General features: G+C 39.3%; 4 protein-coding genes across 6 annotated transcripts; all 4 read left to right on the forward strand.

Moving 5' to 3' along the window:
• The first annotated feature begins 3,625 nt into the window (after positions 1–3,625).
• Positions 3,626–4,953, forward strand: LOC128364797 (lysozyme G-like). 2 transcript variants are annotated; one of them, XM_053325422.1, is made up of 4 exons: positions 3,626–3,740; positions 4,079–4,260; positions 4,346–4,478; positions 4,597–4,953. In XM_053325422.1, the coding sequence occupies exons 1-4, from the start codon at positions 3,731–3,733 to the stop codon at positions 4,725–4,727; spliced, it is 456 nt and encodes a 151-aa protein (XP_053181397.1). In that variant the 5' UTR covers positions 3,626–3,730; the 3' UTR covers positions 4,728–4,953. The 2 variants fall into 2 exon arrangements, with proteins under 2 accessions (XP_053181397.1, XP_053181389.1); XM_053325414.1 differs by lacking the exon at positions 3,626–3,740 and having other exon boundaries at positions 4,066–4,260.
• A 1,357-nt stretch (positions 4,954–6,310) lies between these two features.
• Positions 6,311–9,702, forward strand: LOC128366120 (lysozyme g-like). The gene is made up of 6 exons (XM_053326797.1): positions 6,311–6,328; positions 7,356–7,453; positions 8,543–8,747; positions 8,833–8,924; positions 9,087–9,160; positions 9,458–9,702. The coding sequence occupies exons 1-6, from the start codon at positions 6,311–6,313 to the stop codon at positions 9,700–9,702; spliced, it is 732 nt and encodes a 243-aa protein (XP_053182772.1).
• Positions 9,703–15,795: 6,093 nt separating this feature from the next.
• LOC128364824 (myosin-9-like) lies at positions 15,796–39,072 on the forward strand. Its single transcript, XM_053325445.1, has 43 exons — positions 15,796–15,906; positions 20,328–20,518; positions 20,756–20,896; positions 21,026–21,182; positions 21,974–22,001; positions 22,298–22,391; positions 22,866–22,886; positions 24,100–24,192; positions 24,283–24,346; positions 24,778–24,876; positions 25,293–25,436; positions 25,637–25,732; positions 25,874–25,950; positions 26,102–26,296; positions 26,785–26,958; positions 27,191–27,364; positions 27,820–27,934; positions 28,446–28,636; positions 28,941–29,062; positions 29,188–29,257; positions 29,369–29,529; positions 29,694–29,802; positions 30,084–30,215; positions 30,424–30,630; positions 30,729–30,866; positions 31,008–31,131; positions 31,359–31,530; positions 31,757–31,969; positions 32,280–32,424; positions 32,517–32,723; positions 32,888–32,992; positions 33,262–33,414; positions 33,641–33,889; positions 34,015–34,227; positions 34,440–34,652; positions 34,799–34,960; positions 35,268–35,396; positions 36,135–36,223; positions 36,501–36,624; positions 36,804–37,012; positions 37,291–37,399; positions 37,568–37,740; positions 38,046–39,072. The coding sequence occupies exons 2-43, from the start codon at positions 20,333–20,335 to the stop codon at positions 38,152–38,154; spliced, it is 5,886 nt and encodes a 1,961-aa protein (XP_053181420.1). The 5' UTR covers positions 15,796–15,906; positions 20,328–20,332; the 3' UTR covers positions 38,155–39,072.
• Positions 39,073–40,609: 1,537 nt separating this feature from the next.
• Positions 40,610–48,722, forward strand: LOC128364707 (mitochondrial glycine transporter B-like). Of its 2 annotated transcripts, XM_053325303.1 has the most exons (8): positions 40,610–40,970; positions 41,312–41,406; positions 44,653–44,777; positions 45,439–45,523; positions 46,503–46,682; positions 47,731–47,899; positions 48,103–48,266; positions 48,428–48,722. In XM_053325303.1, exons 2-8 carry the CDS (start codon positions 41,392–41,394, stop codon positions 48,548–48,550), a joined length of 861 nt encoding a protein of 286 aa, XP_053181278.1. In that variant the 5' UTR covers positions 40,610–40,970; positions 41,312–41,391; the 3' UTR covers positions 48,551–48,722. The 2 variants fall into 2 exon arrangements, with proteins under 2 accessions (XP_053181278.1, XP_053181286.1); XM_053325311.1 differs by lacking the exons at positions 40,610–40,970; positions 41,312–41,406 and adding an exon at positions 43,631–43,681.
• The last annotated feature ends 3,397 nt before the right edge of the window (positions 48,723–52,119 follow it).

Below are 52,119 nucleotides of genomic sequence, written 5' to 3' on the forward strand. Positions count from 1 at the left end.
GTATTACTTGTAGATAATAAATCAAATTTAGACTGAAGCTGAAGGCGTTCTTTATAAAGAGCAGGGGAAGGGGCTGAAGCATACAACTCTAAATATCTCCTTAGTAATTGCCTCCAACTCAGCCCTTTCTGCCTTCCTTAGGGTTGAGACATAAGATATAATTTTCCCGTGTATGAACGCCTTGAAGACTTCCCATAATGTGCGTCTAGAGGTCTCCGGAAAGTCATTAGTATCAAAGAACAGCCCGATCTGAGCTTGGAGGAATTCTGTAAAAAGAGCTTGGGCCAGCAAGGAGGAGTTGAGTCTGGACGGGGGGACACGACTAGGGAAATTAATGTTGACAGATAGAGGGGCATGGTCCGAGATTACAATACTATGTTATTCGCATGAATATACACCTGACAAAAAATTAATTATCTAACAGAAAAAAATCGATCCGAGAATATGAGTGGTGGACTCCATGGGTCTGAAGACCATTTAAAAAAAATCATTAGTCCTTAGTATTGGCCAAGCTCCAAAAACACTGAATCCTACAATTCCCATAATTTAGCTGGATAATGTCTTTCATTTAATCCTCTCTGCCTCTTTAATGTCCAACTCTTTGAGACTCCTCACCTTCAGTTTGTGATGCTGAGTTTCTATTAAAAATGAAAAAGTCTCAAACTCAGGCTGAGATAACCCAGATGACATCACCAGGGTTGTTTTCTAAGTCTGAAAAGATATTCTGCACATTTTTATTAACTGAGTAGTACTCTTCTTAACAAGTACACTCTACCTAATCTGTAGGTCTGTGGAATGGCCCTTTAAAATATTTCAGGCAGTATTGAATATTCTTAGACTTCCTGTATTCTCAAGTTATATTGGTGCAGTTTGGAAACACTACATGTCACAAGGATAAGTCTCATTCTGAAATATTGTTTCAGTGTTCAATGTTGTTCTCAGTGTAGATCGCATGACTTTGCTACTTTGACTTCAACTGCAGTTCAAAGTCTTGTGTACGTCACAATGGATATATTGTCTTGCACTTTTAAAAAACTTTTTAAAATAAAGTGCTTCACAAATAACATAAACACCTACATACACATTCATATGCATAGACAAGAAATAAAGTACACGACAAAAGTCAACAAAATAAAGGTAGTTATTGGAAGGCTAACTTATAGAAATGAGTTGCAAGGCTGTTCCAACAATTAGGAGAATCAACCGCAAAAGCAACATCACCTCTGGATTTAAAACAGGAATGGGAACAAATAAAAGGCCTCAATCAGGTGATCAGAGTGGCCCACTATTAGAATAGGGGCTCAACAACTCTGCAATATGCAGGGGACATGGAGCACAGATGACATCAAGTCAGTGATGAAAACAAGCACATTAAGACAAAAGTGTGATGTTTGTGACCACAGTGAAGCATGATTTAAATATATAATATAGAGAATAAATGTTTAAAGCAAAAAAAAACAACAAAAGCACTGAGATAAACAAAGCAGACTTTTTGTTAGCATGTTGTTAACCCAGCACAGAGCTCACACTGACACAGATGAACTCCTCAACCAACTCCTGTTAGCTCTGAATAAAGTTTTTATTATATTGTCACTTATATGACTGTAATGCACTAAACTATAACAAGGCACCACAAATTCATATATATCAAACAATGCAACAAAAATCTCAAATTTTATTGATCAAACATTCAGACCTTCATTTTCTACGAGAAAATTCACAACTCAAACTTTTTCTGTTCTGGAGAAATCAGAGAAAATACTAAGCAATAAGTACATTTTTCTTTCATTTCAGGCATTTAAAAGTACATAATATTAAAACAACAACAGTACAAACTATACCAAAAAGTAAATATTCACATCACACCTACACCTAAATACAACAAAGACAGATTAACAGCTCAAGCTAAATGTAATTACTGACGTCATCTTACTCCTTAAATAAGCTTTTTTAAAACTTGACATGCACCAGTATAAAAGACAGAACTGCTGATGATCACACTCGGAAGATAACAGAATAACTAAAACAGTCCCACTGTCTCTGTTCTCACTGCTGCTTAAGGTAAGTCAACATTTTACTATAAACCTATCATCCAAATACATTTTAGCTGTTTTTCACTTTCTTTACTGTCCAACACCCAAATAGTAAATAAGTAATTAATTAGTTTCATTTTGACTGAACAGTGGTGGGTTCATGACCTGCTGGACTATTATCTCTGTGAAAACATGTGCTTTGATTGGATCTGTGCAGCCAGTAGAGTTAATTATATCATAAAATGTATATGAAGAGACATTACTTCTATCAACAAAGCATGTTAGCTGATTTTTCCTTTCACTTTCTCCGGTCCTAAGTCCAAATAGTTGATAAGAAATTGCTTGCTTACTTACTTTCATCATGACTGAACACATCATGGGTTCATTCCCTGCTGCAACTTAAGGTATGGTAAGGATGTGATAAGGATGCAACATAACGTAAAACGACTTTGATTTATTAAATATAAATCCTGCCAGGTAATTTATTTTATCCATTTATCATCAGTTGGATTATGCGTGTACAAGTGAAATATCGGCCTCACTGTTTCAACCCCCTCAGATTGTGAGAATGTTTGGGTTTCTGGGTCTCTTTATTAAAAGTAACCTTTGGCTACGTTCACACTGCAGGCCTTAATGCTCAATTCCGATGTATTGCTCAAATCCGATGTGACCCGCATGCTCAGTTGATCATTAATGACGTCACGCACAGAACGGTGTTTACGGAAGCGAACATGGCAACAGTAACAGCTGGTGAAGTTACTGGTAGTCTCATTTATGGTCTAATGTTAAAAACAGTGTGTGGTGGCAGCCGGCAAATTTGTGAGCGGGTGATGTTAAAAAGGAGGAAGAGGAGAAAGAAAATGAATAATTTAATGATGTCTTTATGCGGAGCATTAGCTGTGTGTTGCTCCAGAATAACGTCTAAGTCGCATTAAATGCGACCTGACTGTTCAGAATGCGGTCACATTCAAAAAAATCCGATATGTATCCGATTCAGTACCACATTTGAAAGTGGCCTGAATCGGATTAGGAAATGTCAGATTCAATGTGACTTGTGCTGTTCACATTGTCAGAAACAAATCAGATATGGGTCACGTTTGAGCGAACAAATCGGATTCAGGTCACTTTTAACTGCGGTGTGAACATAGCCTTTGAGTACTTCAGTGGAGAGGCGCTGGGTGTGCTGACCACTCTGAACATTGTTGAATTGAATTGAATACCTTTATTGTCATTGCACGACAGTACAACGAAATTCAAATTAGAAATACTTTGTCGTAGCCCAGTGCTAGCTGGTCTCTTCAATATTGCATGGAAATCAGGGACAGTGCCTGTGGACTGGCAGACTGGGATGGTGGTTACCATTTTCAAAAAAGGGAACTGGAGGATGCACTTCAGCAATCAGGACATCACATTACTCAGCCAATGAACATCTTAGCTGTTTTTTAACTTTCACTTTCTCTGGTCCAAGGTCCAAACACTTTCTGCTTGCATACTTACTTTCATTGTGACTGAACACGAGTTGGGTTCATTCCCTGCTGGACCACTATTTCTGAGAAACCATGTGCTTCACTCCAGCCTGACCACTGATTTGATTGGCTGAGCAGCAGCCAGTAGAGGTAAGAGTTCTCTATATAAGAGATGATGAGTCTGATACATCACCAACACTTTTAGAAGAGCAACAGAGAACAACGACCAACATGGCTCAGGGTAAGTACACTTTTGATGAAAATGTCTTTTTGTCGACCACAGCGCTGAAGTTAGCTTCTGATTGATAACTTCTTAATGGAAATTTAAGGTCCACCTTAAAAGTGGTGTACACTTGATTGTGAGCATGCTGACATTAGTATTTAGCTCAAAGAACTCACTATAAACTCTTAATAATTATACTCCCTGTAAAGCAGTATTGATACTGACTGGGTTATCCTGGTAAATTAAAGAAAAATCATTTGAAATGAGACACTTTCTAATACTGAATAATGTGACACAGACATGAAGGTTTTACATGATGAAGTTTAAATTAATAGAAACTTTCATGTCCTCTCCAGAGGCTGCAGATGATCTTCCGTACATTAACAAGTACAAAAACAAAATTATCGGGGCTGCAAACAAATATGGAGTGGAGCCTTCTATCGTGGCTGGCATCATCTCCAGAGAGACCCGAGGAGGCAGAGGGGCAGGTCTCTGTAATGGCTGGGGAGACAACGGGAACGCCTTTGGACTGATGCAGGTCTGTGTTCCACACACAAGTCTCTGTCCAACACACTCTCTGCATCCACGTTTGATAGTAACATCTATTTATTTATGGTTTCTAGGTTGACAAGAACTGGCACACGCCAAGGGGTCAGTGGGACAGCCAGGAACATATTGAGCAAGGAGTTGGGATCCTAATGGACTGCTACAGGGAAGTGGCACAGAGATTTCCCAATATGCCCGACAAGATGAGAGGTACAGATCATCCATCTGAATAGTTGGTGTACTTGGGGTGTAAAACCATGTAAAACAATCTTAATCTCATCTCACCTCAATTTTCTGCACTCTTCAAATTATTTTTCTCCTGCTTTAGGAGCACTGGCTGCTTACAACATGGGCGCACAAAATATGAACCCCAACAACGTGGACGCTCACACTACTCATGGCAACTACTCCCGTGATGTCACCGCCAGGGCCCAGTTCTATGCGAGGAATGGGTATTAACTCTGAGAACTCACTCATTTCTGACTTTCTGATTGATTGACATCTGTGTCACTTTATATGCTTTATGATTGTATGAATGGAAATTTGTTAAAGTGAATAAATGCATTTGTACAGCAGAGTAATAACAATGTATGATGTGTTAATTGTCATTTGCAACGTCTATCAATGGATCAATAAAGATATCAGTCCAGTATAAGTAATCCTGAATCATGTCTTTTCACTAAATGATGTGTGTACATTCACACACATGTAGACACACAACATCCTCCAGTATCATTGTGAGCAGTTCCTGCATACTGTTTTTATTTCTGTGCCACATATGAGTTTCCCTGACAAAAATTATGAAAACCATTTAAAGAAAATCATTAGTCCTTAGTATTGACCAAGCTCCAAAAACACTGAATCCTACAATTCCCATAATTTAGCTGGATAATGTCTTTCATTTAATCCTCTCTGCCTCCTTAATGTCCAACTCTTTGAGACTCCTCACCTTCAGTTTGTGATGCAGAGTTTCTATTAAAAATGAGAAAGTCTCAAACTCAGGCTGAGATAACCCAGATGACATCACCAGGGTTGTTTTCTAAGTCTGAAAAGATATTCTGCACATTTTTATTAACTGAGTAGTACTCTTCTTAACAAGTACACTCTACCTAATCTGTAGGTCTGTGGAATGGCCCTTTAAAATATTTCAGGCAGTATTGAATATTCTTAGACTTCCTGTATTCTCAAGTTATATTGGTGCAGTTTGGACGTGTCACAAGGATAAGTCTCATTCTGAAATATTGTTTCAGTGTTCAATGTTGTTCTCAGTGTAGATCGCATGACTCTGCTAGTTTGACTTCAACTGCAGTTCAAAGTCTTGTGTACGTCACAATGGATATATTGTCTTGCACTTAATTGTCATTTGCAACGTCTATCAATGGATCAATAAAGATATCAGTCCAGTATAAGTAATCCTGAATCATGTCTTTTCACTAAATGATGTGTGTACATTTACACACATGTAGACACACAAAATCCTCCAGTATCATTGTGAGCAGATGTAAGAGTTCCTGCATACTGTTCTTATGTCTGTGCACTCTGAGAACAAACAGTAAAACGTTGTGTTTTTTTTCCATTTCTGTCTGTTTGCATCAATGCAAACTGAATAGAAAAGTAAATTTCCACAACAATACACCTAAATGCAACAGACAGATTAACAGCTCAAGTGAAATTTAATTAATGGCGCCACCATATACCATCTGTTAACTTGATCTGCAGCACAGCACCAATATAAAAGACTGAGCTTCTAATGACGATGTCTCTGTGCTGACTACTTCTTAAAGTAAGTCAACCTTTTACTGTAAACGTCTTGTAACTCTTGGAAATTTTAAATCAACTTCCTGAGTGACTTCCTTTCATTTTGCCGTACAGCTGAACAAGGGGTGGGTTCACTGCTAGAACATTATCTCTGATAAAACATGTGCTCCATTGACCGGCTGTACTGCAGCCAGTGGAGATAAGAGTTCATTGTATGAGGAGACTGATAGAGGTTTTAATTATGCAGCCAATACATCAATGGAGAGAGTAGACAGGAGTCCAGGATGTCTTGCATTGAAAAGGTCCTGAGCAAGATCTAACCATAGACTAAATTCTGTATATTGTAGATGTGTTGGATCTGCCCATATTTGGGCATGGCTCAACCGGTGGCATTATCTGTGTGGTTTGAAGTCTATCCCCGGAGGACAGAAACTTCAGAATTGAAGGGAGCATCAGAACATAACACGTACTGACTATTCATTCATTTGTCCTTGATCAAGTAAATAAATCTTTTCAATGCAAGACATCCTGGACTCCTGTCTACTCTCTCCATTCATATATGGGCTGCATAATTAAAATCTCTATCAGAGACGAGGAGTCTGATGCCTCACCGAAACTTCTAGAAGAGAAACAGAGAGCCACTATGTGATGCTGGGTAAGTATACTTTTGTTTTATGAAAATGTCTCTTTGTTCACCACAGGCTGTGCGATAGTATTTGTGGATGAAGTATTCAAATCCTTAAAAAGAAGGAAATAAAAGTTTATACACAGCTCAGTGGTTCCCAAACTAGTGGTCAGGCTCCCTCTAAAGGCAAGGCAAGGCAGTTTTATTTATATAGCACATTTCATACACAAATGGCAACTCAATGTGCTTTACATAAAACAAACATTTAACAGTAAGAACTGAGAAATAGAAAAAAACATAAAGACATGCAATTTGAGAAATAAAAATAAAACCCAATAATAGTAACAATAATGGAAACATTAAAACATACAATTAACGCCCCCCCCCCCCCCCCCCCCCCCCCCCCCCCCACACACACACACACATACACACACACACTAATAACAAAAACAAAGTACAGAAAAATAGAAAGAGAGAAATAAAATACTAGAATAGAGTATTAAATATAAGGTTGCAGCATAAAATAATGATTTGCTTTAAAATCATTAAAATGACAAAGGGTCATTGAGGGGTCATGAGCTGATAATGCTCTGGTAAATTCAGAGAGTAAAAGGTAATCTAAATACTTTTACATGATTTTCTTGCATTTTGTATTTGAACTGTTCTGACTTTTATATGTTTTGTGTGTTCTGTGTTTGGTGTAGTCAAGCTATCCCTATGGAGACATTTGTGAGGTTGACACAACTGGTGCACCAGAGGAAACGGCAGATGGTAGGAAGGAAGGAAGGAAGGAAGGAAGTGTGTGAGGAGTGGTCAGGAGTAGAGGACATGTACAAAACAATTACATACAAAATAGGATAAATGCTCTACAGGAAGATTTCCTGGGTAACTATCATGTTTTTCCCAAATGATGTACAGATTCTTCAGCATTTTATTATTTCAAATGTCTTTAAAAAATAATGCATCCCCCCCAGACCCCTGTAGGTTTGGGCTAAGCTCTGAATGTCTACATCGTGTATCAAAAGACAAAATAAACATTTATGAACTTCTGCAAATGGCTGTTATTAGCAGCATATTGGACCAAATTAACAAAAGAGTTTAACATTTTAGGAAATGTCCTTACTCACGTAATTACAGAGAGTTTGATGAGAAAATCACCCTCCTCATGTCTGTATGATCAATCTGCTGGTTCATTCAGTAAGATATTATTCAAAACTCATGAATAATATCTAATTTAATCTGTACAAAAATAAAGCATAAAAATGACACACTGCAATTTTAAGTCAGTGTGCTCGTCCAAGAAATAGTCTGGACCTGTGAAAACACAACTTGTCGTTTTTACATGTAGGATTTTGCCTGTGCAGATTAAACAAAGGCGATGTAACATGTTGATGATTGATCTTTAGAGGTGCTGGTAGGTTTAGCTCTTTCCCTTGTTTTCAGTGTGTGTGATAAACTAAGCTAATTCACTGATACAGATGTTCCCCTCAGGATGAATTGTAATAACTGGTGATCTCTTAACTTTTCACCTAGCTCCATCATCACATAGACATTTCTATTTGTCCAATACTTTCATTCCCATCATCCACAACTTTATGTACTTTATGTTCAGTGCTAATAAACTAAGATGGTGAACCTGGTAAACATTGTATTTGATAAGCATCAACATGTTGTTGTAAGCATGCTGACATTAATATTTAGCTCAAAGCACCACTCTTAGTTAATTATGTAAAAAGTACTCCCTGTAAAGCAGTATTGATACTGATTGGGTTATTAAAGAAAAAATCAAAGAAAAATAATTTGAAATTTACACTTTATGATACTGAATAGCAAAGACATTAACTTTTCACATGATGAAGTTTAAATCAATTGAAACTTTAATTTCCTCAAGAGTGTCTGCATCCCGTGAGATGGCTAAAGATGATTTTCAGCATATAAAGGTGTACAAAAAAGAGATTATCAAGGCTGCAAACAAATATGGAGTGCAGCCCTCTGTTGTGGCTGGCATCATCTCCAGAGAGACCCGAGGAGGCAGAGGGGCAGGTTTCACTTCTGATGGCTGGGGAGACAACAGGAACACCTTTGGACTGATGCAGGCCTGTGTTCCACACACAAGTCTCTGTCCAACACACTCTCTGCATCCACGTTTGATAGTAACATCTATTTATTTATGGTTTCTAGATTGACAAGAACTGGCACAAGCCAAGGGGTCAGTGGGACAGCCAGGAACATATTGAGCAAGGAGTTGACCAAACCAAAACACATTTGTTTTGGTTTGAGGTGTTGGTGCTATAGTGTGACATCTAGTGGCTTAATGTTGTGTATTGCAACTTTAATTGAATAAATTAAAGTGACTCTCTGTCGAATGTTCATGTGATTATAGCATTATTCAAATTATTTGGACAGGACAACTTTTTCTGTTGCTCTACCATTAGGGGCACCAAACTAAAAAATGTTCAAATTCTTCCTACAGGAGGCATTAAAGAGGTCAGGTCGTGCACATTTAGAGGTCTGTATTTTTAATCTGGGGCTGCACTGGAATATCTGATTCACAGTAAAAAACAAAAAGAGGCTATTTTAACTCTTGTCTCTTCAAGAACCCTGTCCTGATAAGCCCACTCTGTTCTGATTGGTTAAGTCCCAGAAACTGCATCACTGCACGACATCCAGGCCATAGACATAAACAAGTAGATACCCCATTGACTAATGTTGCCCATTGTTGCATTACATCAATGTCGCTGCCTGTAAACAATTACAACTAAACAAGAGAGTGGCATTTTTTGTCAACCAACGTCAAAGAGCTGAGTTTTTTTTAAGGGTTTTTTGATTTATGTGGAGTATAAAAAAAGTTTAGATTTTTTTTCTCTCCACCCTTCAACTTATTTTTTTCCTGCTTTAGGAGTGCTGGCTGCCTTCAACATGAGTACAGAAAAAATGGCCTCCTCCTACAAGAACGTGGACGATCACACTACCGAGAAGGACTACTCCAATGATGTCACTGCCAGGGCCCAGTACTATGAGGAGCATTATAAAGAAGTGTTTAACCTCTGAGAGCTCCTCCACATCTGAGCTGAAGTTACATTTAACCAGCTAAAATCAAAGCAAAGGCAAACTCCTTCAAAATCCAGAATCATAAAAATATGTTACAATATCTTGTGATCGTCTTCTCAAGATTACACATTTGTGTGTTTGTTACCGGCTTGAACAGGTTAATGTTATATAATGCCTTCAATATTCATTAAGAATTAGTTGATATACTTCTTTAGAGACAACTGATCATCACAGATTTCCAAGAAAAACATATTAAAGTAGCTATAAGTGATTGATTGTCACCCATTTGTTGTTTTTATCTCAGTGTCATACAAAGTCATATCAAACATATATGAGGTTTAAATCATTTCAATTATTAAAAATTTGTAAACGTCACTTAATTGTCTGTTCAAGATAAATCAATTTTAATGACTTTTCTCCTGCAGATAACTGTCTGAGTTTGCCTTTTCTAAAGGTGATGTTCTCCTTTAATCAGCATGATATTAATCAAGTTTTCAGCATGTCTGAAATCTGATTGACTGATATCTGTGTCACTTTATATGCTTTATAATTTTATGAGTGGGATTTTCTTAAAGTGAATAAATGCATTTCTGCAGCAGAGTAACTACAATATATGTGTTAATTGTCATTTGCAATGTCTATCAATGGATCAATAAAGATATCAGTCCAGTATAAGTAATCCTGAATCATGTCTTTTCACTAAATGATGTGTGTACATTTACACACATGTAGACACACAACATCCTCCAGTATCACTGTGAGCAGATGTAAGAGTTCCTGCATACTGTTCTTTTTATTTCTGTGCCACATGTGAGTTGCCCTGACAAAAAGTGTTAGTTTTTTATTTAATCATTTGTGACTTTTAGTCCTTAGTATCGATCAAGCTCCAAAAACACTAAATCCTATAATCCAGCGAGATATTGCCTTTCATTCAACCCTCTCTGCCTCCTAAATGTCCACCTCTTTGAGACTCCTCAGCTTCAGTTTGTGATGCAGAGTTTCTGTTAAAAAATGAAAAAGTCTCAAACTCAGGCTGAGATAACCCAGATGACATCACTGTGGTTATTTTGTCAGAGTTTTAAAATATTTTTTTTTCATTTTTATGACCTAGTACTTTTCTGAACTAGAAAACTACTTCATCTGTAAGTCTGTGGAGTGGCCTTTTAAAATAATTCAGACAGTATTGAATATTCTCAGTCTTCCAGTATCCTCAAGTTTCATTCATTATTTTAGTTTTCTGTTGAAATATTCTGTATACAATAAATATACATGACTTATTGATTTTTATTATTGTGCCATGCATTTACAAATGCCCAACTTGCATGGGCTCACAAGACACCTTGAAACAAAAAAGACACAATCCTCCATCGCACATGATTTATGTATTTTTTTCCAGGTATCAGAAACTAAATTTCCAAATTAAAGACTAAAAAATTCAACAGTTATTCCATCTTTTCTTCATCAGGGCTCCACAATATCCCTGAGTTTTGGTCATACATTTCACTTCATATGGGTGTTATAATTCTTATAATTCATTATTCATAAAATTCTCATCATTCATAAACAGTCATTGTGTTGCTTTAATATTTTGATACATTGGATCCTTTTTTCACACCGCAGCTTGTAATTTCCTGTTTTGTCCACAACACGGTGCACTATTCATTCAATGTTAGCTTTTAACCTGAGACAAATGACTTCGGGTCTGACCACACAAAGGGGAAATCTTTGCATGAGAAAATGACAACGCCCTCCACAACAACCCGTTTCAGATCTGACATCAAACTTCAGTCACTGTGTTTTAAATAATTCTTGTATAACATTGAAAAAAAACTGGTCTGACCAGTTGGCGCGTTATCCTAGATGCATATAATCATTTTGTGAGGGTCACAGTCATTCACACTTATTGTTCATCTCTCACAGATGACATTCGGCCATCATCAGGACGTTCTGTGACAGTTGTTGAATCAAGTGAACGATACATTTCTGAGTGCAACCGTCTTTTCACAAAATGGTAGATTTGAACAAGCAAACATTTTGGGAAAGGTATCCATATTATGTGCTTTTGGGTATCTCAGTTGTCTAAAATAACTCTAAGGCTTCTAACAACAACATTGAAGGTAAAAGCTGTTCAACACAGCATGGCTGATGTGCTCAAACACGTCAAGATAAAGCTTCATGCAGACCTCGTACAGCAGTCCTGTCCTCACTTCCTGCTACGGCCTCTGCACTTTTCCCACTCAGTGAAATTTACCACAATTACCTTCATGACATGACTTAACATGACTGCTGTGCTTTTACTTCTAGTTGGGAAATTACACAACAGCAGATTGTGCAGTTTTTAACTGTGTCAAGTTACTTCAGACACTTTTTTCTGGTGTAGTGTAGAGGGTATTACAGTATCTACACTGGTGGTGGTGGTATGTGTGTGTGTGCTATGCTGAAATAATAGACTATGATCATCTTACATTAAGGCCATTATTAGGTGTGTGGGATGGTTTCCCTGACGTGAAGCGAGCAGCAGGAAGCTGCATTATAATAAAGTGGTGCAACAACAGATTGTGCCCTGTGGCTGCAAAAATGAACCAACAGGATAACAACTGAATGAAAAAAACAGAGACAGACAGCTCTGGAGAGATGTTTTACCACCTGTCAAGGTGAAATTAGTTTTCAATGCATGCATGTAAAACCAAAAAATAAAAGCAGATTCACTGAATTTGCAAAAAACTACAGATGTGAATTTAGGTAACAGCATTCACTTTTTCATGATTAATATTTTTAAATATTTAGTGATCACAAAGAAGGGACTTGTGCAGCTTGGAGTGTGATTTGTAAGTTTCAGGTTTATTGTAATGCGTGTTTCAGGGAGATATACCTTTAATGTACAAGTATACTAGCACTCACACAAGATACCAGACAGAGTTGGACCAGATGAGGCTGAAGATTATTGAAGCAGTTTGTTGAGGGTAGTGATGACTGCAGCTGAATTCAGGTTATTTCCCATCAGACTTCTGTATGTGCAGCAGGATGGATTGAGGGAGAATATGGATATGAAAGTTAAAAAATAAATCTTTATCAACACATCTGCTATTCTGTTACGTCTCTGAGACAGGCAACTGCACCAGAAGCACCAATCTAGAGATTGTGTTGCTGTTTTATTTTCTTACTTTCAGTGAAAACCAGTCATTAATAGTAGAATTCACATATTTAGTCATGCTAACAGTGTGTGTGTGTGTGTGTGTGTGTGTGTGTGTGTGTGTGTGTGTGTGTGTGTGTGTGTATATTTGTGTATGTGTGTGTGTATGTGTGTGTGTGTGTGTGTGTGTGTGTGTGTGTGTGTGTGTGTGTGTGTGTATTTGTGTATGTGTGTGTCTGTGTGTGTGTGTGTGTGTGTGTGTGTGTGTGCATCCTTGCTGTATTTCATTCATGCGGTAACATGCTGCACCTACATCTCTATCTCATCTTTGATGTGTGACAGACTCCAAACAACAGGAGGACAGGGGCTCGGGGTAATGACAGGGTTTGAAAAGAAACTTTACACCACAGCAAAAACACTACAATAGACCCCGCCTCCATCCACCTCCTCCTTCTCTCTTTCTGGTAATCTTTTCCTCTTTCTCCTTCTGTCTCTGACCATATATGGTAGGAAACTAAACTAAAAGCTCATTGGTGGATAGTGCAGGTAGATGTTTCCTCTTGTTAAAGATATGTTGTGGTCATGTCTTTTTTTCTTCTTTTTTACATTTTGCTTAAGTAAATATGATTTAATCTTGTTTTTAAAGCAAGACAGTAGTACACTAATACAGAGCATAATAGTAAGACACTGTGAGGGCAGGACCACACTATATTTTATGTCTGACCTGACACTAAACCTATTACCCTGACTATAAAACCATTAAAACAAAACCTAATAAGTAAGTGAACATACTCCATCTAGCAGTCCCAGGTGTTGGTTTACCCTCTTTACATTTGTTTCCTCACTCTACAGCCAGTTATGTTTCATATTTCCAGCTGGGACACATCAGCAGTGCCACACCCCTGCTCCTGTTGCAGGTACAGACAAGGCTGTGCATTCCTACACACACACACACACACACACACACACACACACACACACACACACACACACACACACACACACACACACACACATGCGCACACACACACACACACACACACACACACACACACACATACACACAGGTATATATTGTATGTAAATCATATAACAGAGTAGAGTGACTTATGGAGGTTTTTATTAAGTTTTAAAATCTTGCTATAGCACAATTTAAATGTATTAATATCTGAAAGTAGATTAGATTAGATTAGATTATTTTTTATTTCGAATGCGTGACAAAAAACAAAACAAAAACAGCACATATAAAATGAAAGCACAGTGTTCTCACCAAAAATAGCGAACCTACACCCGACAGAAAATATAATGCACTGTCAACAACATTCGAAATGGAGTAGGAAGAAGTCAAAACTTATTGAATCCCACCCCCACCTCTCAAATCAGTGCTTGCCAGTTCCCAATCAAATCACCCTTTCACAAAATCCTACAATTTCCTACCAACACCATATGCAATGTCAACATTCACATCCATACCCACTGTTATCAACACCACAAATCATTGCCACATTTCTCAACCTCCTCCATCAAAAATACCCACATACATACATACATATATGTACATACATACATACATACATACATGTACATACATACATACATACATATATGTACATACATACATACATACATACATATACATACATACATGTACATACATACATACAGTACACATACATACATGTACACACATACACACATATATACACATCCCCATATTTACATCCACATCCACACATGTACACAAACATACATAGATAGACATACTTATGTACAAACATAAATACATACACACACATACAAACAACGTGCACCTGAGTCACTTAAACACCTCCATCCCTGTACCTCATCCAAGTAAATCCAAGTAAAAATATGAAAATAATATATACATATATGTTATGTGCACATATTTATTAGAACAGTGCTGAAACTCTTGGATATTTTCATTACACACTAATTTGCTTAATTGTTTAGTCTTTATAATTTGAGAAAATATACTGAAAAATCCCCCATTTCATTTTCAGATTTCAAGGTGGAATTTTCATAATGCTTACTTTGTCTCTGTCAAAACCCCCAAACCCCAAAATATGTTATTGAAAATGATATAAAACAGAGAAAAGCCGTATATTCTCACATTTAATAGGCTGGAAAAAGGGTTTGCCACATTTACTTCATAAATGACAAAAAAGTTTCATTGATTATATATACACTTACAGTCATACACACACAATATCACACCTATACACCTAATAGTACAGTCATATACAATACATACAGTGCATACACAACATGTACAGTCTGTTTGACCTGTTTTGGTTTGTTCTATTATTGATATGATTGTTTAAAACAAACGGATCAATTAAACTGTATGATCCCTGCACAATAAACTTTATATAATAAAAACATCTAAAATTAATTCAACTTTGAATACATCTCAACATACAGATAGCAGATGATAGTAGATTTCATTCTCATTTATTATTATTGACAGTCAATCCAACCAATAAAGTCAGCTTTATAGGTCACGTAAATTTCTTCCTACTCACTCCTTACATGGTGCCTTCAACACACCATCTAAATATATAAGACTGTTTCCGGTTAATCTATGTTTAAAAAAAAATATTAATCTAATAAAAATATTGATCACAAATGAGCGCCATATACATTACCATATTCTTGTGCCATTTATTTTTTACAGTGACTCAAGAGGTATTAAAAAACAAACAAACATTAAAACTACTTCAGAGACATTTTTCAGAATAACACCAGGGTTTTACGTGGAGGACTTGAACGTAGCACACAGCCGGGAGGGAGGGGGTGGGGCTTTAAACTTACCTGCAAAAAATAAAACTGGGCGGATCAGAGGCACAGACCGTCCATCCTCGCCGAGCCACGCCTGAGTAGCCGGGCTGTATGACAGAGTGGAGACACAGCAGACACGGAGAAGAGGTTTTTTTCCCCCCCCTAAGCAGCTTCTGGTTTTGTGAAGTAGCTGGAGGAGGACTGCGCTGCTACTAACACGGACACAACAGGACCAACCGAGCTCACCTACAGTGCCTGCAGCTGAAAACCAGGTGTGTTTATTGTCGGTTTTCCTCAGCGGTGGGGATAGGGTGGGGTGGGGTGGGGGTTATGTGTGAAGGTAAAATTTAGAGTTTAGTGAAGACAGAAAGCTGAAGAAAGAGGCAGAAATACATTTGCTTTTAATCAAGTTGGATAGTGTGGCGCATCCAGCCAGGTGTGCTCAGCAAGCCACACAGGGGAGCCCTTTAAAGCTGCGCATGCTCAATTATCACCGTATTGTCTCTGAACATTGATGCAGAAAGTTAAGCTGATTTAAAACACTCAGCAGGACTTGTGCTGACAGTTGTGATACTGCCTCACAGCTAATGCTTACAATACTCTATATGATGCTCACAAGACAAACAAACACCAGTAAAAAAAAAAAGGAAAAATGATTCTTTCAGAAGGGAAATGGCCTGTAAAGGGGATAGACTCTGTCCTGTCGTTTAAAAGATAGACACAAAGTGAAGTTTATTGTATGAGTGCAACTTATGTGCTACTACTGATCTTATATTTTAGGACATGTTTCATTTATTTACGAGAATAATAAAATGTTAATTGACACTATCTGTGAAACAGGACAAACAGCCTGGCCTGTAGTATGAAATTTATCTTTTCATCTCAGGTATTCATTCTTTCAACTTAAGCTCATGTCTGTTGTATTTATCTAGTTTGGATCCCACTGTGCATTTTGTCTTGTTTGTCAGGAGGTTTGCATGAGATGAGGTTTTTGTTTTTTTCTTTCCTTAATAAAACACACTGCACACGCCCTGCTGCTGTGTGTCTGCCCTCAGGATACAAAATTGACATGCAGTGCACCAAAGAGGATTTAGCTCAGGTAATGATGATCAGTTATTAATTTTTAATGTGATCTGTTAAAGACTGTTTCGGGCTTGAGCATATTGCTGGCCGTGACTTGCAAAATATAGTTGGGTTTGTTTTTTCTTATCTTCCTCTTTTGAGTTCAACCCCGGAAATTGAACACAACCACCACATCTGGAGGCAGTCATCCGAGGTGCTGCAACCACGCCTTCTTAGCCCTACTAATTCTGCTCCTGTCACCTTTTTATACTTATTATAACTGAAATGCTGACTTTTGCCTCTCTTTTTACATCACACTTCACATTTTAGCTAAGAAAACAGTGCTCATCATGCTTCCCCTCTAAATCAACCGTCTTCTCATTCACTGTCATCATACTGTGACTAATCCCTGATGTTTGCAACATAGCCCATCTCTTATCAGTCCCTCCCTCACCCCACCAGCCTTGTATCAGCAGCCAGGCTGCAGATGGCAGGGCCTGTTGCTGCAGGGACATGTGCTCCCTGCGTTAGGTAAGAACCATGGAAGCTTGGATAAAGCAGGGATTGACTGGCAGCCAAGAACAGGAGACTGGAGATGCTGTTAAAAACATGATAAGAGCAAAGAGCACAAGAGGTGCAGATGAAACAGATTGTCTGTGCAGACAATAGGAGGGTGTCTGCAGTGAGAACTAAATCCAAAAGCTGTAAGGTTAACAGGATGAGTGAGTGGAGACACGGTTAAACTAGTCTTCACGTGTGTTAAAATCCTTGTACCAGACACTGAGACTTTATTGTCCATTATGGCCTCAGCAGCAGTGGAGCAGGATGTGATTTTCAACAAATGTGTCCACACCTTTTTAATTACTGTATTAAAGTTATTTGAATAGGATCGATAGAGAAAGGTGGACATGCAGGTTAAACTAGTTCAGTTATTCATTTTGAACCACACAGTGTCAAAATGTGCAAAGGCAGAGTTTGTGCAACTTCCTGAGGAAGTTAGCCCATGGATAGCTTAGACAGTGAAGCCACATATGTGTGAATGTCACAAGTTTTCTGTGTGGGTCCCATGCTTAATGTGGTTTTAGCTTGAGTATTAATGATGATTGAGACACTCGCACTTGAAGCTTTTCTAAACTGCTGTGAATGCTCCTGTTTCACACACTTCGCAGGAGATTTTTTGTGCTTGATGAATAATCAGAAGTGTAACCCCATTCCTCCCCCCTGATCTTCAAAAGTCTGAGCACATAATGAACTTAAGAGAGACACAGATGACACCTTGTGCGCTGATCCCTTTATCCCTCACTCTATAAACAAACACACTCCTCTTGTCTTTATCCCTCCACACACACACACACACATATACACACGCGCGCTCTCTGCTGTTTTTTCATCATCTATCCTACACCTGAGAGCCCTAAACCTCTACTCCACACACCTTGATATAAATGATGCCTCCTTTTATTGAGAGGAAAAAATCTTCTCTCGGTCGGTTTAATATTTTATCTTCTCTAAGTTGTCTGTGAATCCATAAAAAGCTGAAAAGAGATGGTATTCCTGTCTCAAAAAGTAAACCAAAGGTCCAGGAATTCTTTAGAGACATAAATATTTAATGGTTAATGTCTGGGGAAAAACATTAATCCATTCTGTTAGTCTTGTTGTCTTTATCTTATAAATCTGAGCAGTCAGGAAATGATTACCAAGATAAAAAAGAAGACAAACATATTTATGCTACACAACAAAAGATTAATCTTTCTTTGTGTTGTCTTTATATATGTGACATTAGGTGGTGAAATGTCTATCAGTCCCTAAATTATGCAGCTCATGGTGCTTTATTCGACAAACAATGCATTTGTATCTGTGGATGCTTTTGGTGAAAGCAGATTGAGGGGAGGGATACAGGGTGTGGTTAGGGACATTTCTCTCTTTGCCCAGACTTGCTCTCAACATTCCTTCCTGCCTTCCTGCCTCCCTGACTGCAAAGCATCCCTCCACTGACCTCTATCAGTACTTTACATAACACACGACTACAGGCAGTACATGGAGCCTGAAGCACAATGATGTGTAATAGCTGTACCTCTATTATCACTAGTGGAAATTGAGAATCTGAAGAGAGAGTTGGAGATAATAAGCAGTGAAGAGGACCAGGAAAAAGAGTTGGGAATTTGTGGAATTCTGTTTAATGAGCTGGTGAGGAAGGAATTTAGTCCAGACAGGGAATAAATGATGGACAGGTAAAAGAAACGTGACGCAGAGATGCAGCTGCACTGTAGAGCTGAGGTGGAAAGTGACTAATAGTTTTGTCTGACTGTGTTGTGTCTCGGGTAAATTCACTGGCAAGGATTGAAATTAGTCACTTAATGTGTTTTGTTTTTTTTAATGACCTGTGAGCAGCTCAGCACCTTTTTTTTATTTTTTATTTTTTTGTCTGTTTTGAACTTTAATAGGTTTATCTGTCACAGGTTATAGGTTGCATGCTCATAATAATACAGTGGAAGTGAATAAAAATAACAACTGTGGTGGAGGTTATGTGCCCAAACCTGTGCTGTACCCCCTGTTACTTCCTGACAGTGCAGTAAATTTTACCACCTTGAAGAGAGTAGTTTGTGTGAGGTCATGTGGGCAAACACATCCGTGTTTCTGTCACACATTGCGCTAAAAGTCATTATGCAAACTAAACACAAAGACCCATCATCTCACATGATGAATGACAGATTAGCTTGCATGTTGAGCAGTAACACTGAAAGCTGTTGTAGTCAAATCTCAGTCAAGTAAAGGACACTCTCCTGTTTGCATGATATTGAAAGGTGATTTTACAACCTGCCCGTGTATGTAAGTGTATAATATATAATGAAATATTCTCAATATAATGCACACACACAGTCCTCTAAACTATTTGGACACCGAATTATTGTAGGGCTAAACTATTTTTAAATTGTTTTCGGGTTCATTTGACTATGATAGTGTCGAGATAATAGCAGAGGGGTGGAGAGATGAGAGGTTGGAACTATCACACAGTGTCCTGCTGGACTCAGATTACATTGTCAGCATCTTAAACCCCAAGGCCACAATGACATCCTATTTTTAGAACATTTTAATCTCCATTGCACATAGTAATGGTAATGGTAATGATGATTGGCAGATAGAGGACTTGATTTGATTTATTTTTTTTACCTCAATCGTGATGCCTTTCCAAGAATAAAATGGTTTGTGCTTGGGCGAAATGTGCAAAACCAGAACTCATGATGACTGAATTATGGACATTTAATTCTTAGGTGTCATTTTCTTCTTAGGTGTCAATTCTTAGGTGTCACTCTTTTCTGCAGAGTGACCGAAAACAAGAAACAAGTTTCTCTACTTGTTTACGTCATATGATGACTGAGTTTCTTTTATGTGCAAAATTGGACCTCTTTCAAGGCACAATGACAGTTTGGCAATCAGATGCAGCAGACTAATATGGAACATCATAAGTACATGTTAAGGACGATTGTACAAAGAGCCCAGTAAAATGCCAATTTTATGTTTTGTTGCCCTTACAAACCATGTCAACTCTCTGAAAGCTCAGCCTAGTCAGGATGTTTTTTTTTTCTTTTAGATGGTCAGTTTAAAATGTCAATTTGCTCTGTGTTTAAAGCTACCATGACGGACGCAGACAAGTTCCTCTATGGGGACCGCAGCGGGGCGAGCAACCCCCTGGTGCAAGCCGACTGGGCCACCAAGAAGCTGGTGTGGGTCCCCTCTGAGAAGTTGGGCTTTGAGGCTGGCTCCATCAAGGAGGAGCAAGGAGACGAGTGTGTGGTGGAGCTGACTGACTCGGGCAAGAAGGTGAAACTGAAGAATTTCTCTTTTGAGCTTCTTTCAGTTATATCAGTATGATGAACTGAAACTAACATGAGGCATGTGATCCTGACCAGCGTTTTCATCTGATTGATGCCACTGCAATTGTCTAAAAATCCCCATTGAAAAAATAAAATGAACTGAATCTTAAATAAATATGTGTTTGCCATCTACATCTTATTCAGAAAGTCCTTCTGACAGCTTTCTTGTCTGTGTGAACTTCAGGTGAAGGTAAACAAGGATGACATTCAGAAGATGAATCCACCTAAGTTCAATAAGGTGGAGGACATGGCGGAGCTCACCTGCCTGAATGAGGCCTCTGTGCTGCACAACCTCAAGGAGAGATACTACTCTGGACTCATCTATGTGAGTCTGGCTGGATACATTTGTTTGTGTAGTGAATCATCATGTTACAGATGGGTTATTTTAAGCTGTGCATTAAATCTAATTGTAAATGCTCCTTTCTGACATTAACTGTCTTCTGTCGTGCCCTAGACATACTCAGGTCTCTTCTGTGTGGTGGTCAACCCGTACAAGTACTTGCCCATCTACACTGAGGACATAGTGAACATGTACAAGGGCAAGAAGAGGCACGAGATGCCCCCTCACATCTACGCCATCACAGACACAGCGTACAGGAGCATGATGCAGGGTACCATAATTATGATTTCATAAAGATAAACTAGATATACATTACATAGTGTGTATACTTCAAGATGTACATGCAAACACACTTTTAATGCTGCAACTAGTGATTCTTTGCACATCAGTGACTTATACATTTCTCCAAAACCCATGTTGTTTTTTTAAAAAAGATTTTTTTCTGGCATAGACGCCTTTATTTGACAGTAGAGAGACAGGAAATTACGAGAGAGAGAGAGAGGGGGGTGTGACATGCAGAAAGGGCCGCTGGCCAGGACTCTAGTCGGGGTCCACTCGAACATGGCATGTCCCCCCAATCACTCAACCACCCGCGCGCCCTCCAAAACCCATGTTGCATCTTCATAGTGCACATTTTTTTATTTTTTTATTGTCAGACCCACAAGATTTTCAATTAACAATCATTTTAAACCAAGAAAAGTAGCTGAATCCTGTAAATATTTTTCCATTTTTGCTTGATAACAAAACTAATTATTGATCATCAAAATATTAACTTCTTGTTGTTCAACTCTAGAATGTACAATGAAATGATGAAGTGACAAATGTGGGTCTCAAATGATTAGCAACTCACAAATATGTGAACTTAGAAGTTTATAAGTGCAACTGTTGTGTTCTAAGGAACTAATTGTTTCAGACCTTCATAGATGAAATGCATACTTGCTGTAGACTCTTTACATAAATAATCACACGTCATACAAGTTCTGCAAACTTCTGAGCTTCACTTCAACCACTTCTGTTTTTCTGTTTTGATGTGTATTGTTCTTCTTTCTCATCCTCGACCAGATCGTGAGGACCAGTCGATCCTTTGCACGTAGGTTGCTCTTTTCTGTTGGTGCCTCCTCTGTAATCTGGTTTAGTTCTTAGTTCTTCTTTAGTGATCAGTCATTTCTCTCCCAGATTCAGACATTTCCTAAAGTTATCCTTTATTTTCCCCAAGATTGAATCGACCAAATTCAGATTTGATCATGCAGGTTTCATTTTTTTTTTCCTGCAAAAAAGAGGTCGCACTTACATTTATCAGAAACTTAGCATTTATTGTTGTCTTGACAGTTTTTCTGATCGAAATGCAAAATGTTTCTTAATTTTTGCTACATGTATCTTTTACAGTGGGGAGTCCGGAGCAGGGAAAACAGAAAATACAAAGAAAGTCATTCAGTATCTTGCTCATGTTGCTTCATCCTTCAAGTCCAAGAAAGATCAGGTCAGTGTTCATCTATCTTTTTCAGTCTCCTTCTCCTTCCTGATTCACTCCTCACAGTTGTCCGAACATTTGTAAAGACCGAAATGGACCCCCATACCCCCACCCCTTCCTGTTATTTCCCTTTCTGTAGATTTCCATACGAGTACATCTGTACAAGTAGTCTATCTCAACGAGCAGTGTGGAGGCTACCGCACATTCCTTTTTCAGGCCTTGACGTGCCTGCCTCACCTCTCTGCTTTGACTCAAAGTGAAGCAGAACACACACGTGTGTGTGTGTGTGTGTGTGTACTTGTAGTTTTGTTCTCATATGTAGGTTATTTCACAAGACTTTACTTGAAATGTTGAAATGATTTCTTCATGGTCCATCAGGTGACAATAGGTTTCCTCTGAATTACAAAATTTTCTTGCTGAAGTTGGCGTCAAATGTGTTAAACCTTCTCTCTCTTTTTTTTTTTTTTTTCACCTCCTCTCTAGGGCAGTGCGGTTTTGTCACATGTGAGTTAATTGCTCTGACTCCATAAACATGGTGTCTGACTGTTTATGCACATGAGCTACTCTACTAACAAGAAATGTTTTATTGTCTTTGTCTGGGTTTTGAAGGAAATGCTTTAAAGTACTTGGATTTAGAATGTGGCTTGACAGGAATAGTTTTACATTTTGGGAATTACACTTATTTGCTTTCTTGCTGAGAGTTGGATGAAAAGATAGATGCCACTCACGTCTTCATGTTTTTAAATATGAAGCTATAGCTGGTTAGTTTAGCTTAGCATAAAGACTAAAATGGGGGGAAACAGCTAGTCTGGCCTATCACCAACTCTAAAACTCACTAATTAGCACATTGTATTTTATTTATTTAATATATACAGAAAACCAAGGTGTATGAAATAGTCTGGAACATAACTCCCCTTTTGAAACTTCAACTTTTTACACGAGAATGTTATCCATGTTCTCATTTAATTGCACTAAATAAAAATAGACATACTTCACAAAATATCAAATTATTTCTTTTAAAGCATAAGCAAAAATATACAATATTAAGAAGCTTTAATCTCAAACATTTTACATGAGATGAGTATTTTCTTTAAAAATACAAAACCAAGTTATCCATGCCCTTCTACAGCTTACTGTTTGTGCCTATTTTAAAGCTGTATTAAGTAAAGGTATACTAGTCTACCCAGCAACTTTTTTCAGCTGGTCAGCCTGGATTTTGTCATTGTTATTTAGTCATTTTTAGCCTGTTTGGGGTGTTACAGTGCACTCCTGCATTTTCTTTGGGGGATCGTAGCTAACCTGTGTGCTGCTTGCGTTTTCTTGTTTGTGCCTGCATGGACAAGGATGGTTTTACAGGGTTTTTGTGCTTGAGTGGGCTTGCTATGCTGTGGGACTGTGTGTTGAAATGTGCAGGATTGTGTATTTGCATGTGTGTGTGTGTGTGTGTGTGTGTGTGTGTGTGTGTGTTTGATTAGGCATTATAATATCCCCTGAGGTAATTATTTTGAATATGCGGACTGAATAGTTTTTAATAAGTTGAATGAGCCATTGCACAGAGCTTGTGTTTTGTAGTTGCCAATAAAAGGTCCGCACCGCTTCAAGAAAATACATCATTACAAGTTGTGCTTGCTCGTCGCATGTTCAACTCAGAGTCATGATAAATTATTTTTTGAGTCTGTGGTTGGCTCTGATACTGATACTGTCTCTGTTCTGTTAGGGGGAACTGGAGAAACAGCTTCTGCAAGCAAACCCCATCCTAGAGGCCTTCGGCAACGCTAAGACTGTCAAGAATGACAACTCCTCACGATTTGTAAGAAATTAAATTTTAAACATGTAAAACATCTTCAAGTTTTAATGCCACATATCAAAAGTTATTGTTTTTTTTTTTTTTCTCTTGTAGGGAAAATTTATCCGGATCAACTTTGACGTCAATGGATACATCGTTGGAGCTAACATTGAAACTTGCATCCTTTTTAAAACATGCTACTTACTTTCTTTCTTTCTTTTTGTGCACGGGTGGATTAACCTGTTAGGTAGCTTGGGGGTCCGCCCCCACACAAATATGTTCCAACCCAGTTTGCCCAGAGTAAGAAAAATCAACCAGTATTATTACAATTCAACACTTTTCATTTTCGTTTCATTTTCCTAAGATTTAATTAAAAACAAAGTTGTTGATGGGTCTGCACCATCTAAACAAATATAACACTAAAATATAAAAAGGATTAAAACAAATTGCCATACGTATTGCCAAACTAATTTGAAATGTATCACAATTACTATAAAGACAACTTGGTTGCCCAAATTTCCTGGATGGTAATCCAACCTTCAATCTAAACATTGTACTACACATTTAAGATGCTGCTGTTGCTTTTGTCCTTGACTGAAATGTTGCCAGATCTGCTGGAGAAGTCTCGGGCCATCAGACAAGCTAAAGAGGAGAGGGCCTTCCATGTCTTCTACTACATGCTGTCAGGAGCAGGGGACAAGTTGCGTTGTGAGTCTTTTTATGACAGAAAGTTACAAAATAAATGTGTAAAGAAATGTTTTTATTAATACCTGAATGGCACTTGCAGTTCAAGAGCCTAAGCATTTCTTAAGGGGGGCATACTGTGCTTATTTCCAGGTCTATATTCATATTCTAGTGTTCTACATATGTTAACTTAAAGTCACAAAAAAACATAATATGTCTCCTTTTAATCATCTTAAATAGATGTTGTACATGAAACATACAAAGTAGCTGATCCAAGCCGCTATGATTAATAACAGAGCTTCCCTTCTCTCTGTTCAGTTACTAGTGCTAATGTTGTCTGCATTCAACCTGTGTAGAGTTGAGGAGTCTTCCTTCTCCACTTTACAGAAATATCAGTTCACAAGTAATTATTCCTTCTTCTCCTCCTTCTCACTATCCAGCTGAGTTGTGTCTGGAGGATTATAGCAAGTACCGCTTCCTGTCCAACGGAAACGTGACAATTCCTGGCCAGCAGGACAAGGACTTGTTCACTGAGACTATGGATGCCTTTCAGATCATGAGCATCCCGGAAGAGGAGAGAATCGGTTATTATTTTGTTTTTTATTGGCACAATGAATGTAAAACTGACTTTTGCATAACGCATCAACTTAATTATTTGATGCATGTTTATTTTTAGGGAGCTACAGTAAATATCTTTTTTACAACAAAAGTGTATGGTGGCACAATTCATCATGTGAGATTTCTCCTCGGCAGCAAACACTGAGATATTCTGTCTGTTGGTCAGGTCTGTTGAAGGTGATCTCGGCCGTGCTACAGTTGGGAAACATGTCCTTCAAGAAGGAGCGTCACTCTGACCAGGCCTCCATGCCTGATGACACTGGTACACACATTTACATAGCAACACCATTATCATCATCATTCATAATTTCCTCTGTGTGTGCAGTCTGTCTCACTTCATTTGATTAAACCCTCCTAATTCATCCATCATCTGCCTTTTACATCCTCAATGTTTCGCCTCCAGCTGCCCAGAAAGTGTGTCATCTGCTGGGCGTCAATGTCACTGACTTCACACGAGCCATCCTGTCTCCCAGAATTAAGGTCTACATTGCAATCATTGTGACCATTTTTTCACTACCTTGTTTGAAGCTGGTGTTTTTGGGTTTCTGTTAAATTAATCAGCAAAATTAAACAAGTCACACAATGATCATTTAGTATCACAGTATGACATGGAAAATTGTTTGTTTTTTAGGTTGGCAGGGACTATGTTCAGAAAGCCCAGACCCAGGAGCAGGCTGAGTTTGCTGTCGAGGCTCTGGCTAAAGCTTCTTACGAGAGGATGTTCCGCTGGCTGGTCATGAGAATCAATAAAGCCCTGGACAAGACCAAGAGACAGGGAGCCTCCTTCATCGGTATCCTAGACATTGCTGGATTTGAGATCTTTGAGGTAAAGTGTTTAGGGCCTGACAGACTCACAGTTATGCGTCAAAGTTTAGCTCAGCATTCTGACTTCATACAAGCTCCCCCGATCTACACACACACCTACACAAATTCACTGAGATGGCAAAGACATGGCTGGGTTAGGGTTAGGGTTAGGGTTCCTTTTACACTTTGTCACCTCATGCATATTGGGTGTGTCAGACAGCTATCAGATGTCCAGTATAAAAGCATTCAAGAAGCATGTGAGATGATTTCCCAATCCAGGAGTACTCTAGCTGTTGTACCTGTCCCTGTGGTAGCATGTTCAAAGCCAAGACTGTACAAACGTAAGTTGTTGCTGATTAATGGCAATGTCGAAACCAGTTGGCTCCAGCCCCTGTGCAACCCTCTAGACAATAAGTGGTGAAAGGATGATATTTCTTATTATGGAGTATGGTCAAAGCATAATTTGAAATACTATATACTCATTTCCTTGCTCTCATTCCTCTTTTATAGCTGAACTCGTTTGAGCAGTTGTGTATCAACTACACCAACGAGAAGCTGCAGCAGCTCTTCAACCACACCATGTTCATCCTGGAGCAGGAGGAGTACCAGCGTGAGGGCATCGAGTGGAGCTTCATTGACTTCGGCCTCGACCTGCAGCCCTGCATCGAGCTCATTGAAAAACATGTAAGCTGTCACCCAGTTACTACAGAGTTATTCCTCCTGAAGCCTCATACATCAACACTGACTGTATCTGTCTTAACCTGGAGTGACACTTTAAATTGTCAGTTACAAGCCCTCTGCAGAAGTTAATGCTTGTGTTGCATGTAACTGCACATAGATTATAAATTAGTCAGGATTCCTTTGAATTGCAAACTGACACATGCTGTTTGTTTTGTTTTCCCACTGTTCATCACAGGCTGGTCCTCCAGGCATCCTCTCACTGCTGGATGAAGAGTGCTGGTTCCCCAAAGCCACAGACAAGAGCTTTGTGGAGAAGGTGTGCCAGGAACAGGGCACAAACCCCAAGTTCCAGAAACCCAAGAAACTGAAGGACGATGTTGATTTCTGCATCATACATTATGCTGGAAAGGTAACTGGCAAAACTTTGTTGTTGAATCTGTTACTTTTTAAAGACATTTGAATGTAGAGTTGCATGTACATTTACTGTTGGACAACATTTCTCCAGCCATGGTCTTCCAGATAGTCCAAAAGCAATGAGCCATGACTGAACTGGAACCCTAACCCTAACCCTAATCTGATAAATGTAGTCAGATGAAAAGGAAAACGTGCTCAAATGTAGTGGAAAATAAGTGTGCATTAAATGGAAACATTCAAATAAAAGTAGAGTAAAAAGTATTTGGTGAATACCTACCAGCTAGTTTGGCTGAAAAGCAAGATAGTTTTCCTTCTAAAGTTTTCCTCAAAGAGGAACTTCTTGATATGGTTTATACAGTCAACTTGTAACTTAAGTCAACTTTATAAATACTTATGGAATTAACATAAAATAACATTAAAGATTAAATAAATCATGTGACTCTGGTGCAGGTGGACTACAAAGCAGATGAGTGGCTGATGAAAAACATGGATCCTCTGAATGAGTGTGTGGCCACTTTGCTCAACCAGTCTACAGATAAATTTACTGCCGACCTGTGGAGGGACAGTAAGTGGTGTAGCTGAATTTATCTAAAATCTCTTTCTGAACTATGAAAATGTCACAATGCAAAGGAAAAGAAAATGTTTGATTTTTCTGCACTGTCAGTACAGAGTTTATTGGAAAAGCAACATTTTAAGAAGGCATCTTTTGACGCCTGACTAAGTTCCCAAAACTGGAGCATTGCAAATGTTTGTGATAAACGTGCGCGCAGCAATTCAACTGTATATTTTGCATTGTCACATTTTTCAACACAACTGTTGACCAAGAGCATGTTACACAACTCATAGTTTATATTTGTCACCTTTTTTTTAAAATAATATAGCTGGTAAAATCATCATATGGTAGAAGAAATACACAATGGAGCATGCAGTTTAATTTCTGTAAGCACAAGGCCATCTGGTGTTTGGACAATAGAGCTACAGTCAGTAAGAGTTATTATCTAAAATATGTGATAGAAACATATTTTTATCATGAGAACATGACAAAATCTTTCCCCACCCCCTCCGTGTCCTCACAGTGGACCGTATTGTCGGCCTGGACAAGGTGGCAGGAATGTCGGACTCCATGCATGGTGCATTCAAAACTCGCAAAGGCATGTTCCGCACTGTGGGCCAACTGTACAAGGAGCAACTGGGTAACCTCATGGCCACCCTCAGAAACACCAACCCTAACTTTGTCCGCTGCATCATCCCCAACCACGAGAAGAAGGTACTGGAAAAAGGGCACATTCACCTCATGGAGCAGCATTGCAGTTGTTGCATAAATGCATATATGATAAATTATTAATGTGTACTAAGAGATGAGAGATTTATGAGCTATGGGGTGTTTTGCTATACTGCTTCATGTGGGGATCCACCAGTAAAAGAACCACAATGAATTTTGATCCTGTATTAAACACTAATAGATTTGTTTAGTCAAAAACACAAATGATTGGACTATGTATAGTAATCAAAAAGTAAAAGTACATGCACAAATCTTTACTTGTTGCCTCTGTATTTGTTTCCTCCTTCAGGCGGGTAAATTGGAGTCTCACCTGGTTCTAGACCAGCTAAGGTGTAACGGAGTCCTTGAGGGGATTCGTATCTGCCGACAGGGCTTCCCCAACCGCATTGTGTTCCAGGAGTTCAGACAGAGGTAATAAACATCAGCTGTTTTAAGAGACATTATTCACATAAAGAGTGGAGACATAAGACTTAAAAACCTCAACACCAAATGTATGAATTTGTGTAATTTTAATTCTGCCTCTGCCTGCCTCTCAGGTATGAAATCCTCACTCCAAATTCAATTCCAAAGGGCTTCATGGATGGAAAGCAAGCCTGCGTGCTCATGGTAAGAACAATAAATAAATCGGTTTTAAAAGTAATATGTTTATCAGATGAGGATGAAAAAAGGTTAAACTCCACCTCACTTGAATCTGTCTTACTCTCTTCTCTGTGTCAGATCAAAGCCCTAGAGTTGGACTCGAACCTGTACCGCATTGGTCAAAGTAAAGTGTTCTTCAGAGCTGGAGTCCTGGCCCACCTGGAGGAGGAGAGAGACATGAAGATCACTGATGTGATCATCAGCTTCCAGGCCTGGTGCAGAGGATATGTGTCCCGCAAGTATGAAGGATTAAGTCACTTGATTCATAATATTGTAAATGTTTTTGTAAATGAACTTAACAGAGTGCAGCTCTTCATCGTCTACTGCAAATGCATTTATCTGATGATGAGAGAACATTATTATTGACAAACTGGGAAATGTGTTGTTAATGTTTTTTACTCAGAGCCTTTGCCAAGAGACAACAGCAGCTGACAGCCATGAAAGTGATCCAGAGGAACTGTGCAGCTTACCTCAAACTCAGGAACTGGCAGTGGTGGAGGCTTTTCACCAAGGTTAGAAATGAGTAATCCAGTAAACATGGCCGCAGTAGTTTCAACATGCTGGTGAGATGGTTACAGACAGTAGCAAGATTGAAACATAGTGCCCTATTTTTACTTGTCATAATACTGTGCTGCTGATAATGAAATGCCAAATTAATTAGTTGGCTGCTATTGAATCTCATTTTGGTTTTCAGCCTTCCTCATGTGAGCATAATTTCATCCACCCTAAGAAAGTCCAAACATCTGTTTTTAATAACTGTGAGTGGATTTCTTTTTTCTTTTTTTCCCCCTAGGTGAAGCCTCTGCTGCAGGTGACCCGGCAGGAGGAGGAGATGGTGGCCAAAGACGAGGAGCTGATCAAGGTTAAGGAAAGACAGCTGCAGACTGAGGCACAGCTCAAAGAATTTGAGACCAAGCAGCAACAGGTAGGAGTCTCAAAAATGATACAATAAGCTTAGTCTGTGGTTGGTTTTTATTTTTAATCTTGTGATTGTGACAGCATTGAAATCTGGCGTATCTAAGATTAATTCATAAAAACATGAGTCATTATAACAAGTCTTCTTACTTTTGAATAAAGCCGTTCTGAGGTGTAATTATCCTGTCTGACTTCAACTGTGACCTCCTCTCTGCTAGCTGAATGCTGAGAAGCTGGCTCTTCAAGAGCAGCTCCAGGCAGAGACTGAGTTGTGTGCTGAGGCTGAGGAGATGAGATCCCGTCTGGCCACCAGGAAGCAGGAGCTGGAGGAGATCCTCCACGACCTGGAGTCTCGCCTAGAGGAGGAGGAAGAGCGTGTCACCCAGATGCATACCGAGAGAAAAAAGATGCAGCAGAACATCACGGTCAGTAAAGTCCTGTGGGACACAGATTGTGAGATGTCATGAAGAAACGTATTCAAATACCAAAGGCATTAACACAACAGGTCTGTTCTGTTCTGTAGGATCTGGAGCAGCAGCTGGATGAGGAGGAAGCTGCCAGACAGAAGCTTCAGATGGAGAAGGTCACCACGGACGCAAAGCTGAAGAAGATTGAGGAGGACGTCATGGTTCTGGATGACCAGAACAACAAGCTCACCAAGGTACAGTGCTCCAGCATTTATCAATGCACAGTCCAACCAATATTATGGATTGAAGCTGTGTGAAAGAGAGAAAAGCAGGGTAAATAAAGCAGTCTCATCCGGGACAAGAAGTCATTTTATTTCTTGGTTTTTCAACCTCAGGAGAAGAAACAGCTGGAAGATAGGATCTCAGAGTTCACTACCAACTTGGCTGAAGAGGAGGAGAAGTCCAAAAGCTTGCAGAAACTCAAGAACAAACATGAAGCCATGATCACAGATTTGGAGGGCAAGTGTCTATTCATTACATTATTCTTTATTTCAGGTTTTTGACCAAATAAGAAGTATGTTGGTGTGTTTTGTGACTATTTTGTAGTATTAATATCTTTATTGATTAAAATCTTATTTTAGTTTGTTTTTTGATGACATGCGTTTTATGTATCATCAGCATTATCAGCACAATCATTTTATAGTCAAAAGTATTAAATGTTTGTGTTTTATTCTTCTAACACTCAGATCGTCTAAGAAAGGAGGAGAAACAGCGCCAGGAGTTGGAGAAGAACCGTCGTAAACTTGAAGGAGACTCAACTGACCTCCATGACCAGATTTCTGACCTGCAGGCCCAGATTGCTGAACTTCGAGCTCAGCTGGCCAAGAAGGAGGAGGAACTCCTTGCTGCACTGGCCAGGTCAGAGCTGTTTTCAGAGATTTAGTTTCAACTTTGTCTTTTAGTGCGAAAAATCACTATTCTTTATTTGTAGGATAGGATAAAGTTTGTTTCAAAAGCCACAAACAGATATATAATAAGATTTACTAAGGAATAAGGCTTCATTTTGCTCAGAAATGTTTCTTCCTTTCAAGATTACACGTAACTGTATTAATCACTCATCCCTCCTCTTTACCTCACCTCTCAGGATAGAGGAGGAGGCTGCAGCCAAGAACTTGGCTCAGAAGAAGATCAGGGAGCTTGAGGCCCAGATCTCCGAACTGCAGGAAGATCTGGAGCTGGAGAGGCAAGCTCGTACCAAGGCTGAGAAAAACCGCAGGGACCTGGGAGAGGAGCTGGAGGCCCTCAAGACTGAGCTAGAGGACACTTTGGACTCCACTGCAGCACAGCAAGAGCTGAGGTAACAGTCAAGCTCATGTGATCTCACTGATGTGTGGATCTCAAGAACAAGAAGTTCTAATTCTCAAAATGTTCATCTTTTAACCTCTGGACATACTGTATGTTGGTAAATTATAAAATGTCCAGATAAGGGCAGCAGGTATGAATAAATTAAAATAAATAAGAGCCACACCATAAGTGTTTGCAACACATTTCATGACCATCCATCCAATAATTGTTGAGATACTTTAAAACACACAATAACAAAACTGCTTTGAAGGCAACACAGATGTGTAGATTTTAGTTTTTTTTTTCTTGTCCCATCTCTCCAGGTCCAAACGTGAGACGGAGGTCACCCAGCTTAAGAAGACACTGGAGGAAGAGGCCAAGGTCCACGAGCAGCAGATGGCCGACATGAGACAAAAACACAATCAGGCATTTGAAGAGCTCAATGAACAGCTGGAGCAGGCTAAAAGGGTAATGAATTAGGTGGTCAAACAAGATGACAATGCCTAACAAACATCTGAAGAGCACCAGTAATGTGTCTGATGTTTTCACCACTCCTGCAGAACAAAGTGTCAGTGGAGAAAGCAAAGCAGGCACTGGACAGCGAGTGGAACGAGCTGCAGATCGAGATGAAGACTCTGACACAAGGCAAGACGGAGTCCGAGCAGCGCCGGAAGAAGGCCGAAGCCCAAGTCCAAGAGCTACAGGTCAAACATGCAGAAAGTGACAGACAGAGGCAGGAGCTGGCCGACAAGATGACCAAGATGCAGGTACGAATAGAGACATTTTTGCAGGGTGGAGTGATTGCTTAAAGGGAAGTGAAGGAAAAGCATGGAGTTGAAGGAAGGAAAGTTTTTCATAGTATCTCAGTGAGGATGGACACAATGATCTTAAATTGTCTGTGATTCATTGTTTCTTTATTTCTGATGTGTAGTCGGAACTCGAGAATGTAAACAGCCTCCTGAGTGAAGCAGAGGGCAAGAACATCAAATCCAGCAAGGACCTTTCTTCAACTGAGTCTCAGCTGCAGGATGCACAGGTACAGACCCAGACCCATGTTAATGATTACTATTGCTGCTTGACATACTCTTGTCCATCTTACTATCTCAAAGAGATGAAACAATTTGTCAGTAAATCAATTCAGTACATTGAAATTCTGATAAACGATTGCTCCGATGTTCATGGCAACACTGCAAAGAGGAATGCAGCATGATGCAAAATGTAAATAGATATATGCAAAAAAAAAAAAACTCTCAAAAAAATATTTTTCATTTTTCACATTGTTTTTATTCCTTTTCTAAACTCCAGGAGTTGCTCCAAGAAGAGACTCGTCAGAAGCTTGCGATCTCCTCTCGCTTGAGGCAGCTGGAGGACGAGCAGAACAACCTGCGGGAGATGCTGGAGGAAGAGGAGGAGAGCAAGAAGAATGTGGAGAAGCAGGTCCTGACTCTGCAGGCTCAGGTTGGTCCATGGTGTCTCTGTGCACTTTACATTTTTTTATAATCTTTGTTTTACATTGCATTCATCAAAATTATTGTACTATGACTCTCCTCATTCCATGTTTCATCTAGTCTTACTCAGCCTTCCTCCTGCTGTAGCCATGATTCATTCATCAGCATTCAACAATGCCATCCAATTTGCTCAGATTTTATTCTTGTCCTTCTAATTCCCTTTCTTGTGTCTTTAGCTGGCAGAGATGAAGAAGAAGCTGGAACAGGAGGCCTCAACCCTGGAGGGGACGGAGGAAGGCCGCAAGCGAATCCAGCGGGACTTAGATGGCGTGCAGCAGCAGCTGGAGGAAAAGTGCTCCGCTTATGACAAACTGGACAAGACCAAAAGGCGTTTACAGCAGGAGCTGGATGACCTCTTGGTGGACCAGGACCACCTGAGGCAGATCGTTTCCAACCTGGAGAAGAAGCAGAAGAAGTTCGACCAGGTATCACAACCACAATGTGTTCTGCTCCCAGAGCAAAGCTGGACTAGAAGACCACTTACTTATATGAGATTATAAATGTAATTAGACTCTTAACTGCCTTTTTGATCTCTCCTCTTCTTTCTTAGATGCTGGCTGAGGAGAAAACTATTTCCACTCAGTTTGCTGAGGAGCGCGACAAGGCCGAGGCTGAAGCCAGGGAGAAGGAAACACGAGCATTGACACTGGCCCGCGAGTTGGAGACCATGACAGACGTGAAAGATGAGTTGGATCGGGCCAATAAAGTCCTCAAAGCCGAGATGGAAGACTTGGTCTCCTCAAAGGATGATGTCGGCAAGAGTGTAAGTGAAAACATTGGTATGTTTTGGTGCATGGAGCTCTGCATAGAGAGGAGTTGCTTTTGCTAAATATTTCAGCCACTAACTACTTTTATAATGTTTTTATTGAAGCTATAAAAGATGGCAACATTGCTCTTAGCAGAAGTACTTAATAGATATTGCCAAAATTGCTCCAAAACTCTGCATGTGTACCAATGCAACGTCCTCCTCCACAGGTCCATGAGCTGGAGAGATCAAAGCGTGCCATGGAGCAGCAGCTGGAGGAGATGAAAACTCAGCTGGAGGAGCTGGAGGATGAGCTGCAGGCCACCGAGGATGCCAAATTGCGTCTGGAGGTCAACATGCAGGCCATGAAGGCCCAGTTTGATAGAGACCTGCAGGCCAGAGATGAGCAGGGAGAGGAGAGGAGGAAACAGCTAGTCAGACAGGTAAGCAAAAAATACCCCGAAAAGGCAAAAGAAAAATAAATATTACCTTCTGTGTGCAGTTGTCCATAAAAGTTACTCAGTTACTGCTTGCAAGATGTTTGATTACAGTGTGACCAAATCACCCACATTGTTTTGCTGTCCTTCAGGTGCGTGAGATGGAGGTTGAGCTGGAAGATGAGCGCAGGCAGCGCAGTCAGGCCCTCTCATCCAAGAAGAAACTGGAGCTGGACCTGGCAGAACTTGAACTCCAGATTGATGCTGTCAACAAGGGCCGTGATGAGGCCCTCAAACAGCTGAAAAAACTGCAGGTAACACATGTACACGCACACACAACCTTGAGCCAAAGCTGGGTGGTCCATAAATTCCTTACTGTTTGTTTTAATACATGTATGATCAAAAATCAATGTAAATGATTTGGAGCCTTCTAAAATACAGAATAACACTAGATAACTAACAAATGAAATGTTATTGTTGGTTGGTCAACTCTTACACTTTATATATGGGAGTTTGTACATAGTCCTGTTGACTACATTGTATATAATGACAAAAGTGCTCATTGTGGTCATAGATATTGATTAGAAACCCTAACAATGATGGGTGTCATTTTTTATTTAGGCCCTTATGAAAGAGCAAATGAGGGAGATGGATGAACTGCGTCTGTCCAGAGACGAAGCTGTCAACGGAGCTAAGGAGACTGAGAAGAAGCTCAAGACCATGGAGGCAGAGGTCTTGCACTTCCAGGAGGTAAGAAAGTCACTTTGGGGGGGCAGCTGAAAAACATGACTGGATGGTGGAAAAAGTACCAGTTTGGACAATGTCTTAGTGTTATAGACTCAACTGGATATTATGGATGAGGTGTGTTACATGAAATATAAAAGGATGACATCAACATGCAAAAAGAGAACAATAATATTATTTAATAATCATTTGTATAATTATGTTATCTGACCCTTTGCCCAAAACTAATTTAATCCCCCAAACTAATAAAACAAAAAAATGTACATTGACTTTTAGAAAATAATTTCTCAAGGGATAGTCATAACTGCTCAGCAAATTCAGGCTGTGGAGGAGTACAAATATCTTTTGCATGTACATTAAAACTGGACTGGAGTTACACAGACTTCTTTATTTTTAAATTTTAATGACACACTGCAAACTAATTTCCCTCTGCGATAACAAAAAGGAAACGGGGAGAATTTGCTCATGTGCTCATGTTATTCTCAATTTTAAAATGTTATTTAACTACCTGTCCTAAATACTGGTATCAACTATAATATGATTAGGTAGACAGTGACTTACAGCTGTTTTTAAAAAATATATATTTGTTGCAGTTTCAACTCCTATGGACAAGAATAAGTCTGTTGTTTTTGTTTTTTTGTTAATTACATACATTGAACACATTTTTTTACAGTTAACAGTTCCAACACTCCCTGGAGTATCAGGCTTTCTAATCTTAATATACTTGTGTCTTCTCTCTTGCAGGATCTGGCCACCGCAGAGAGATTCAAGAGGCAGGCCCAGACCGAGAGAGATGAGCTCCAGGACGAGATTAACAATAGCAACTCTAAGAAGTATGAACCAAACTTTAACTGCTACTTTTCAGCCACTATTTTAGTCAAATTAACTGAAGATTCACCCAAATGCATCAGTGGTACGGAAACGGTAAACATTTTACACTAACATTTTGTGCATATTTGTTATTACACAATGCATTTGTATAGTAACACTTGGCTATATTACTTTGCGTAAGGTATAGAAATTGCACTTGTTTAAATATGCATGGTCATTTTTGTGTAAATCTGTTTGTACTTTAACTGTCATTTCTCCTTGTCCTCACTTGCTGCCCAGTTCTCTGCTGGCAGATGAGAAGAGGAGGCTGGAGGCCCGTATCACCCAGCTGGAGGAGGAGCTGGAGGAAGAACAGCTCAATACCGAGATGGTCAACGACCGCCTGAAGAGAACCACACTGCAGGTAAGAAACCACAATGTCTTGCTATGTTGAGCATATGAATGCAGCCGAGGATTTTAATAGAAAAAAACCCACAACATTTCAAAAGATGAAGAAATAAAAACACCCAGGGTGACTGAGATCTTTACTTTAGGATATGATGTCCTTTAATGTCTCTCTACTGTGTATGTTTGTGACATTAGACAGAGCAGTTGACCACAGAGCTGGGTGCAGAGCGCAGCAACTCCCAGCGACTGGAGGGGACTCGTTCCCAGCTGGATCGCCAGAACAAGGAGCTGAAGCTGAAGCTGCAGGAGCTTGAGGGAACCATCAAGTCCAAGTATAAATCCTCCATTACCACACTGGAGGCCAAGATAGCTCAGCTGGAAGAGCAGCTCGATATAGAGTCAAAGTGAGTGCCAGAGCAATGGACATATTGATCCATATCGTGGTGATTTGGAAGGTGGCCTTTTTTTTGTCTGTGTGCCACAACCACTCCATTTTTGGTTTGTAACTGTATTTGTTACAGTAATTATGTATTTTGTAATCCAGTAAAAAGGGATGGAGAGGAGTTAACTTCATGGTTGTTTGTTTTTTAAAGAACCATATTTTTTTGTTGTTAGCCATTTTTTGTGCACTTTCAGAGGCTCAACACAACACTGTAATTTTTTTCCTTTCCATTCCTTTCAGGGAGCGTCAACAGGCCTCCAGGCTTGCCAGGCGGACGGAGAAGAAGCTGAAAGAGGTGCTGCTACAGGTTGATGATGAAAGACGCAACACAGACCAATATAAAGACCAAGTAAGCTTCATCACTCATTCTCTTTTGACTACCTTAATTTCCAGATTGCTAAAGACAGGAGAGAAAGGTCTTATGTGGTTTCTCAAGTCCTTGCTGATCCACTGTATTTTAGTTTTTGCACTTTCACTGATGCTCTTCACACTAAGTAAACTCTCTCTCTCTCTGCAGGCAGACAAATTGAACAGCCGTATGCGTCAGCTGAAGCGTCAGCTAGAAGAATCCGAGGAGGAGCTTACAAGAGCCAATGCCTACCGCAGGAAGCTGCAGAGGGAACTGGATGATGCCACTGAGTCAGCAGATGCTATGAACCGTGAAGTCAGCACTCTGAAGAGCAAGATCAGGTAGGATCTGCTGACATTTACGTGTCGTACGCCCTTCGTTTGAGTGCCGGATGGTTGAGAGTAGAGAGGTCAAGATTTTGAGCTTTGATTTATAACTATTCATTAAATTATGTCTTAATATCCATGAATTAGTTTTTTGCAGCTTAATGGAAGAAGAGTGGTTTAAGTCTTTTGACCAGTTTGTGCAATCTGTCATACAGCTACATGTAGTTGTCATACACCTGCCTTTCAATGTACATCACTTTTCAACAAGAGGTGGAACATGGTGACACTGTTTAATCTGTTGTTGTTGGGTTTTTTTAAAGGCGTGGAGACATGCCTTTCAGTAGGCAACGTTTGGCAAATCGTTCCACCCCGGACAGCGATGAAGATGTGGACGTGCAGACAGAGGCGTCTGAGCCTGCAGCTGAGTGAATGGACGACCACCAAGAGAGAAATATCATATTGATCACAGTCAACATGCAGATATAGTAAAATGTTAGCCATGCAAGCGATTGAGTAAGACCTTTTTCTGAAAGAATTTAGCCTTGTTCTCCCCTTGACAATCATCTTATAGCCTTATTGGTACTTTCCATGTAATGTGTTTGTATTTGGCCAAATTGTATTCATCTCAGTGAATGAATTATATTTTTCTACAAAGGCTTTACAATTACTTTTCTTGGTCTATTTTTCTACTTAATTGGTATATTATATGATGAAACACCGCTCCGGTTACAAGCCAGTACAATTTAATATGTGCTTGAGGTCTATGTGCTGTACTTCACCATTTTAGGGAAAAACACTGGTAATTTTATGCTTGTTTTGCACATTCACGTTTTTTCTGGGAGTTTTGATGCAGTTATATTTTCTAGTATTAGTCAAAATCTGTATCTGTACTGTATGTGTTTCCTTTCACTGTGTTTATCCCCTCATGTTATTACCTCAACCAAAATTTGCACAATGCCAACACAAACAAAAACAAAACAAAAAAACAAGACACAAAAATGGAAAATGTTTATTGTTCTGAATGTTAAGAGTTGTTGGTAAAAAAAAATTGATTTGACTTTTGTACCATCATGAAGTGACATAGTGCTGGTTGATGTATCGTTTTACACTTTGATTATTGGTGGTGGGTTTCAACTCTCACTATTCTATTTGTGCTTCGCTTTGCACAGCAGAAGGGGGTTTCTATCAGCACAGCCTCTGAATCTTGACTGTTTGCATATTTTAGGTGAAATTTGATATCATGTACCATTTATTATCAAACAAATTACATGTCATATTGATGCCAATATTTTAAGGCTATTCTATATTTTATAATTTGCCTTAATGCAATAAATTTACAAAATATAAAATGCACTTGATCTCCCTATCTCTTCTGTCTTACTAATAATGGCTTTAAAAGAGATGTGCTATATAGGTTAAATATAATAATCTTCAAGTTCAGACAAGCTGTTCTCTCTAATGCAAATGTTTCCAAAGAAATTAGTTTTCATAACTTAATAATTAGACTGATAATGCTGCCCTGAGGGACAGCTTCAAGTCTCTGCAAGCATCCTACTTTACAGGCTTTCTGAGGTTGCACATTCAGCCACAGCAAGTCACTTCTTCAGCAAAATGCATGAATTTGAACTTTCACTGGTGTTAAACTGACTATTGCCCTGTCTTTACTAAATATTTGCATCAGTAACTATTGTAATGGGTGCTATGAAAGATAATCAGTGGGTTATGGTGAAGTAGGTTAGTGTGTACAGTAGAGGGCCTTGGACTCAAGGAAACATCACAGCAGCAGCAGATGATGATTGATGCTCTTAAAGATGAGCTGCTGATGGAGCGCTGTGAATACACTACTGATACATGTGTATTTGAAACACATGGTGGGATATATACTAAGATGCAAGGGGATCCACATATTTATGTTGCACATTACAAAAAAATTTGACAAGCTTATGGAGACCCAAAGTGTTCACTGTTAACAGCCAGACGCATTGTGTGAAAGTGGTATTCTGAAATGAAACTATCATGGGGACAAATTGTACTGTGTCAAACACATTGGATTTTGTGTTGATGCACATGTTAACCTTAAGGGTGAAGTACAAGATATAAAATATCCTCCAAAACTGCATTGGCTCCATAATTTTGGGAGGGGGGGGGGGGGGGGGTACAAAACAAAACTGCAGTAATTAAATAAAATAACCTGCAATCAATGAAACGGTGAAATAATATTTCATAATAATGAATTGTCACAATTCCATTTTGTCTGGTCCTTGAGTTTTCCAGCTTTCTTCATGCTCCTCTGGATGTAGAGGTTCTGCACAAACGGCTGTTCAGACCTGATCATGTGCCGAACACCTTTTGATGACTCTCTGCAGGACTTCAGCGGTCCTGCTTGGAGCTGCTCCAAAAACCAGGTCGTGATGCAGCATACCAATGAAGAGCAAAACTAAAACTAACTTGTGTCACAACTGGTCTTACTTAGGTATTATCTCGGGGCTGACCATAAACTGTATATAATAATGTATATATTTATATACAGTATGGGGTTGACATATACATTATCTTTATACAGTATGGGCTTGACCATAGACCATTATATACATTTGATGTAATCTTGATATACAGTCTATCGTCTATGGGGCTGACACGCAGTCCAACAGCGACACCTTGAGGCCGTTGATATTATTACAAATGCGTAGTTTGTTTTATAAGAAATTCTAAGTAACAGCGGCAGAATATAAACCCTATACTCTATGTATATTAGTGTCTTTTAAGGCAGATGTGGCACACTAACCCCAGTTCTCAAACCAAACAGTGCAGCTGGTGAAACCCTTTGAGCTGAAGTGTTTCTGTCGTGTGACGCTGCTCTGCTAGCCAGATGCTAACAGCGCGCAGCAGCTCAGCAGGCAGCGGTTCACAGCCACTTACTGCTGCTGTTTACATTTTCTCACTCAAAAACGACTTTTTGGACTCGACCCACGGCCCGACATCAACAGCGTTAACTAAGCTGCGTGCTGTTATTGCAGGGTGCAGACTGAAGTTAAATAAGTTACAGGAGTGAAGAGCTAACTCGGAGTTAGCTACTGAGCTGTACCAGAAACTTCTGTATCCACTCGGGACAGCTGAGAGTTTTACCATCGTTAGATTCTCAGGAAACTTTGGCGGATTGGCATATTGAATACAAAACATGCCGTTTCTGAGGCTGGCAGGGGTGTCCATCACCTCCATCTGTCCTTAAAAGACTTCAAAGTCAGGTAAAGTGGAGCTAACAGACTAGGTTATCCTTATAGCTAGCTAGGAGTGTATCTGAGTCATTGTTCAAAGGTTGGATGATCTTTTTTTTTGTAAATTAAAGCTGACATGTTCAGACATCTGCATTCAGAGTAACATTGTGTGATTCAACTTGTCATTTGACAGCATACTTTTTCCTGAGAGGTCACCACCTTCACTTTATCACACCGGTAGCTAGCATTAGTTAATCTAGCTTGCTGCTACCCGGCATCTGACAGACTTTGCAGTCGACCTTCTTGTTTTGAAATGTAATTCATGGCTGCTGTGTAATCTCCCTCCCTTTTTTTTCTCCTTTTGCTTTTAGTAACGTTGGCCGACATTAACCAGCTTCAAAAAACGGCAGCGCCAGGGGAGAAGAGAGTGGACTCGGCATCCACCTCGAGGATGGAGCTAGCAGCGGTGAGTGTGTGTGTGTGTGTTAAACTCATCATGCAAACTGTGACCTGCATGTTAGTTACAGGGTGAATTAAAACACATTTACCATCATGTATTCTTACATACAATAGGAAACCAGTCTGTTAAAGGATAGGTCCAACATTTTTCAAGTCTGTCTTAATCGATAGTCAGGCAGCCAAATGATCATTGACATCTGTTTCTCTTGCTGTAATCATTCCTCCTGTTCACACTGAACATTAGAAGATCCTAATATAATGCACTTTTGATGTATGTGATGGAGGACAAAATCCTGCCATCACCCTGTGTAAAAAAGTATTTAAAATGTATTTGAAGCTGATATGAAGCTTCAGCCATTAAAATTAATCAAATTAAGTAGATATATTAGTGCTAAAGTCCATCTTTTTGACTCCTGATAAATATTTTAAGACAGACATGAAAAAATTGTTGCACCCATCCATGACCATTTCTACCATTTGTGTTTACCTTACAACACTTTTCTGCAGTTACACATTTTCAGCTGTAAATATTTAACTATAATAAAACTTAGCTGCCAGTCAGTGGTTAATGATATATGATAATAAGGATTAATGATAGAGAGGAACACCTGATCCAACTTGATTGGTTCAAACAAGAGGTGGACAATACTGATAAGATTTGTAATCACAAAGCAAGTTATTTTGTGAGATGCAGTAAAATGTATTGGAAATCAATTAGGAAATGGGTTAATGGAGATTAAAGGCTGAAATTACAAATATTTTCATTATCAATTATCTGTTGATTTATTTTTTTGATTAGTTGTTTGGTCAATAAAATTTCCAAAAATGGTGAAAAAAATGGATCATTGTTTCCCAAAGCTCGAAGTGATGTCCTCAAAAGTCTTCTTTTGTCCTGACCAAGAGTCCACAACTCAAAGATATCTAGTTTACAATCACACAAGACTAAATAAACCAGAATATATTCACATTTGAGAGGAAGGAATCCGATAATCTGGGCATCTTTTCTTAAAAAATTACTCGAAAAATGATAAATCAATTACCAAAATAATTGGCGATTAATTTCCTGTTGTTGGTGTTGATCGACTAGTCAATTAAATAATCATGCAGGTATAATCATCATGTCACCCACCCCTTGATATAACCCAAATACAGTGTCAGGTGCTCTTTAAAAATTGGGCCATGGGACCCTTGTTACATTTCACACCTCTTTCTTTCTTTGTTTCCTTTCTCACTACACTAACTCTCAAATTAAGGCAAAATGCCTAAAACCAACAATCAAAAAAGAAAAGAAAAAAAAAGCAGCATGATTGCTTTGTGCTCTCTCTTGCTGCCCATGGTGATGAGAAAGCCAGAAGGGCATTTCGAAATACAAGACACGACTGCTGCTGATTCTGTAAAATTGTCTAAAAACTCAATATAAAGTTGAATACACATAAGAGTTTGCCCTCGAAGTTGATTTTTCCTGATTTGATAGAATATTTTTGAATTTTGACAAAATTATTTAATATTGCCATCCCTGTTGTGTTTGCGTTACTTCAGAACGAGCCCTTTATATTTACATGGTGAGCTCCTCCTCCTCCATGGAGTCGGCCATGCTGTACCACCATGTTACTACAGTAGCCCAGAATGGACAAACCAAACTGGCTCTTGAGAGGGCCTTTTTTTGTTTTCATAAGTTTTGTAACCACATTAGGTTCTCCTGCATGGGGAGGGGTATTAAGCTGGATGCTATCTCACCACAGACCTCAACGCTAGATGCCACTAAATCCTACACTCTGGTCGGTCCTTAATAACTTGTATAAATTTACTCCTACATTATACATTTTCTGTGACCCACATTTAAATTCCATCCAACACACACACATACAGAGTCAGACACATACACATACACATAGCGAGCCACTTCATGACTCATGCTGTTTGACAAAGATGCAATTTAGCAGTGAGCTTTAGGTGGGTGGGGGTAAATACAGATGTGTGAGTGTGTCTCTGAAAGATAAAGATAGAAGCTCATAGAAAAACGAAGCGTGGATTAAGCTTCTGCTTTGGCTGCAAAACCAGGGGTGGGGGGGGGGTGGCGTGAGAAGCAGGAGAAAGCCATTGTGGGTTGGCGGGAGAGAGAGACGGAGAGAGAGAGAGAAGGAAGGTTTGTGAGAGAGATGGGGGTTTATTTCATAATATGCTATTTGTAAAAGCAGCATCACAGAGAGAGGGAGGTGAAAGAGGGCAAAATGCAGGAAAAACAGGATTCTTCAAGCCGTACCACAGGCAGCCTGGGAAAGGTAGGAGTGTGCGCTTATGGGTTGTTTGTGTGTGTGTGTGTTTAACGTGGCACATGTGTAGCTACAAACAGTGTGTATTGAATGTTTGTATAGCAGATAGCTTATCAGTGTGCAGACATGTTATTCTGTTAGTAGTTGTTGTATTTGTGTTTATTATTAATGACTCATGAGTTGCGGTTCCAAGTGTTTTTTGTGTAACTGTTTACTTTCAAATGCAGATAAGCACCTGTCTTTCTGTCCATGTCTGTGTCTCATGCCCTTTCTGTTTGTCCATGTGACATGTAACCACAGTGTGTGTTGTCTCTGCACATCTTCATCATCTCCACTGTGGGGGAACCTGGCCTCTGCTCTGTTTACAGGCTTATTTTATTTGTTTGTCACTGAAATGTCAAGTAATGTTGTAACTAACCAGTATTTTCCTTATCAGTTTATCTGGTGATTATTTGCTCTATTAATTGCTTTGTCTATAAAAATATTTTTAGAATTCCAATGTTTTGTTGGATCGGCAGTCCAGAGTCCAGGCATATCCAGTCTACTTTTACATATGACACAGAAGTCTTCAAGTCTTCACATTTGAGAGGCTGCAAACACTGAATATTTGGCCTTTTTTACAATAATTTCATGATCAAAATGGTTCCTGATTAATTTTCTGTCGATTTGATTAATCAACTAATCATTGCAGCTCCTACATATAAGCATATAGAACCTGAAAGATGATGAACAGCACATTTTCACATTATGCTTTTTTACACTGTGACTAATCCTTTATATTTCTCTTTGCCTTATCTCCTTTCTCTGTCTCTCTGTCTGTAATTCTGATTTCTCTCTACATCCCCCTCTATGTCCCCTCTCTGTGCTATCTGTCCGCCATTTCTTTCTCTTGTCACTTCTCTGCTTTATGTCTTCTCTCCTCCATCATCATCTTTCTCTCTCTCTCTCTCTCACTCTCACATCTCACACATTGTCCTCAGGCTCACCCAGCTCTCAAAGCTTTTATGTGTGGCTCTCTCAGTGGCACCTGCTCGACGCTGCTCTTTCAGCCTTTGGATTTGGTAAAGACGCGACTGCAGACCCTCCAGAACAATGCCAAGCCAGGGTGTGTATGCACACGTACACACAGACACGCATGAAAATGGAAACACACACACGCAACACATTACCACTACATGCCATCAGACACATGTACATCAGATTTCTCTTGTTGTTGTTATTTAGATTTCTTTTCCCCTTTGTTTTCTCTCTTTTACTTTTACTCATACACAGCACAGCAGCCTGAGTCTGCTGCTGTGACCCATATAGTGTAATTCGTCACACCAGCACCTTGTAATCATACTGTCAGGCTTCTATGGTGTAATTACCTCCACTGAGGACAAAAACAGGAAAAGTTAACAGCCAAAAGTAGATTTTTATTTTAAACACTCCACAGGTGCTCTGTTATTTATGTACACTTACATTTAGTCATTTGGCAGACATTTTTATACAAAGCAACCTTCAAGTGAGGCAAGATAATCCAGCATCAAAAGGCAGTGACTGAAAAGAGTGTCTGAAAAAGGCACAAGTTTTTTTAATTATTATTATTAAAGTAAGACATTTTTCTTGAATGCACCAAGGCAGTCAGCTGATCGATTGGTAGCTCATTCCATTCTTGTTGTTCTCATCAAGTGTGCATCCTGATTGGCAAACACGTTATATGTATGTTTTTACATGCTTGCACCTTTTGAATATGTCCATAACATTTCTTACATTTCATCCTGCAGTTCGCCAAAGGTCGGGATGTTTAGTGTTTTAATCAACGTTATTAGGACAGAGAATTTCTTCAGTCTGTGGAAGGGAGTTTCACCGGTGAGTAAATTACCACATTTTTCTATTTCCAGCATTTACAATAATTACTGTCATTATAAATCCTGTTCTTACATTATCTGTATGTTGGCAGTATTAAGTGCAGGCATTTGTTTTCCAGCACTGACACACTGTCAACCCACATTAGCATCACCTCTCTGTCTTACTCTAAGAAGCAGGCAGACACTTGGCCACATGAATTCTGCTTTTTAAGGACCAGTCTGTAAGATTATGGGGGCTCTATTGACAGAAATGGAATATATTCCTGAGCATGTTTTGATTAGTGTATAATTAAAATACGATTGTAACCTTAGAATGAACCCTCTATATCTACAGAGGGAGTGGGTCTTTTTCTATGAAGCCCACCATTTTTCACCGACATGTTTCTACAGTAGCCCAGAACGGACAAACCAGACACTGGCTCTAGAGAGGGCATTTTGCTTTTCGTGGCCACCGCAGGTTCTCTGACACATAAGGGGAGGGAAATGGGAGGGGTATTCAGTTGGTTGCAATCTGCAGCCTCACTGCTTGATGCCACTCAATCCTGTCAATCAATGTCACATATTACAAATGATCACATTTTCAGATTAAATAAATATTACACTTACACTTGGTTGGCATTTTCAAAACTAAAACCACCTTTTAACCACCAGTGTTGGGGAAGTTACTCAAAAAATGTAATATATTAAACATTACTCGTTACTTTTTTTTGAAGTAATGCATTACATTACTTAATTACTCCCTGTGGAAAATATTAACACTACTATTTACATAACTTTTATGTTACTCCTCAGCAACACCGGTGATGTGTAAAATTAATTTATCAACAGATTAAATAATATGAGCGACTGACTATAGACACTGTAACGCATTACATTACTGCGTTACAGGTATATGTAATGTGATTACAGTACCAACACTGTTAATGACATCACATCAACAAGAGACAACAAAACTAAAAAAACTTTTGTTTCTCTGGCAGTCATTCGTGCGCTGCATCCCCGGTGTGGGCATCTACTTCAGCACCTTCTACTCCCTGAAGCAACACTTCATCCTCGAACGAGCACCCAACGCTGGTGAGGCTGTTCTGCTCGGAGCGGGCGCCAGAGCTGTGGCCGGGGTCTCCATGCTGCCATTCACTGTTATTAAGACACGCTTTGAGGTGAGTGACAGTTCCTTCAGAGCCCATCTGACCTGAGACGTCCTGTTTAATTTATGGACTTTAATACTTTTCTGATTTTCTCTGACTATTGTTGTTAATTTCATTACGAAGTGCAGTTTTAGGCGATGATTTAATTTGTCTTTGTCATTTTGTTTCAAATGTTTTTGTTATGAGCCACTTGGTCTGAGGAGATTGGCGCCAGGAATAATAAGCCCTCAGCAAACACATTTTAAATTGTCAGCAATAAATCTATATTAACTGATCCACTTCTGCACTGACTTGGGAGTTTGGGAAGAAAATAGCATTTTTAATAACTTTTGGATGCAGCTATTAAATTTTTCTTAACCTGGCTTAAAGCGCTACTGTGTGCTGCAGTAAAAATGGATATATTGTCAGCTTTTGGAATTGATGTTTTTAAGTTAATTTAAGGTGTCCTGTGGAGTTTTCTTGTAATCAAATAAAGTTATGTTTGCTTTAAATATTCCTCATCAGAACACGCTGTATTAAAGCCTGCATGGTTGACATCCATATTTATTTGCTGATGCTTCTATTCTCTGCCTTTGTTGGATCATTACTTCGTCCACCTGTACAGGACAAAACAGGGACTCACTCAAAATTGCTCCATAGCCCTACTAGAGGTCAAAAACTCCACAGGGTTCATTTGAATCTATTAAAAATCACCTGCCATCTACATATTCAACAAAGAGTGAGAGTGACATGTCCGCCTTCAGCTTATTCATTTATTAGCAGCTCATTGACTGAGATGACATTGCACTTTAAGGAAAACAGAGACAGTGATCAGTAAACCTTGAAGTTTCCATGAGTAACAGACATTGAACTCAAATTAAAAACCGTTTCACCGGCATCCATGAATGAATGACAACAATTTACAACCAGTTGTCAAACGCAGCGGTCTGTAATTCTGTAGATAAAATTGTATCCGGCTGCCTGTTTCCTGGCAAGTAGGCATTTACTGCCAATCACATGAGATCAAAGGTGTAAATTAACCTGAGCCATTTTAATTTCATATGTTTCTATGTCGTTTCAGAGTGGCTATTACAACTATGTGAGTGTTGCCGGGGCTCTGAAGAGTGTTTATGAGACTGAAGGACTCAGGGCTCTGTTCTCGGGGCTGACTGCCACACTGCTCCGAGACGCTCCGTTTTCCGGCATCTACGTCATGTTCTACAGTCAGGCAAAGAAGTCTATGCCTCAAGGTGAGAGCTGCACTGGATCAGAAAATTGAAGTGGGAGATCAAATGAGCAGAATGCTTACGAAAGGTTAAATTTTATGTGTCCCTGTTACCCAGAGAAGAATATACAATTAAAAAATGTCCACCCCCCAACCCCCGGATTTAACTCTTAAGTGTTGGATTTCACTTTTCTGCTCCCTTCTAATACCTGGCTTATCTCCTGTCAGAGGTGACTTCATCGGCCTACATCCCGCTGGTGAACTTCAGCGCTGGGGTGGTAGCAGGCGTTTTGGCGTCACTGGTCACACAGCCTGCAGACGTGGTGAAGACCCACATTCAAGTGAGCCCGTCCCACTGGAGAACTTCGGACGCCATTCGCTACATCTACATGGTGTGTGCTCAGTTAATCACAACAGCTGCATGTGTTGCATGGGTTAGCCAGGTCATTTTCAGTGTAAGGCAATATTAGCAACACATTCTGGTTCATATAAAGAGTTTGGTCATTAAACCTGTAACATATCACTGAGCCTTCATGTCCTTTCATTCCCTCAGGAGCACGGACTGCGTGGGTTTTTTCGTGGGGCTGTACCCAGGTCTCTTCGACGCACTCTGATGGCTGCTATGGCTTGGACTGTGTATGAACAGCTGATGGGCCGAATGGGCCTCAAATCCTGAAGAGTGACTGTGTGGAGCCAAAAAAAAGGAACAGAGACAGAATGAAATTTAAGGGGATAGTGAAATATTTTCTCAATGCAAAGAGAAGGGAGGAGCTTAATGAGACAAGATGTCGAACAGAGGTACCAGGTGGATAAATGTCTGAGAAAAGAGAGCAAGAATGGTGTGTGTGCGTGTGTGTGCGTGTGTGTGCGCGTGTGTGCGCGTGCGTGTGTGTGTTAGTTGATACAGTATTTAAATGTTTGTGAAAATGTGCCTGTTTTGTATCTGTAGGTGCGTAAGTTCAAGACTATGATGTAACACGCCTCTTTATTCAACCTCGGACTGAAGTGACACTCCCTGCTGTGAAGTGAACTTGTTCCTCCTCTTACTTTTCATGTTTGGATGCCCTGAGGTATGGCTACCACTCAAAAATGCACCTGACAGAGGGCTTGTAACTCTTCTTGGCAGCGTAGTTGCCTTTGTGGAGTGGAAACAGAAAGGACACTCGGCGAGCTGCTGTAAGGAAGACCTGCTGATGTAACTGCAAACAAAGCACTGCAGAGAGAGACGCTCACCTCTCAGTTTATGACACGTACATAAGATTGAGAAACATTTCTTGCCCACTGATGCTCATCACAAGCAGACAGTAAATTTTTACTTGTCTTAGGCTCAGACAATCACAAGTACTCACACAGATGCATTATGGGAAGAAAATCTTGGATAATTTACAATTAATCACAATAAAGCCTTTGTTGCCATACTACTCAAATTGATGCTATGCTTTAAACTTTATACACAACATATTGCGACAGACAGTGCTTTTTAAAGAAATAATGATAGTCTTATCTGGGCTTAAAAAATAAGTCATGTAGCCAAAAGATATTCAGACTAGTGATGGCATCTCATTCAGATCAGGATTTTGTAATTGAAATGCTGGAAATCTCAAATATTTCATATTTAGTTGACAGTAATTCAGTCACCAGAGTAGCTTGTTGCATCTTTCCAGAACATTAAGCCTGCAAGTCAAGCATTGTTTAATAATTGTGTTACCATGTTCATAAAACTTAAACAGAATACATATCAGTCTGGAGAGACATTGATCTTCTTTCCTATTTCTGGCTTTGTAAATATTTGACTAAATACAGACTCACTGGTTGTAACAAATCAAGGCCATATTTTTATGTTGCTTGTACAGTGTGCCATTTTCCATAGATATAATTTATTATTGTTAATATAAAAGAGGTGATATATTGAAAAGAAGTATTATATTTAAGTGTTTATAGTAAAAATGCCAAATGGAAGGTCTCATTAGTGAAGGAGATGGATAGACTTAACGTGTGATTTGTGATATAACAGGATGGCTTCTGGTATCAGTGGATATACTGAAGCCTCCTTGACAGTACAGATTTCTTTCTTGTACAATGGGAGAAATTAGGAGGTGGAGTTGAACTTAAGAAACATGTTTTTAAAGGCCTTGTTTGGGGCAGGTGAGGTTGATTTCTAAATGCCTCTGCGTTTGCTGTGTGACACAAACTGCATCTTAACTGTGAACCTACATATGCCGTAATTAACACTCAGACATCTTACGTAGCAGCTCATCTTCATCGTCACACCACTCCTGTCTCAGTCGATCTTCTGTGGTGACTATATTGTATATGGTCATTGTTATTGTAGATATTTGGTCTGTGCACGTCCTTGGCTCAGACACTGTGCCTGTTGGTTTTTAACGTCAATAAATTTTCCTTTTTAAAAAAAATTTGATTTTGACTTTTTATTATTACAAATGAGGAAGAGGTTAACATTGATTTATTGTCACATTTAATGATTATTACATTCTGTATTATTAGATAGCTGTTTTATCAACCATATCAACTACAGTATCTTGGAAATATAATATCAGTCAGGTTAATAAGAAACCAGAGTTGATGGAGCAGGAGGAAATGTTCATATTGGCAATGGCCTTGTTTATAACCTTATAATTTATTGTATGAAAAAGAGTTCAAGGGCACTCAATACTACGAGAAAACGATCTGAGCCACAGATGTAATTTCACTTCTAATATGCTGTTCCATCCATGTTTTCCAATAATCACTATAATATGCATTTCTGGCAGTTTTTGTTGTCTGCTTATACATAAGTCTTCACTAACTGTCAGGTTTTCGAGATCTATAGGTTGTCTTTTGGCTCCACTCTTTAACAATCTAATATCAGTATCAAGCCAGTGTTTAAAAGGTCATCTTAGGGGTTTGTAACTCTCAATGGAGCCATGGTGTCCAAATTACTAAAGCATGTTGAAGCGCTATGAGCTTTGTTTACACTTATTGATGGGCTAAATTTAATTCCTGAAGAGGTAAAAGCATTACAACATTTTGGAGCTGAAGTAGAGTTAAAGTTATTACCATAACACAGTTCTGTATCTGTACCGACATGAATAAAGAGAGATTTATGGTCAGATACACCAGTTTCATGGCAAATAATATTGCCAGAAGACAGCACTAGGTCGAGGGTATGAACATTACTATGTGTACAGCACATGAACGCTTAAAAACTCTACAGCCAATGGATTTCCAGTGTAGCAGACATGTATGTTGTGTATGTACAATTAATTTTTAAAGCCTGATGATTTGGGTGGTTTATAAGACAGATCGAGTTTCCTAAACCAGTTTTAAAAAGAAATCCTAAATGTTGGAAGGATGAGAACACCTCCAGGTCAATCACTAAGCATTCAACAGCTTTTATAGAGCAGCTAGACCACCTCCCTGGTATGTGGCTCTGCACTGCTTAAAGTAGCCTACAAACAACCAGAAGGTGAATTATTAAAATAATTGCAAATTAATTAGAGGAGAGATCAGGGCTAAATTAGGCTGGCAGTGATTACAAGTAAGATTTTTCAGATGTGCAGTGGAGATTGTTGTATATTCTACTGCTTATAATTACTGGTATATACTGGTGAGGGATGTGACCAGGAGGAGAAGCAAGTCAGGTGTCAGAGAGATTACGTAGACTCTGCAACATTGGCAAACTTGATTGCTGTGTGCAAGAATACCACCACCTTTGCACTGTTTCTTGCCTCCTTTCTTCAAACCAAGTGGCAGCAAGTTTCCAAGTGGAACCCACAATGCGTTGACTTGCTTTACTTTCACAGTCGTATTGGCCTCAATGATTCAGCAGATTTTTTAGTAACAGGATTGGACCCATGTTCAGACACACTGCGAGGGTGTTTACTGTGAGGCTTACTGCATTTGTTTACAGGAGAAAGGAAGGGGATGCATAAATTAAATATAATGTCATCTTTTGCCCAAGGGGCTGTTAATGAAATGTAGACCAGCTGATTAAAAGTGGCTGCATGATCATGATGCATAATTACCCAGTCTGTATTGTAGCTTCCAGATATTCAGTCTATAAATGCTGTGTGCATGATGAACTCATAGATGGCTATAGTTAATAGCAAGCTGTTGGTTCATGTGGCCACCATATTATGCACCTGGTTGAATGTTGGGATTTTCAAGCCTAAGTTTAATAGCACAGTTCTTGCACTTACTCTGTATGAGCTGTATTGACACATTTATTCACAATAATAAAGTATA

Source organism: Scomber japonicus, chromosome 2, assembly GCF_027409825.1.
Source record: "Scomber japonicus isolate fScoJap1 chromosome 2, fScoJap1.pri, whole genome shotgun sequence".
Lineage (NCBI taxonomy): Eukaryota > Metazoa > Chordata > Actinopteri > Scombriformes > Scombridae > Scomber > Scomber japonicus.

Bases quoted from the DNA above. Each gene is read 5' to 3' on its own strand.
- LOC128364797 (XM_053325414.1), top strand. From the start codon at position 4,066: ATGTCCTCTCCAGAGGCTGCAGATGATCTTCCGTACATTAACAAGTAC. The intron at 4,261-4,345 runs GTCTGTGTTCCA...TATGGTTTCTAG, and splicing joins ACGCCTTTGGACTGATGCAG to GTTGACAAGAACTGGCACAC. The intron at 4,479-4,596 runs GTACAGATCATC...CTCCTGCTTTAG, and splicing joins TATGCCCGACAAGATGAGAG to GAGCACTGGCTGCTTACAAC.
- LOC128366120 (XM_053326797.1), top strand. The intron at 7,454-8,542 runs GTGAGGAGTGGT...AATTTCCTCAAG, and splicing joins GGAAGGAAGGAAGGAAGTGT to AGTGTCTGCATCCCGTGAGA. The intron at 8,925-9,086 runs GTTTGAGGTGTT...CTCTACCATTAG, and splicing joins ACCAAAACACATTTGTTTTG to GGGCACCAAACTAAAAAATG.
- LOC128364824 (XM_053325445.1), top strand. From the start codon at position 20,333: ATGACGGACGCAGACAAGTTCCTCTATGGGGACCGCAGCGGGGCGAGC. The intron at 20,897-21,025 runs GTGAGTCTGGCT...GTCGTGCCCTAG, and splicing joins ACTACTCTGGACTCATCTAT to ACATACTCAGGTCTCTTCTG. The intron at 31,531-31,756 runs GTCAGAGCTGTT...CTCACCTCTCAG, and splicing joins CTCCTTGCTGCACTGGCCAG to GATAGAGGAGGAGGCTGCAG.
- LOC128364707 (XM_053325311.1), top strand. From the start codon at position 43,631: ATGCAGGAAAAACAGGATTCTTCAAGCCGTACCACAGGCAGCCTGGGA. The intron at 46,683-47,730 runs GTGAGTGACAGT...ATGTCGTTTCAG, and splicing joins TTATTAAGACACGCTTTGAG to AGTGGCTATTACAACTATGT. The intron at 48,267-48,427 runs GTGTGTGCTCAG...TCATTCCCTCAG, and splicing joins CCATTCGCTACATCTACATG to GAGCACGGACTGCGTGGGTT.